General features: G+C 39.7%; 2 protein-coding genes across 4 annotated transcripts in view; both read right to left on the minus strand.

Annotated features, from left to right (window-relative positions):
* Window positions 1–22,254: 22,254 nt before the first annotated feature.
* Window positions 22,255–48,264, minus strand: FAM161A (FAM161 centrosomal protein A). 3 transcript variants are annotated; one of them, XM_047852474.1, is made up of 7 exons: window positions 48,134–48,264; window positions 37,617–37,855; window positions 34,486–35,640; window positions 33,963–34,130; window positions 31,825–31,924; window positions 23,815–23,969; window positions 22,255–23,375 (listed from the first exon to the last, which is right to left on the minus strand). In XM_047852474.1, the coding sequence occupies exons 1-7, from the start codon at window positions 48,185–48,187 to the stop codon at window positions 23,237–23,239; spliced, it is 2,010 nt and encodes a 669-aa protein (XP_047708430.1). In that variant the 5' UTR covers window positions 48,188–48,264; the 3' UTR covers window positions 22,255–23,236. The 3 variants fall into 3 exon arrangements, with proteins under 3 accessions (XP_047708430.1, XP_047708429.1, XP_047708432.1); XM_047852473.1 differs by having other exon boundaries at window positions 48,002–48,264; XM_047852476.1 differs by lacking the exon at window positions 33,963–34,130 and having other exon boundaries at window positions 48,002–48,264.
* An 11,103-nt stretch (window positions 48,265–59,367) lies between these two features.
* The window catches only part of CCT4 (chaperonin containing TCP1 subunit 4), a 14,880-nt gene continuing 2,158 nt past the window's right edge, over window positions 59,368–72,089 (minus strand). Inside the window, exons 2-14 of the mRNA XM_047852477.1 lie at window positions 70,992–71,044; window positions 70,128–70,217; window positions 69,122–69,230; window positions 67,872–68,014; window positions 66,337–66,458; window positions 65,520–65,652; window positions 64,145–64,284; window positions 62,125–62,221; window positions 61,934–62,044; window positions 61,712–61,842; window positions 61,344–61,578; window positions 59,801–59,914; window positions 59,368–59,565 (exon numbers count right to left, since the gene is read on the minus strand). Coding sequence (XP_047708433.1) covers window positions 59,551–59,565; window positions 59,801–59,914; window positions 61,344–61,578; window positions 61,712–61,842; window positions 61,934–62,044; window positions 62,125–62,221; window positions 64,145–64,284; window positions 65,520–65,652; window positions 66,337–66,458; window positions 67,872–68,014; window positions 69,122–69,230; window positions 70,128–70,217; window positions 70,992–71,044 — 1,493 coding nt within the window. The 3' untranslated portion in view covers window positions 59,368–59,550. The remainder of the gene's footprint in view (window positions 59,566–59,800; window positions 59,915–61,343; window positions 61,579–61,711; window positions 61,843–61,933; window positions 62,045–62,124; window positions 62,222–64,144; window positions 64,285–65,519; window positions 65,653–66,336; window positions 66,459–67,871; window positions 68,015–69,121; window positions 69,231–70,127; window positions 70,218–70,991; window positions 71,045–72,089) is intronic.

Consider the following 72,089-nt stretch of genomic DNA (forward strand, 5'->3'; position numbering starts at 1 on the left):
TGCTTAACGGACTGAGCCACCCAGGTGCTCCACTTCGGTCAGTTTTTTTTTTTTTTTTTTTAATTAACCCGTTCTCAAAAAAGAAATACGTAGCACTACTGAGATACTCAAAAGAATACACCCTGGGCTCAGAAATCAATTTCAATCCAGAAAGATGTTTCTGTTTTGATCCACAGGGGCTGAAAACACATTGAGGACCATTCTTATGAAGGAGCCACCACTACTTAAATTTAAGTGCATGCTGAGGTTCTATTTAAAATTTTACATAATTTTTCAGTTCCAGTTTACGAATCCGGCGTTACTTTACAATGAGTCGGCTTCAGGGGCGCCTGGGTGTCTCAGGCGGTTGAGCTTCCGACTTCGGCTCAGGTCATGATCTCACGGTCCCTGAGTTCGAGCCCCGCATCCGGGCTCTGTGCTGACAGCTCAGAGCCTGGAGCCTGTTTCGGATTCTGTGTCTCCCTCTCTCTCTGCCCCTCCCCCACTCATGCTCTGTCTCTCTCTGTCAGAAATAAATAAACATAAAAAAAAATTAAAAAAAAACAATGAGTAGGCTTCAGATGTGGCTCTGACAGTAGTTGGCTCATCTTATTCTATCCCTGTCATTGTGAAATGTTCAATTTAAACACCTGGGAAATGGGAAAATTAACCATGCCTTAAAATCAGGTAAAAGACCAGCAGCCTTGAATATTTAATACTGATTCTCAGATTTTATTTAGAAGTAAATCTAGGGAAAGAAGATTTTGTGGGTAATTGATATTAAACAGTTTAAATCATGGGTATGTATTTTTCACCTGAAAGCAATTTTACCTTTCACGTCTTCTTGTTTGAAAGAATTGAATCTCACGTTTGTCAGATGAAATTGCTACCTAAATTATCTAAGATGATTTTCACATTCTTTTGTGGAAATCAAATTTTTTAAGGTTGTAGAATTAATTTAGAAATGACAGTGGTTTGTGTTTTCTTCCAGGAGAGCTTGCTAATTGAACTTGAAGCATTAAATGTCCTCCTGAAAGCACTAAACCCAATGAAGTAACAAAAGCCCGAGGACAAAAATTAAGCAAAGAAAGTTAGTTCTTGAAATGAAACTCTTGAAACCCCACGTTGAGAAAATAAAAGAGCAGGAAAAGAAAAAGAAATTAGAAAAAAAATGACAGAATATGAGGCACTCATGAAAGGGAATGTTTTCTTGTTTAATTATCTATTTGGCTTTTCGATTACATGCACTGCAAAGATTGTACAAATGGGTTTTGAAGTTGTAAAATGTGTGTCTTTTCATTGTGTCTCTTCTCTCACTGCTTTAAAATGTCAAAATGAGGGGCACCTGGCTGGCTCAGCCGGTAGAACATGCTACTCTTGATCTCAGGGTTGGAAGTTCTAGCCCCACATTGGGTGTAGAGATCAGTTAAAAATAAAATCTTTTTTTTTTTTTTAAGTTTATTTATTTTGGGAGAGAGAAAGCGCAAGCAGGGGAAGGGCAGAGAGAGAGGGGAGGGAGAGATTCCCAAGCAGGCTCTGCACTGCCAGCGCTGAGCCCGATGCGAGGCTCGAACTCATGAATCATGAGATCATGACCTGAGCCGAAGTCAGACGCTTAACCGACTGAGCCACCCAGGCACCCAGAAGTAAAATCTTTTTTAAAAAACGTAAAAAGGAAAGGAGAACTCGCCTTAGTTTTGTCTTACATGTGCAGGATTGCAAGCCCAGATGTCTATTTGGCCTATCCCAGAGACGGCTGTTCAGATTCCGGGCACATGTGGCCACGGAAGGGTCAGCTGCCTCTGGAAACCACTGTTTGTTGTCAGGTGAAGTGTGGGCTCAGCACTGGTAGACGTTTCAGGTATTCAGAAGGATACCGTTTGGGCTCCCCCAAAAGCAAGGCCTGAGACAGGGATTTGGGAGCAAGGATTTATTTGGGAGGGGATTCTAAGAACTTGTGAAGAAGTGGGGAAGCCATGTGGCTGCTGCCATCTGGAAGGAGGGAGAGGGGAAATTGCCTGGTCTTTTCAAAAGAAGTATTTTGAAGTTTCATTTATTAACGGTAAATGTACTTAAAGCTTCTTAGTAATTGTTTACAGACAATGGAAAAAGTTTTCTTTTTAAAAAAAAATTTTTTTTTAACGTTTATTTATTTTTGAGACAGAGAGAAACAGAGCATGAACGGGGGAGGGGCAAAAAGAGAGGGAGACACAGAATCAGAAGCAGGCTCCAGGCTCTGAGCCATCAGCCCAGAGCCCGATGCAGGGCTCGAACTCACAGACCGAGAGATGGTGACCTGAGCTGAAGTCGGACGCTTAACCGACTGAGCCACCCAGGCGCCCCAATAATGGAGAAAGCTTTCTAAAAATGCTCTGAGCCCAGGATTTAAGGTAGGCTCTTTCTTTCTTTTAGGCATGGTATGTCCTATTCAGCAAATTATAGTATTATTATATATCTGAAATGCATGACAAGAATAAGTTTGGGAAGACATGGAAGGGGAAAGGTAAATTGTTACTCCAGGCAAAGGAAGAGGACAAAACCACTTGAAAACGAGGTACAGGGGTCCCTGGGTGGCTCGGTTGGTTAAGCCTCCCACTTCGGCTCAGGTTATGATCTCATGGTCTGTGGGTTTGAGTCCTGTGTGGGTCTCTGTGCTGGACAGCTCAGATCTGAAGCTCCGTGCTTCAGATTCTGTGTCCCCCTGTCTTTCTGCCCCTCCCCCACTCACACTCTGTCTCTCTCTCAAAAATAAGTAAACATTGAAAAAATTTAAAAAGTAAAAGAAAATGAGGTACATAGTTGGCTGGTTAGCTCACTTGGGTAGAATGTGATGCTGACAACACCAACATTGCAGGTTCGATCCTATCCCCAAACAGGCCAAGAAAGGCATGAGTTCAGATCTTTGACAAAAATTAATTTAAAATAAGATGAATTGCAAACAGGATTTGGCAGAATAAATTTGATGGGTGGTGGTAATACCTGATCACCAACTAATTGTAAACAAGAAATATAATGCTGGTTTTCTCTTAAGTGTGAAATTTAAAATGGTTTGATCCTCCACTTCCTTTGTTTCTTAAAGGTTTTTCCTGATTTATTTAAGTAATCTCTACACCAACACGGGGCTTGAACTCACAGCCCCAAGATCGAGACTGACTTGCTCTTCTGACTGAGCCAGCCAGGAGCCCATGGTAGCTCCTGGATTTAGGACCCAGTACTGTGCTGAATCTGCGGACCTTTGCCCCTCCTTGGCTTCCTTCTCAACTCCATCTTTACATACCTGCCCCCAAGTGTAAATGTTCTGCTCATCTCTGTCTTTGAGTTGTAAAATAACTCACTTATAAGTGAGTTAATAAAAATAATGAAGATGGATACTGCTAAGTAACAAAATTCAACCGAGTAAATTTGAAGATCTAATTGGCTTTATTAAACCATTCATGGATTGGGCAGCATCCCATCTAGTGAGTAGAGACATGCTCCAAGGAGTTACACAGAATTGAAGGTTTTTATAGAAAGAGGGTGGGGGTAAGAAAGATGTTTGGAAAAGAAAAGAACTGTTCCTGGAGAGGCTGCTTTTTAGAGGGAAAAGCATGGTGTCTTATCATGCAGATGACTTCATCTTCTTTGGGAGATGGAGGGGCCCTGGTGGCAGACTCACTGGCAGGGGCTGAAACATTCCTGGCCACTGCCAACAGGTTAAGACTGTGTTTCTGGGGGAGGTTGAAATTGCAATTAGATTATGTATTCAGGGGTGCTTGGGTGGCTCAGTTGGGTAAGCATCTTGATTTCGGCCCAGGTGATGATCTTAACAGTTTGTTTCATGGGATGGAGCCCTGCCTCGGGCTCTGTGCCGACAGGGTGGAGCTTGCTTGGGATTCCCTCTCCCCCTCTCTCTCTGCACCCCCCCCCCACTTGCCCACACACCTGTTCTCTGTCTCTCAAAATAAATAGACATTAAAAAAAAAAAAAAAGATTATGTATTAAGTACCAGTGTGGGAACTCAGACTAAGTAATGCCACTTTGGGCCTGTGGGTTTTTTTTTTTTAACAATAGAAAATGCTGACACATATGAAACAATGACCCCAGGACACATTATACAGAGTATATGGAAGCTCCTCCCTGTCACTGTTTCTCTCTCGTCTTGGAAACACTCTTTCCTTGGCCTCTAAGGCACCACTGGCTGCTCCTTCTCAGCGTCCTTTGCTGACCCCTCACCCTCTCTTCAACCTCTCATCACTGGAGTAGCCCAGGACTCAGTCTTCTGACCTCTTCTCTCTACACATGTTCCCTATATGCTCTTGTCCAGTCCCATGACTTTAAATATTTATGTGTATTTCAGTGACTCCCAAACTGAGTATCTCTAGGCCAGACCTCTGTTCTGAATTCCAGACTCATATATCCAACTGCAAATTCAAAATGTCTCTTTGGATTTCTCCAATAAGCATCTCAAACTTTGCATGTCCAAACCTTTGATTCCTACCCACCCCATCTTAGTTTTAATTCCCCAAAGGGTGGACTCTGAAGACAAGAACTTAGAGCAGTAGCTGACTTGGGGAGTGGGGAAGATGGGTAGATTGGTTGCAAAGATCATGATCGTGATCCCTTCCTGTATGTCTGCTCCTCTGCAATGTGACTCTGACGTCCCTTCCATTAAGAAGTGGGATTTATCACTTCACCCTTTGAATCTGGCCCTGCATTGTGACTTGCTTTGACCAAAAGAATTCAGTAGAAGTGACACCATGAGACTTCTGACCCCAGGCCTCATGATGCTTTGTGGCATCCACTTTTGACCCCTTAGGACGCTGCCCTGAGACTGCCATGTGAAGAATCCCAGTCTATCTTTTAAAAAAATTTTTTTCCCAATGTTTATTTATTTTGAGAGACAGAGCACACACACACACACGGAGGAGGGGCAGAGAGAGATCGGCGCTTACAGAGCCCAATGTGGGGCTTGATCCCACGAATTGTGAGATCATGACTTGAGCCAAAATCAAGAGTCCAAAGCTTAACCAACTGAGCCACCCAGGCGCCCCGAGTCCCAGTCTATCCTAGTGGAGGATGAGAAGGCATGGGGAATAGATGAGCCACTCAATCTGAAGCCTCTTAAATCAACCAGCTGACAACTAGCATCTACCATCTACCAGCAGAAATCATCTTAAACTATTCAAGCTGCCAGATGATTGTAGGCATGAAGTGACCTCAGCAAGGCCAGCAGAAGAGTCACCCAGCTGAGTCCAGACCAAACTGCTGATCCACAGAATTGTGAGCAAAAATAATAGTTTTAAGCCATTAAATTGAGGCAGTTTGTTATGCAGCAAAAGCTAACTTATACAGGAGGTTATCTCAGGATGTATAAGCAAACAAATAGAGGAAATAAAAAAGAGGAGTGAGAAAAGTTAATAAAGGGTGTTTTAAGGAGCAGGTTACTACTGTGGGCAATTGAAGCTCAGCCTAGCTGGACACCCTCTGAGGAATCTTGTAGAAGGCATCTCAGAACTGTCCCATCCAGGAAGAGAGAAGCTAGTTTATTTATCCAATAACCCCTTTCCCATTCCTCACTGGTAGAGGCATGCCTGGGAGGTTGAGTTCCCCAGGACTTTAGCTAGGCTGAATAAGTTCCCCGGCAACGGAGGAGTCCCTGAGGCAGGGAAGTAGAGGGGTGAGGGCGAACTGTGTGCCAAGCTGCAAGTGAACTCAGAAGTTGGCCAAGGAGAGGTGGAATAGGGCATCAATAGGGTCTAATTCCCCAAACCCATTTCTTCCCAAATCTTCTCTAATCCAGTAAGTGACAACTCCATCCTCCTGTTGCTCAAGGTAGAAACTCCATCCTTGGACTCATCAATTTATTTCACACTCCACACTAGAATCCTTTTAATGTTACCTTTAATGGATCCAGGATCCAAATATTTCTCATTATCTCCCCAACTACAACTCTAGTCAAGCCACTATCATGTCTCACTTGGATTGTGGCAGCTACCATCTCAGTGGTCTCCTATGGAACAGCCAGAATGACCATTTAAAGATGACCCTGGGGCAGGGAGGGAGAGTCCTAGGTTGATTCTACATAGGCCTGAAATCTCTTCACTTTCCAGACAATCAACATTTTTCCTCCCTCTAGGGATACATGGGGGATTAGCACACTATAGCTATAAATTATTGTTCTCTGGTAAGTCACACCAGGTTCTGGGGGGAACTTTCTCAGATTCCATAGAATTACAAAGTTATGTGGAAAAAATTTTGTCCACAAACCACACCAGCGTGCTGCTTTACCATGTGCCGGGAGAGCAGAAGGGAACCTGCCTGTTAAACAAGGGGATCAGTTAGGACTAACATCTTGGAGACCAATTGTCCTACCCCAGGAGAGCACTCACAATGGGTCCAGAAGCCTCTCCTCTCTGAAGCCATGTGCCCACCCTCTGAAAGGTGTGTGTGTGCGTGTTTCTACATCTATTCAGACATTTGATGATAAACAGATCTTTCTGCAGAGAGTGGAAACCAGGTGGTAAAATCCAAACACTATGTACTATATTTTGTGTAGGCAAGGCAGAACAACTGAGTAATCCTTTGACTGGTCTCTAGGTCTCATGCTGTCCTGAAAATTCTACCATATTATTTTTCTTAAGGGAGATGGTGGGGGCAGGGGGGAGAAAGAACTAAATTAGGCTTAACTGAGGAATTTTGGCAAGTGTTTATAGATTACCTCCGTGGTGGAAAAACACACACAGAGAGCCCCTGACAAGGTTTAGAAGGTTCTTTTCCAAGTAAAGTAGAGCAGGGAATGGAAAATCAGGCCCTAAGCCATGCTGTCTTGGATCTGTAAATGTTGGTTCTTCAGCTTTTCTTTCCCTTATTTCCCAAAGTCCCTCCTTTAACCTCTCCCTATTTTCTGTCCCTTCTTCTCTCCTACACCCTCTGTTACCCAAGGCAAAGCAGTACTCCCAAGAAAAAATAATGGAACTCCTATCACCTTCTTTCTTCTGTCTTGCAAATTTTGCATCCTTGGGCTTCTCCTGAAAATCAGTGTCTTCTCCTGAGCCCTTAATCCCATTTCTTCCAGATCTACAAAGAGGAAAGGGGAACTCGGGCTTTGCTTCTTCTCCCACGCCCACCTCTTGAGGAGGGATAAGCTCTGGATCCATTCCACGTTGGCTTTTTCCAGAGCACAGACTCAGACACCTCTCCACACCTAAAGACACATGTTCTTCTAAAGACCCACAAAGAAGTCTTATTCCTATCGGCATATTTCCTCATCACATTACTTTCTATTTGCCCTCCCCCTTGCCTGGGTCACATTAAAGCACTCTGACCTTGAATGGCAACAAAGGCATCTTTTCATTCTTTGCCCAAATCCCTATCACCAGGATCAGGGGTGGACTGGGGAGCTCTGGTTGACCCTACCTCTACGCTGCCCCATTGTCAACTGGGTTTATCAGCAACTTTGATGATATGCGCACCCTCCTTGACTTAGAACAAGTGGCTCTTCATGGTCTGCCCCATTTGCTTGGCAACCACATTCTTACAATCACTCTTTATGCCAGCCACACTGACAGCCAGAGCAAGAGAGAAAGCAGGGGCCCAGACTAGTCACTTCCAAAATGGGATGCACACACTGGAATGGGGGGAGAACAAGACGCCCCACAGGTGCAGAGAGAAACTACTGCTAGAAAATTTCTACTAATTTTGTCTTAAAAAGAAATAAAGCTTTACCAAAACTTAATATGTGGATTGTCATCGGCTCCTCACATGGTCTGGTCCTTGGACACCTAGAGCTGCAATGGGACAGCACCTTTAAATTTTGTTCATGTGGGGCACCTGGGTGGCTCACTCTGTTGAGCATCTGACTTTGGCTCTGGTTGTGATCTCGTAGTTCCTGAGTTCAAGCCTCACATCGGCTTGCCGCTGTCAGCCTGTCTGTCAGTGCAGAGCCCGCCTCGGATCCTCTGACCCTCTCTCTCTGCCCTTCCCCCGCTTGTGCTCTCCCAAAAAATATAGAAATATTTTTAAAAATTTTGTTCACGTGGAACTTATGGCTATGTGTCTTAGTTTGTGTGTGCACTGTTAGGTAGCTTCATAGATTATATTAGCTGCTTTCCAAAACCAAGCCTCACAAAACAGACAAGCAGCTTTAAAAGAAAATCCTGCAAAGAAACCTCCAATTAAGGATAATACTCTTAACACAAGTACAAAGGAACAAGAAAATACCAGAGTGTTTCCCTTGTACCTAATATGATCTCTTAATCAGCCACATAAGGGGGCAAAAACAATGGTGATCTCATCAGTCTTTCTTAGAGTAAGCCAAAAAATTCAAAATTATCAAGAAGACTAGTGAAATAAGGAGTCATATCCACTGTAATACAATAACAAAATTTATCATATGTGAATATTGGATACTGAGTATTGAGCCTTACAGGGTATCTTTCTTAGCAAGACAGAAATTTAAGCCCAGCACTGAGATGCACTCAACTTGGAACCAATCTTTTAAATTGTTTTGTCACCAAGTATTCAACCAACATTTCCAGAAATAAGGAACCATATTCAATCACCTTCCTCTCACAGAGCAAAAGTTTTTACATGATTATTACATTAAAAAATTACTTTTAGAATGTTATATTCTAATCTTAATGTTTTAAATATCTATTTGTACACGTTTCATAATTATATGTTAGCATAGTAGCACACATGATAAACATTATATAAAAATATAAATATATAAAATAGGGGCACCTGGCTGGCTCAGTCTGTAGAGCATGCAACTCTTGACCTTGAGGTTTTACACTCAAGCCCCATGTTGGGTACAGAGATTACTTAAAAATAAAATCTGAAAAAAAATATAAAAAAATATTTATAAGCTGTAAGTATGAAATGAAATGTAATATTTAAATGTAAAGTTATATAAAAATGAAAATACATTGGAGATGCATGGGGATGGAGATTCCTTTTCCTCATAGGGCCCACAATCATAAAAGGCTGCATTCCACTGCTGTAGGAGAGAGGTGACAATGATCTGGACTAGAGCCAGAGCAGTGGAAATAGAAAGAAGCAACGTGATCTCAGATATATTGTGGAGGGAGTTCCAGTAGGACTTGCTGAAGGCCCAGATATAGGAGGTAAGAGAGAAAAAAGCAGGAACCAAGGATGAAAATTCCCAGGTCTCTAACTTGAGCAACTGGGAGGATGGCAATGCCACCTAATGGAAAAGCAAGAAAATCTGAATTAGTTTTGGACATGTTGCATTTGACATGTATTTGAGTCATGAAAAGGTAAGGCTCTGGAGAGGGGTCTGAGATTGAGGTACAGATTTGAGAGTTTTCAACTGTAGATACTATGGGAAAGGACAGTATCACCTATGGATACAAAAGAGGGCAAAGAAAGCAGAAAACCAGGACAATACCCAAGAGAAGAGAAAAATATTACGGAAGGAGAAATTCTCTGGCCATCTCCTGAAACTCCACCAAAATGGCATTAAAGGAATAAAACAAGTATAAAACCACAAGAACAAAGAAAGCAAGAAAAGAAGCAAGTGGGGATGAATGTAGATAGACCTTGACAACATTTGGAAAGATGTAAACAGAAAAGAGATGTAGCAACTAAGGTAGAGGTCAGTAGCAGTTGTGGTCTTCATAGTGTGGGGTGCAAATGAATGATTTTGGTATTTCTAAGTGAGGTGGAAGAGTGGAGTCTCGGGATGAGGCAGTGCAGGTCTGAAGTCTAAGAGGTCTGGGAAAGGACAGGTGGTCTGCAAAGAGGTGACATTTCTGAGAATGATGCAGATGTTGGCAGGTATATACAAAATCTGACATCATCCATGGGATATAATATAGAATTTATACATTATAGAATATATTACAGAATATTTATATAAATATATGTAACATTTCTGGAAGAGTACACACAAAGCTGTTTTAAAAACTTAGACCCTTCTATATTATTGAGAGTATTTACCATGAACATGAAGTATACTTTTTAAAAAAAGACTCCTAAATACTGAGAACAAACTGAGGGTTGATGGGGGGTGGGAGGGAGGAGAGGGTGGGTGATGGGTATTGAGGAGGGCACCTTTTGGGATGAGCACTGGGTGTTGTATGGAAACCAATAGGACTATAAATTTCATATTAAAAAAAGTATAGCACAATAAAAAAATAATAATAAATAAATAAAGTTTATAAGTGATCTCTATGCCCAACACGGGGCTTGAACTCACGACCCCAAGATCAAGAGTCGCATGCTCCACCAACTGAGCCAGCCAGGCGCCACCTAGGATACTTTTTAAAGTAATAAGTTTTTCAATAATTCCTCCTGATAGTTTTCATATCATGACTGTAACAACTTTCTTACTTTTACCTAACATTACATTTGGGGTAATGTGTAATTTTCTAGATTCTGAAGCTTTTGAACACACAAGTTCCTGTATACCTTAAGCGGGATCTATTCTATAGACCAAAAAAAACCTGTACCTTCCTTGAACAAAACTATTGTTCTGTTTCTAAGTCAACTTGGAACATGAATTGATTGTGTCTTCTGTTTTGAGGGTAACATTCCTTAAAGCTTAGGGTAGGGCAGTTGACCCAGCAGAGGACTCTGGTCCAGGTTTTGTCATTAACTAGTTGCATAATATTGCCTGGGTTATTTAATTTCTTCCTCTGCAAAATGGAAAGGATACTCTACCTGCCCCACAAGTTGGATATGAAAATCCATTGATATAATGTGAAATACTTTAAAAACTACAGTTATACAAACAAAAAGATTCTTGTTTCTTATTTGCTGCTTTTAAACTCTCCTTTCCTCCTTTCTTAAAATGTCTACTTTCCAAGTGGTTCCAGAAGTGATGGTAGGGCCTGGAGAGCCTTCTCAACTACTGAACTCACCCAGGTGGTCTGGGATCAGAAACTAGGGAGGTTGGAAAGAGGTGGAACTAACAGCAGAACAGCATGAAATATTGGTTCACAGTCTCCTTGTGAGAGAAAGAAATGCTGAGGCAAAATACAATTTCTCTCCACTCCCCCGAGAATAAAGCAAATTGACAAGATCTCATCAAAAATATAGGACAAAGAGAAGTTCTGAAAATGTCTTGACGTGCAAGGAATAACAAAGAAAATGAATTGTATGGCACTCATTATTAGTTCCACGAATATGTTCATAATGTCATTGATGTTACCTTTATTTAGTGGGCTGTTTTATATTGGTGAACATTTTTAGAAATGTACTTCATTTGGCTTCCTCCTGGCCTATTTTGGTTCCTCTGTCTCCATGTTTCTCATGAAGTATTTCAGTCCCTCATCCACACTTTCTCTTGGCATGGTTTTTAGGAACATAACGTTTAAGGTTGGCAAAAGGACACTGTGGCTTACTCAATCCATCTGAGCATTATTACAGCGCCGCAGGATAGCTTATTTCCATAATAAAATACACCATGCTTCTCTTTATTAATAACTCAGGATGATCAGGGGCACCTTGGCTGGCTCAGTCGGCACAGCAGGCGACTCTTGATCTCAGGTCGTGAGTTTAAGCCCCACACTTGGCATAGAGATTACTTAAAAAATAATAATTCAGGAGGAAGGGAAATATTTGTTTGAGAAGGGCTCCCTTATTGTTTTTCTTCGTAATGTTGATTTCCTGTTTTGCATTTCTTCTCTCAAAGATAAACATGGGGAATACTTTTCTTCCTGGAAAAAAGCAAGCATTCTTCAAGCAGAAGTAAAATATTGACCTCAGTGTACATGTTTAACATCACAGGCATTTGTAGCTTGTGGCAATTCAGAAATGTTACTTCTTTTCATAGTATATTTAATGGTGGGTTGGGTATATCTCTTGAATTAGGAACTGTGTTCTGCTACAGTTAAGACAAAACCCAAATGACTGAGGCTTAAACAGGAAACAACAAGGCTTAAACAAGAGTAACACGGCATCTTGAGGTTAGCAGTTGCTTAGTTGATGCTGTGGCTTAAAGGTGTGAGGACCCGAGTTTCTCAGATTATCCTTGGCTTTTTCCTCATGATACGATGATGACTATGCTGGCTCTAACCATCACATTCAAGTTCCAGGAAGGGAGAAGAAGAAAAAGAGAAAAGGCAAAGAGCAAATGGCCAAGCCAACCAAATCTTTCTCTCCTGAAGGCCTTTCCTAAAAACCCACTCACTTCTCTCTGCATAGGATGGTATCACATGACCACCTAGCTGCAAGGAAGGCTGGGAAATATGATTCTGTTTTGTCTCATTTTCACCTGGGCATATTGCCACCTCCAGCAAAAGTAGGGGACTAATAATTAGGAAGAAAGGGAAAATACTTGGCCAAACAATTGGCAGTTTCTACCCTACCCTCTTTTTGGAAAAATATCATTATTTCATGACCATGTCTACAACCTAATAGTTATCTTCTAATTGTAGCAACTACAAAAAATAACCTTCACAAAATGGTCCGCCTGCTGCTTTCAGTCCCTAGTGGACAGAGGTGTAGGGGCTGGTTTGAATTTCTCAGTGCTATCACTAAAGCAAGTCAGTTATCCTTCTTTTTGAGAAATGGTTTCTGATGGAAAAATTATATACTCAAAACTCATCAGTGGGTCTTAACAGGATTTTTGTTTTTCTTTTAAAAGGATATTTTCATGGCTTATTTGTAATAGAATAAGCCATTCTGGGGGGAAAATAAGCCATTTTGGGGGGAAAAAATAACAGCCCATACGTTAGAAGTAAGAATCTCCCTTATGAGCGCTTTGGTACATAATGGAAGAAGACCTGGCTTTGAAATTAGACACACTTGGATTTGCACTGTGGGCTATTTACAAAGTCTCATAAGTGACCTTCCTGCTTTTACCCTTGCCACTTACAGACCACTCTCATCCAGCTGCAGAATGACCCTAAATGCTGTCATGTCATTTACCCAGTGGCTCCCCATCTCACTCAATGCTTCCAAGATCCCCTCCTTCTCTGTGCCCCACCCCCTGCCCCATGTCTTTCTGATCTCATCTCCAGCCTTTTCGTCCTCTTCCTCTGCTCCAGCCACCCTGGCCTCTTGGCTGTTCTTCAAACATCCAAGCACACTCCACTCAAGAGCTCTGCACTGGCTCTTCCCTACCTGCAGTACTTTCCCGGCTGAAAACCCGAGCCACCCCTTACCCTTTCAGGCTTTTGTTTGAAGGTCACACAGTCTAACCACCTCATTTAAATTTGTAGCTTGAGGGGCACCTGGGTTGCTCAGTCCATTAAGTGTCCAACTTCGGCTCAGGTCATGATCTCACAGTTTGTGGTTCCGAGCCCCATGTCAGGCCCTGTGCTGACAGCTCAGAGCCTGGAGCCTGCTTTGGATTTTGTGTCTCCCTCTCTCTCTGACCCTTCCCAGCTCATGCTCTGTCAATCTCTCAAAAAAAAAAAAAAAAAAAAATTAATTTAAAAAATAAATAAATAAATTTGAGCTCCCCCTCATCTCCCTTCTCTGCTTGTTACCTATAGCACTGGAATTTATCACCATCTTTCATTTCATTTCAGTGGTAAAAGGTGACCAACACTTTTACTCCAGTCCAGTATCTACTTTTAATTATTTTTTTCTAAGTAATACAGTAAAAAAAAAAAAATCAAACAGTTCAAAAAGTACACAGAGAAAATGGGACTGGAGAAGAGGTAGTGGCAGTAGTCTAGTGTTTAAATCTTTCCATATCCACTCACAAAATTTTTTTTTAATGTTTATTTATTTTTGAAAGAGAGAGACAGAGTGTGAGTGGGGGAGGGGCAGAGAGAGAGGGACACACAGAATCCAAAGCAGGCTCCAGGCTCTGAGCTGTCAGCACAGAGCCCGACGCAGGGCTAGAACTCACAAACCATGAGATCATGACCTGAGCCAAAGTCGGACGCTCAATCGACTGAGCCACCCAGGCGCCCCCCCCCCACCGTATCCACCCATATAAACAGACAATGACAAAACCAAAAACCTTCAGCTAACATCTACAATAAAATCAGGTGATAAGATACAGTCACAGATTCCAAAATGGAAAAAGAACCTCGTGTTGTTAGGAAGACTGTAAAAGGAAGTAGAGAAGTCAAAGGCACTTTTGAAAGCACTGAGGATCTGAGAGTCCTAAAATTGCCATCAGGTACTTACCTGACAATTGAGCAGGCTGTTCTGAGAACAGCACAAGAAATGAGGACAGAATTTGCAGGCTCCCATATGAAGGTAAGTACGAAGATGACAGGAAGGTCTGAGAATGCTGGAGTGATTTGCGGGCCCGATATGACCAAAGGATCCTCCCAGGAAAAAGTCCCACGTTGAGGAGAAAAAAATTTAAGTAAACGCTACCCTTGATGTGGGGCTTGAACTCACCACCCCGAGTCCTATGCTCTACCGACTCAGCCAGCCAGGAGCCCGAGGGGAAATTTTTATGAGCAGGGACAACGGGAGCAAAGGAAATAGAAGATCCAGATAGAAGCTCATGGGTAAGCAGAGTAGAAAATCTCAGAGAATTCAAGCCCTTATTTTATTTTAATAATATCATACAAACAGAGTTTAAATCTGTTGGAGGAGGCGATCTGCCCCGGGCCCTGAGTCCAAACACATTCTTGCTAGACATGCCAGAATGCAGCGTCCTGACCACTCTTTACCCGGGTCATTTTCTCAGGGTTTTGTTTGCAGTAAGCAACCTTGAGGGGTGAAGTAATGTCTCTCCCACCTCTACCTCCAGACAAATTACAGTCTTGTTTCCACCTACTAAAAAAGTTGCAACTCCCCCAATGTCAGTGTTTTTCTCTTATAACACGGGCTACCACAATGTGAAGGTACACAGAATGGTCCCTCTGCGTCTTCCCCATGGAACTTGGGGACAAAGGGAGCCAGCTCAAATGAACATCATGCTGACACTTCAGCTATTGCTTGCACCATGAGTAACAGTCCATTGTCTTTGACCCAGGATTCTCATGTCTTCTGTCAACATCCGTGAAATTGTGACATGCTGACTCATTAACATATAAGAAGGGTAAAATCCTAGACCCTGCACAGTTCTTAACAGAAGCTAGAAAAGCTGTCCTGAGTTGCTTCTCTCTTCTAAGAGTATGGTATAACTCATGTCACTTAAAATATTAGCAAAGGAAAAGGATCACAATTGAATCCTATTCAAAGTTTTTTTTGTTTGTTTGTTTTGTTTCATTTTAAATAAAAGAACAAGAGAAGAATAATGTCTCTTTGGACGATAAAGGCACATGAGAAAAAAATACACATTTCATTTCCACAAAGGAAATGAAAACTATAGCCATCATATTTCAGAATGAGCTAAAAGAAAATGCTAAAAGCTATAAGAGAAAATATTAATTACAATGAGAAAAATTCTGAAATAAAGTGATATGAAAAAAGATTTTAAAAGAAAGGTTAAACACCCAGGAAAGATCAGAAGTAAATGAAAACAATCATTTCAAAAATGAAGACTAGAGAGAATAAATACAAAAAAATAATGTGTTAAGGGGCACCTGGCTAGCTCAGTCAGGAGAGCATGTGACTCTTGATCTTGAGGTTGTATGTTTGAGCCCTGTGTTGGGTGTAGAGGTTACTTAAAAATAAAATCTTGAAAAATGTATTAAAATAAATAGGAAATAAAAATGAGAAAAATGTTAAAAATAAACTGGAGAAAAAAATAAAAAATTCATGAAGAAATGAAATCTTTAGAAGGTGTGTGCGCGCGCACACACACACACACACACACCCACACACCAACATATATAAAGAGGTTTTTTCCCTTTCTTTTTGAGAGAGTGGGCAAGAGGGACACAGGGAGAGCGCATGAGAGAGAATCTTAAGCAAGTTCCATGCTCAGCATGGAGCCCAAAAGGGGGCTTGATCCCAAGGCCCTGGGATCACAAAATCAAGAGCAGGACACTCTACTGACTGAGCCATCCAGGCACCTGTATAAAGAGGTTCTTAAAGCAATGGAATAGAAAAAATATTAAAAACCATAATCCAAGAAAATTTCTCTGAGACAGAAGAAGACTTGAAACTAAATACTAAAAAGGTACACCACAGGGGCACCTGGCTGGGTCAGTCAGAAGAACATGTGACTCTTGAGTTGTTGTGAGTTTGAGCCCCAGGTTGGGTACAGAGGTTACTAAAAAAAATAAACTTAAAAAAAGAAAAAGGCACACCATATACCTGGGGAAACTGGGTCAGGAAGCCAACACTGAGACGCAGTATAGTAAAAGTACTGGACTTCAACGAAAACAAAAACTTTGGCTATCAGGCAAAAAGACAAAGTTATATGCAAGGGCAAGAAAATAAGATTTCTATCAGACCATATGATATTTTATTCCAGAAGACAACAGAGACATATTTAAGACACTTTATGAGATAAAGCTTTTATATCCAGCCAAATTGATTTTCAAATATAAACACCATAGACAAGCAGTTGCGAAAATGTTAAGGAATCAGAGAATATTCCCTCCATAAGCCCTCCCCTAAGGAATCTACCAGAGATGAGATCTTCAGATAACCAAAGCAAGTGAAGAGACAATGGCATGAGGAATTGTAGCAACAATCAGCAATGGTGGATCACATTGCCAAAGGAAAGATCATTAGCTATCACTACCACCTATGAAGTATTCTTGTCAAAAACATCAAATATGGGGCTTAGTCAGTAGAGCATCTAACTTTTGATTTTGGCTCAGGTCATGATCTCACAGTTCATGGGATGGAGCCCAGCATTGGGCTCTGCGCTGACAGCATGAAGCCTGCTTGGGATTCTCTCTCTCTCCCTCTTTCTCTGCCCATCCTTGCTCACGCACACATACTCTCTCTCAAATTAAATAAACATCAAATATGAATCTGATCAAGCCTAGATGTAACTACTAATTTACAGGAAAGACAAAGAACAAAGGAGCAAGGGTGCCTGTGTCGCTCAGTCAGTTCAGTGTCCAACTTCATCTCAGGTCAGCATCTCACAGTCCACGAGTTCAAGCCCCGCACTGGGCTCTGTGCTGACAGCTTGGACCCTGGAGCCTGCTTGAGATTCTGTGTCTCCTTCTCTGTGTCCCTACCATGCCCATGCTCTCTCTTTTAAAAATAAATAAAAACATTAAAAAAATTTACAAAGAACAGAGGAACACATTAAATGACAAAATTCATAGTGGGATACTCTACAGGACAAAAAAGGACCTGGTCTTTTCACCAACAAAATTGTAAGTAAAAAAGAGATGTATTTAAAAGAGACTTCAGAGACTTATTAACCAACTGCAGTGTTTGGATCCTGATTCAAATAGACTATAAAATGTGTAAGACAATAGGTTAAATGTGAACACTAGTAGATAACTGGTATTAAGGAATTATGCATTTTGTATGTGTGTTAAGGCATGAGAATTATTTTACAGGGAGAGTTTTTACCTTTTCTTTTTAATTTTGAAAAAATGTTTATTTATTTTCGAGAGGGAGAGGGACACAGTGCAAGTAGGGGAGGGGCATAGAGAGAGGGAGACAAAGGATCTGAAGCAGGTTCCAGGCTCTGAGCTGTCAGCACACAGCCCGATGCGGGGCTCAAACCCACAAAGCTCAGATCATGATCTGAGCTGAAGTCAGATGCTTAACCGAATGAGCCACCCAGGTGCCCCGAGTTTTTACCTTTTCAAGATACATACTGGAATATGTACACATGAAATATGACTATGATTTGCTGCAGAACAATTAGGGAGTAGTGGATGGGAGTATAGAAGAAATAATTGTGAGTGGATAATTATTGACAATTGGCTGATGGGGATGTGGGGTTTGTGACCATTCACTCCACTTTTGTATATGCCCAAAATATTTTATAATAAAGTTTTTTTTTTTTTAGTACCAAGAAAAGATAGGTGTTTTACTCTTTTCTTGATACCAGGATACTCTAAATCTATGACTAGAAAATCCCTTCGAACAAGGATAAAGACTCATTTATATTTTTCTTCAACATATTTTGAAAAGGAAAACAAAACAAAACAAAAAAATAAGGCTTTCACTGCCCACACCCAGACTGTTTCCAGAGGCAAATTCTGCTACCACTTTTTGGTAATACCATCTTTTCAGAGTTAAATATAAACACGTATATTATTTCTTGACTCTTGACAGTTATATGTCAGATTTTATTATTTTTATTCTCAAACTTTTATCTCCTTCTCTTATTGAGATTTAGAACTTGGTAAACACCACAAAGTCTTGGTTTTTACAGAAAGGACAAAAGTAGATGGTAGGGGAACTGGAGAAAGCTGGTCAAAAGGTACAAAATTTCCAGGGGCACCTGGGTGGCTCGGTTGAGTGTCCAACTTCAGCTCAGGTCATGATCTCATGGCTCGTGGGTTCGAGCCTTGTGTTGGGCTCTCTGCTAACAGCTCAGAGCCTGCAGCCTGCTTCAGATCCTATGTCTCCCTCACTCTCTGCCTCTTCCCCACTCATGCTCTGTCTCTCTCTCTCTCAAAAATAAATAAATATTAAAAAAAAATTTTAATGTACAAACTTCCAGCTATAAGTACTGGGGATATAATGCATATGGTGACTATAGTTAACAGTACTATATGGTATATTTGAATGTTGCTAAGAGGGTAAATCCTAAAAGTTCTCAACACAAAGAAAAAAAAACTTTTTTTTTTTTTTTGTATTCATATGAGATGAGTGTTAACTAAACTTATTGTGGTAGTTATTTCACAATATATGGAGGTCATTATGCTGTATACCTTAAACTTATACAGAGCTCAACATAGACCTTATTACAATAAAATAAGAAAGACTAAAAAAATAACAAAATAACCAGAGAAGTAGATATTCTAAATATTAACATATCTGCTTTCAGTGTTAGGAAATCTTACAAACCATGGTTTTGTTCTTTCATTTATTCAATCTATATTAGTTGCTAAGCAGATTCTGGATATTGGGATTTTTGTTTAAAGTAGAATTAAAAGAACATACTGTATACTGGGACCCTGGATTATTTTCCTCTGTAGAAAGAAACAAAAAAATGTCTATGAAAATTACCCTTTTAACTTTTCTAAAAGATGATACAGGTAAATTGGCCAACCACAGACCACATCAGGACAACTCATAAGCTGTAAAAATTGAGAATACCTAGAGCATTTAGGACAAGGTAATCACTTTCTTTAGACCTTAATATACTGATAAAATTTTGCTGACTAAAAGTTCATTTCATAAGACGTTGTTTCCTTCTGAAACAACCACTGAGAACACACATCTACAAATAGGCATATGATGGTGGAGAAGGGTAAAAAAAAAAAATTTTTTTTTTTAAGCAGTAAGGCAATATTTTAACACTTATGATTATAAAAAAATTTTTTTGTAATGTTTATTTATTTTTGAGACAGAAAGAGAGCATGAGCAGGGGAAGGGCAGAGAGAGAGGGAAACACAGAATCTGAAGCAGGCTCCAGACTCCGAGCTGTCAGCACAGAGCCCGACACAGGGCTCAAACTCACAAGCTGTGAGATCATGACCTGAGCTGAAGTTGGATGCTCAACCGACTGAGCCACCCAAGTACCCCAACACTTATGATTTTTATTGCCTAGGTCTAAATATTGAAATCTTTGCTACTCTCAAATTATTAGAGGTAACTTTAAAAATATTGTCCATGGATAGAATGCCTGGTATCCTTAAAGGTATGTGAATTTGTTTTATTGTATAGTCTAATAAAGGGAGTACAAGTAATTAAAAAAAATATATTTTTGAGAGAGGAGAGCAAGCGCAAGTGGGAGAGGGGCAGAGAGAGAGGGGGACAGAGGATCCAAAGCAGGTTCCACACTGACAGCAGCCAGCCTGATGCAGGCCTTGAACTCATGAACTATGAGGTCAGGACTTGAGCTGAAGTGTGACATTCAACTGACTGAGCCACCAGGGGTGGCTAAAATTTCTTAATTTTTCTACATACATATACATCTACGTATGTGTGTGCCATGCAGTATACACAGTATAAATTTAAATATACTATATATTATATGAATATAAAAATTTAGTATGTATATTTAAGTATATTAATTATATTAAGTGTATATATATATATATATATATATATATATATATACAGAGAGAGAGAATCACTTAATCCTCCGTTACCCAGATGATTTCTTCTGAAGAAATATGTGTTTGAGGTCAGTAGGTAACCCAGTAATATTCTTCTTATTTAAGGGGAAAAGATCACCTTGATGCTAGGCTAATCATGAATAACAGACAATACTATAAGTGAATAGAATTGTGGAGCAAATTCTGATGATCCAAATGCACAACATTTCCAGTTACCTACCACGTGAAAACTATATTTGACTTAATCATTAAGACTGACTCGTGGGGCACCTGGGTGGCTCAGTTGGTTAAGCGTCTGACTCTTGTTTTCAGCTCAGGTCATGATCTCACAGTTTCTGAGTTCAAGTCTCACGTCAGACTCTGTGTTGGCAGCACAGAGTCTGCCAGAGATTGATTCTGTCTCCCTCTCTCTCTGCCCCTCCCCTGCTCTCTCTCAAAAATAAACAAACAAAATTTATATATATATACTTTTAAAGACTGATTTGTGCCCATCACTGTGTAATGCCACACACTAAAGAAATCTTCCAGCAGCTATCAATTTGATGTCTTCTAAAAGAAAAATTGTGATTTTACATACAGATTTGAAACTGTCAGTGTCTTTTAAGTTTGGCTCCATGTTTACCAGACTACTGTCTTTAAAAAAATGGCTCAAACATTTTTTTTTCAAGTTTATTTGTTTTTAGTCATCTCCACACCCAACATGGGACTCAAACTCGTACCCTGAGATCAACAGTTGCACGTTCCACTGACTGAGCCAGACAGGCACCCCCAAACATCATTTCTAATACAATACTTAAATCATTTTGTAGCTAGTTGAAATAAAAGTATGGTTAGTTAAAGTTAAAAGTTTATTCAGGAATATTCTGTCTTCTGACATTATCATTTGAGTAGCCTGGTTTCCAAAGAGCTTTTTCCATACATGATTTCATCCAGTCCCTCCTACAGCTACCCAAATAGACATTATTCCCATTTTTAAAGAAAAGAAAGCTGAACATTGGTACTAAAACCAAGTCCCACAGTGTCCCCATGAAACTGAGAAGGGACAGAATGAGGAGAAAATCCTTGGAAGCAAGTCATGTTTTAAATATTACAACATGTGGATTGTGTTTCACAGGCTTTCAATAAATTAGAAGGGAGATGCTTTAAATCCCTTGTGTACTCATGCCAAAATAATTATAATTAAAAACCATATTCATCTACTTATTCAAGCCTTTATTAAGTGCTTACCATATGCACAATCCTGTACAAAATATTAAAGGAATACAAAATGAATTTTAAAATGGTGCCAACTCTCAAAGAGTTTACAATCTAATTATAGTGACAAATAGTTTTGGAACAAATGATAGGAAAGGGATTATAAGTAAACATGTGCCCTTGAGAAAAATCACTTTATTTCTTAATTAAAAGCATAAATTTCCAGTTGGGAATCACTGCTATTCTATACACCTTAATTAGTTCATCTTTAAAAAAAATTTTTTTTTTAATGTTTAATTTTGAAAGAGAGACAGACAGAGAGAGAGAGAGAGACAGAGAGACAGAGCATGAGTCAGGGAGGGGCAGAGAGAGAAGGAGACAGAATTTGAAGCAGGCTCCAGGCTCTGAGCTGCCAGCGCAAAGCCTGACACAGGGCTTGAACTCACAGAGTGCAAGATCATGACCTGAGCCAAAGTCGGAAGCTTTACTCACTGAGCCATGCAGGCGCCCCTAGTTCATCCTCTTTAAAGGAGGTTGTTTTTAGAAAAGAAAATGTCTTATCCTATCACATCTTTATGTCTGGTTTGAAGTTTTAAAACAAAAATTTGCTTAGAGAGGAAAAATGATAGATTCATAAACTCAAGTTACCATAATTACAGAAAGACAAAATATGTCTGCAATTGTGTATATAAATTTGAGAACAACTGGGTCAAGTATTAGAGTTAAATCTGGGGGTACCTTGGGGCGCCTGGATGGCTCAGTTGGTTGAGCGTTCGGCTTCGGCTCAGAACATGATCTTGCGATCTGTGAGTTCAAGCCCCACGTTGGGATCTGTGCTGACAGCTCAGAGCCTGGAGCCTGTTTCGGATTCTGTGTCTCCCTCTCTCTCTCTGCCCCTCCCCCACTCATGCTCTGTCTCTCTCTGTCTCAGAAATAAATAAACATTAAAAATTTTTTTTTTTTTTAAATCTGGGGTTACCTGGGTGGCTTAGTCAGTTGGGCGTCCTACTTCGGCTCAGGTCATGATCTCAAGGTTCGTGAGTTCAAGCCCCACATCTGGTTCGCTGCTGTCAGCACAGAGCCCACTTCAGATCCTCTGTCCCCTTGTCTCTGCCCCTCCCTGACTGTGCTCTCTCAAAAATAAATAAGACATTTAAAAAATTATTTTTTTAATAATAAAATAAAAAAGAGTTAAACATGAATTTCTTTGGAGATTTTCCTTGAACAAGTTATTATGCACAATTTCATCATATACACAACAGGGTTGATATTTACCTTCAATTAAGATTATAACTCAGATGCTTACAATTATTTCCATCATAATACACAGAATTAAAAAAATACCTGATATAAAAACTTTTCCAATAATTTACACATCAAAAATAATTTGGAATAAGACTAGGGATAAAAATAAAAAGTAATGATATAGTGTGGATAATTTAACAGCAAACTCTCAGTGCAGAAATGTATGCAAATTTGCAAGTATGTATTTTTTCTGTATTTTATTATTTTTAAAAAAATGGCTCAGATAAGACTTAAAATACCCAGTAAAACAAGTGTGAGGATTCATTTTGTGAGATGTATTGCAGAGGAAAAGAATGGGCAAATAGTGTAATTTTAAGATATTTATTGATTCAGGCTTCCGAGAAAAATGTTTTCAAATCACCAAAAGCCAATACTTCTCTCTGCTCTCAATGCTAAGCCATTTTTTTCCACCCCAAATAAGGAAGTAACATATATTTTTATAACTAATCAGTTTGTGACAGCTGTGATTCTCAAATGCTTTTTAAAAATACAAGTGAGATCAAAGTTACACACAGACTATATGTAGCGATTAAAAAACCTGAATAGCCAAAGCTTTACTCTAACTGACCCAAAAACCATTCATTTGGCTGGATTTGGCCTTTTCAGGCTATACATGACTTTGCTCAAGAGCCCTGTACATATCACAAGGTTCCCACTGATGTTCTGAACACCACGAGCATGGATGCTAATGCCCAAGACTGTAATTGACTGCAGGGGCTCAGACAGGAGACCCTACTGATTCCATGTTACTCCTTGACAGATTTCTCCTCTCCACTCTCTTCATCAGCTTCCTCTTTTTCCTTGTAAGAATCCTGGCTGTTGGTATCAATAAAATAATTTTCTTTCCCATTCTCTCCTTCTTCTATTTTTTCTTCTTCATTAAGGCTGGAGGAAGAAATGTATCAATCTTTCACAGGAAAAATGATTTGGTTTAAAGGTCAACAAACTCTTTGCAATGTATGCCATCAAGTAGTCAGTCTTCCTCAAGTGTATGAACTCCGATTTATCAAGAAAACTCTATAAAAGTGTCAACTGGGAACTAACTTATTTCAAACCTTGATTGACTCTCAAAACTCCATTTGAAAGCATCTTAACTATTTTCATTATTTATGTCAGTCAGAATTTAAATTATTCTGCTTTAAAAACAAGATACCTCATCACCATGTAATGTTCTGAATGTGTCAAATGTTAAAATATCAATGTTTTACAACAATTCACATATGTTAGGTTAAGAGATCTTTTAAAAATACAGAACAGTTTTATGCTTTCCAGTAGGTAAGAATTATTTCAAAGGTAAACCATTTAGACATCTTATATATGTTACCTTTCTTTATCTTCAGTGAAACTTTTCATCTCTTGATTGCTGAAGTACTCAAATATTTTTCTACTTTGGCCTTTCTTTGAAACAAACTCATCAGATAGTCCTACTGCTTTTAGGGTGTTAGAATAATGCTTTTCTGCTGCCATTCTTGCATTTTTCTATAGGAAAGACAAACCTTTTTAGATGAGAACAAAAGACTTTAAATTTCCATTAAAGATGTATGGGTTAAAAGCTCCAATGAAAATTAAATTCAATAATCACAGTTGGCTGGAAACAGGCAGACCCTCTGACGAGCAAACCCACTTGCAGGCATATTCCCAGAGAAAGTCCTACAGATGTGCCCCAAAAGACATGTACAAAAAACGTTCCAGATAATATAGTTTGTAACAACCCCAAACCAGAAACAACCCAAATACCTATCAATAACGGGATGGCTAAATAGTGGTCTATTCACACAACAGAGTAAAATAAAGCAATGACGATGAGTGAACTCTAGTTGTCCATGACAACATGGATTGATCTCACAAACATAATACTAAGCAAAAGAAGTAAACCACTAGACAATACATACAGAACGTATGATTAATTTACATAAAGTTCCCAAACAGGCAAAACTAAACTATACTTGTAGGGATAGATACATAGGAAGGTAAAACTGCAAAAACAAACACAAAAACACAACAACAGTAATGACAAAAACAAGGAAATGCTTATCTCAGAAGTTACAATGGGTGGTTACCTCCAGGGGAGTGGGGGAGGGTTTCGATCTGGGAAGGGCACACAAGGTTTCTGGGGTGCTGGCAACGTTCTATTTGTTAACCTGGGTGGTAGCCACATGAATTTTGACCTATAGTTATTCTTTACACTATACCTGTTTTATATATTTTTAAAAATAGGCTTTTATGTTCAAGGATATCTGGAAAAATCAGGAAGAAAAGAAGTTCATGATAGTTGTCAGAGGTTTCTTTCATTTTATGTACCTCCTGTAATTTCTACTCTTTACATGCCACATCTCTAATCCCTCAAAGATGATAAAATCATCACAGTTCTTGTCTTTACTCTGGAGGAAGCAATGGACACAGCAAGAAGGATAAGAATTTTGATCTGTGTTCAAATCTCCAGAATGTTGTTTCCTGGCTTTGGGACCCGTGGAGCTGAGCTAAGATGACCCTCTCATACCTGAAGCAAGTTAGGAAGCATCACAGTTCCTGAGACCACAGGCTTTCCAGGGTCACAAGATGATTGGGGTTCACACTAGTGCCTCAGTTTTAGTCAACTTTTACCTCCTATGAGCGGATATGAACTAGTATAGGGCCAAGAATTGCCATCTGGGGGGTGCCTGGGTGGTTCAGTCAGTTAAGCAACTGACTCTTGGTTTCAGCTCAGGTCATGATCTCACGGTTTGTGGGTTGGAGCCTTGTGTCAGGCTCTGGACTGAGAGCGTGGAGCCTGCTTGAGATTCTCTCTCTGTTTCTCTCTCTCTCCCCCCTTACCCATGCTTTCTCTCAAGAAAAGAAAAGAAAAGAAAAGAAAAGAAAAGAAAAGAAAAGAAAAGAAAAGGAAAAAATTGCCATCTGGACCTCCAACTAAAGCAAGGTGACTAGGAATACACTAGTTCCAGTGGCCCAGTGGCATCCCATATTGGAAAGAGTGTGGGGGAGTACCCAGTCTTACCCCCAAATATAACAAACAAAGAAATTAAGACACTCCCTCCACCCCCACTAAGGTTAAGCAGTTTGCTTAAGGTCACAAGGATACTGAGTGATAGAACCAAGTCTCTTGACCAGTTCCTAGGTCTGTTTCACTCCACCATGCTGCTTTCTCTAAGTAATAGTGGTCATCCTGGAGTTTGAAGGTGGCTTAAACCTGACTTCAGCAATGCAGGTGTCAGTATTGATTTGCCTAATCTACGGACTCCAGCATAATGAGGGAACATGGCGTCTAGTGTTCCGTGGGAGAAACCAAAATAGCAAAGACCGATTACAATGGATAAACTACCACCAGTGATTTCCTGATGCTCTGAAAAACTGAAAAAGCACTACTAAATCCACCCACTATGATTAGCAACAATTTTTGGAAAAGTAAATAAAAATGCATTCAGAGGCTATGAATATCAACAGACAAGCCTCAAGGAACTGAAAGTCATGGCAAAGTGAGAAGATAAGAACTATGCCCCCAAGAATGTAAAGCAGAATAAGGAAACCCCAGACCTAACTTTAAATGCATTAAGAACAGTGTATGCTGATCTAAACAAATTAAATATAAGAGATATTAAAATGATACCAAAGTTAGTACTCATAAGTCTTCATTTGAATTTGGCTTAGAATTTAACATCTACTCAGTTAATAAACCCTGTGATTTCCAAGAAACAGGACAACACGGTTTGTTCTGTATTGGATCATAGGCTTACTCTGCTAGAGAATAACTCAACAGCAGCAAGACCACAATTAGCCCTAATAAGGGGATAATGCATAAAGTTGTGAGTGAATTTGTGAAATAACAGCTGTTAATTAGCAGCAAAAGTCACAGCAAAACAGGCTGCGAGAAAAAAATTGTACTAATTTATGTTAACAAAACCAAAGCAATGGTGAGTCACTGCCAGTCACTCTATATATAGAATTAATTACCTTTTAATATTTTATATCATGGTGAATAGTGTATAATTATTCTTTAAAAATTTTTTTAAGTTTATTTACTTATTTTGAGAGACAGGGAGAGAGAGAGAACAGGGGAAAAGCAGAGAGAGGGAAAGAGAAAGAATCCCAAGCAGGGTCCACACCGCCAGCGTAGAGCCCAACGTGGGGCTCCAACTCATGAACCACGAGATCATGACCTGAGCTGAAACCAAGAGTCAATTAACCAACTGAGCCACCCAGGCACCCCTAGTGTATAATTATTCTTAATTGAAACAAACATTTCTGGGGCGCCTGGGTGGCTCAGTACATTGAGCGTCTGACTTCAGCTCGGTCATGATCTCGCAGTCTATGAGTTCGAGCCGCGTGTCGGGCTCTGCACCGACAGCTCAGAGCCTGGAGTCTGCTTCAGATTCTGTGTCTCCCTCTCTCTCTGCCCCTCCCCCTGCTCATGCTCTGTCTCTGTCTCAAAAATAAATAAAAACATTAAAAAAAATAAATTTTGAAATAAACATTTCTTCCTTGCATTTCACCATGCAAAAGAATTATAGACAATGAAATAAAAGGAGCAATTAAAATAACTATGATTATTTTATTTTACTACCAAATACTGCAAAAGAAAACTAGTGTTTCTTCTACAGGAAACCAAAATAACATGCAATGATGAGTTTGTCTACAAATCAGTGCCCTCATTTGAAGGGGGGAAAGTACTTATTTTTCATAACCATAAGTTTCATGTATATCAATTATGTCATTTTTTTAATTACTGAATACTTATTTTGTAACAAGTCCTCATGGAAGGTAGTGGGTATAGACACAGGAAAGTGTTTTGGACAAAGGGAACAGCATATGTTAGGGCCAGAAGCGGCGGAAGTAGCATCAGCTATGAAACTGACCTATGTTTTCAACATTTAAAACTTCTTCATGGGTTTAATTTCACATGACTACTTACTTTGCCTCATTTTCTCTGTGCTTAGAAACTGGGAATTCAAAGCATGGCAAAACGGCTTACTCACGCTGAGACTCATTACTAATAGGTCAGGGCAGTGCTCGCAGCCTGGGCTAATAATACCCCCGCCCCCCCCAAAATGAGTATCTGGCTAATTTGATCATGACAGTTCAGTTTTGGTTCAACAAATGCTTAACATCTCTGTGCCACATGTTCTCCTAGGTGCTGGGTGCTGGAAATACAAAGATTTGACCACAACCTTCAAAAGTAACTAGCTAGAAGGGAAGAGAGATCCTGAAACAGATAATTTCCCACACAATGTAGCAGGAGCAAAGACAGAGGTATGCTGAGGGTAATAAAAAAAAAAAAAAAACAGAGGAAAGGGTACTCAATCCAACCTGGGAAACAATTCAAGAAGTGATTTTATAGGAAGACTTGAAAGATCAGGAGGAAAAATAGGAAGAAGCTCTAAGAGTGTTCAGAAACAGCATCAACAAAGATTTCAAGTTTGAAACTAGTAGTCTGGTATGATCTGAAAGAAAAGTTTCTGAAAGAAACTAGTTAACCTCTTTAGAGGTTAACAGGGATCAGAAAGTAGAGGATCCATACATGCTAAGATTCATGGGGTTATCTTCTGGGAGAAAGCAGGACAGCTTAGTGTTAAGTGCTTGGAAGGATTGACTCGGGTCCAACCCTAGTTCCATTACTAACTATGAATCTTACTACTTACATTCTTTGAACTTCAGCTTTTTCCTCTGTAATATAGGAATAGCCACTTTGGGAGGCCAAAGCCTCTGACTGGCTCAGGCCATGATCTCACAGTTTGTGAGTTCGAGCCCCACATCAGGTTCTGTGCTGACAGCGTGGAGCCTGCTTTGGATCTTGGGTCTCCCTCTCTCTCTCTCTGCCCCTCCCCTGCTTGCATCTCTCTCTCTCAAAAATAAATAAACTTTCCAAAAAGGAATACCCACTTTGTAATATTGTTTGAAGAAGTCAGTGACAAGATTTCTTTCTTTCTTTTTTTTTTTTTAGTTTTTTAAAGTTTATTTTGAGAGGGGGAGAGGGCACAAGCAGGGGAAGGTCAGAGAGAGAGGGAAGAGAGAATCCCAAGCAGCCTCCACACTTAAGTGCAGAGCCTGATGCAGGGCTCAAACTCACAAACCAGGAGAACATGACCTGAGCCAAAACCAAGAGAGAGTTAGCCACTTAACCCACTGAACCACCAGGTGCCCCAAGATCTCTTGATACCATTCACTGAAAATGAGAACGAGTGGAATCAGTGAAAATGGATGATCATCATCGTTATCAGAGGTTATTTACTACATATTCAGGGTTAAGATTTGGCAAGGGAACGGGGATAGTAAAGTGAAGATATAATGGATGGCTTTGCAAAGAGCAAGGCAGGAAAATGAATCAAACCATTACAATAACTCACACAGGAGACAACAGAGATTTCACCTAGCATTTCACCATCGGGAATGGAGAAAGGCAGGTCCAAATATTATTTAGGAAGAAAACTTTCCAGGTCTCTCAGTAGCAACTGAAAGAGGGAGGCAAAGTGGTTCCCAATCACCAAAACTATGGTCCAATAAAAATAGGAAATCAAAGAGGAAGATCTACTTTCAGGCAAGATGAATGTAAGATACCTGTGGGAAATCTCTGTAGACAGAGCCACCAGACAAACAGACATAAAAACCTGCAGCTGGGAGCTGGAAATAACTATTTTAGGAGCTAAAAGTCAATCACTTTATGCTAAATAGAACAGCTTATGATGATTTTTCCAAGTTGAAACTAAGATTTAAAAAAAAAAAAACCCACACCTTAAAATGAAAAGCATTACATAAAATTATATACAAATCTGTAAGTAAAGGGTTCCCATAACTTTGAGAGGCTGTAATGTGTAAATTCAGTTACAATACATGTCTCTGTCCTCAGTGAGTCACTGAGAAGAAGAGTCCTATAATGCTAACAGGAAGCTCCAAATGTAACAGGTTGAAATTCACAACACCTGTAACTTCCAGTGATTCTGTCTATTGTTAAGCTATGTCACCCATTAGAACACCTCCCTTTTGAGAGGGATGTGAAATTGACAAATATTTTTTAGGGAGAGATTATAAAACCGAGTACAAATTTAGTAAAATCAGGGTTCATTGTCCATACGATCTAATTATTTTTCCAGTGAAAAGGAAGTGCTTTCAGTAATTGTAGGTAAGAATGAAAATTACAGACTCACTTAAAAAAAAAATCAACAAAATGAAAAGGCAATGTACTGAATGGAGAAAATATCTGCATATCATTTATCTGATAAGGGGTTAACATTCAAAATATATAAAGAACTCATACAAGTCAACAGCAAAAAAACAAATAATCCAATTTAAAATGGGCAAATGATCCGAATATTGTTCCAAAGAAGATATTCAAATGGCCAACAGATATATGAAAAGATGCTCAACATCACTAGTCATCAGAGAAATACTAATCAAAACCACAATGAGATACTACCTCACACCTGTCACAATGGCTATATCAAAAAGACAAGAGATAACAAATGCTAGTGAGGAGGTAGAGAAAAGGGAACCCTTGTGTACTGTTGGTAGGACTGTAAATGGAAAACAGTACAGAGGTTCCTGAAAAAATTAAAAATAGAAATATGAGGGGCACCTGGGTGGCTCAGTTCGCTGAATGTCCGATTCTTGACTTCAGCTCAGATCATGACCTTGTAGTTTGTGGGTTCAAGCCCCATGTCAGACTCTGCACTGACCATGCAGAGCTTGCTTGGGATTCTCTGTCTCCCTCTCTCTCTGCCCCTCCCCTGCTCTCTCTCACTCTCTCAAAAATACATAAATAAACATTAATAGATTATTTTTTTTTCAACATTTATTTATTTTTTTTTGGGACAGAGAGAGACAGAGCATGAACGGGGGAGGGGCAGAGAGAGAGGGAGACACAGAATGGGAAACAGGCTCCAGGCTCTGAGCCATCAGCCCAGAGCCTGACGCGGGGCTCGAACTCACAGACCATGAGATCGTGACCTGGCTGAAGTTGGACGCTTAACCGACTGCCCACCCAGGCGCCCCATAAACATTAAAATAAATAAGATAGAAATAGAAATATGATAGAATCCAGCAATGTCCAACTTCTGGGTATTTATTTGAAGGAAACAAAATCACCATGTTAAAGAGATTACCTGTGCCCTCACATTCAATGCATTACTATTTACAATAGCCAAGATATGGAAACAAAATAAGTGTCCATCAAAAGATTAATGGATAAAGAAAATGTGGTATATATGCAGTGGAATACTATTCAGCCACAAAAAGGGAAATCCTGCCATATGCAACGATATAGATGGACTTTGAGGACTTTATGCTAAATGAAATAAATCAGAGGAAGACAAATTCTGTATGATCTCACTATATGTGGAATCTAAAAGCAAAAACAGAAGAAACTCATAGAAAAACAGATCAGATCTGTGGTTACCAAGGGAGTTGGATAAAAGTGGTCAAAGGTATAAACCTCTAGTTTCAAGATAAATAAGTACTGGGAATGTAATGTACAACATGATGACTCTGTTAATACCACTGTATGGTATATATGCTAAGGTATAAGATGCTAAGAGGGGCACCTGGGTGGTTCAATCTGTTAGGCTTCCAACTTCGCCTCAGGTCAGGATTTCGCAGTTTGTGAGTTCGAGCCCTGCATCAGGCTCTCTGCTGTCATCACAGTGCCCACTTCGGATCCTCTGTCCCCGCCTCTCTCTCACCCTCTCCCCTGTTCACACACACTCTCTCACTCTCTCTCAAAAATAAATAAACTTTAAAAATATATATTTTTTTAAAAAAGCTGCCAAGAGAGTAACCCCTAAAAGTTTAGATCTTAGTAAATCCTAAAAGTTTGGTGACTACATGAAGTGATGGTTATTAACTGAACTTGTGGTAGTAATCATTTTGCAATATATGTATACCAACTCACTACGTTGTACACCTTAAATTTATACAGTGCTCTAAGTCAATTATATCTCAATGAAACTGGAAAAGAAACTGGCAGAAATAAATCTGATTCCATTAGCATTTTGTTTCATTTTTTAATTCTTCAAAGACTTACAAATCGTATCATGAAGGCTCACCTTAATATCCGGCTAAGTTGGTATTAAAAAGAAAAGACCAGCCATGAAAAACAGGCTGTGAAACATTTTGAATACGACTGGATTAGCAGCATGTTATCAAGCTGACATGTCTTATCAACAAGATTCAATGCTCAGATTTGAGCAAAAACTTACTTGACTGATTTGATGAAGCTGTCACAGAAACAATATGTCTCAATAAATTGTATACAACATATAAAAAAAATGGACTGTAAATTAGGAGCTAGAGATGCTAAATTAAAAAAAAAAAAGGCTGACAGTAGCTCTTAAATTCCAACAAACACAACCTGAGCAACTCTTTCAAATAGTAGCGGCCTGTTTTTTAATTTTTCTTCTCTCTCTTCTAGTTCTCGTTGGTATTCTCTCATCCTTTCCTTTTCACTCTTTCTAAAATCAAATAAAAGGAACAGCATTTTAAAAAGAAATAATAACTTGCACATATAACATTTAGCTTAGACGACAGATCAGAAGTTAAATTATGAGCACAGCTTACAGTTTACCACAATTCCTTTCCTAGACTGGTAAATTTTTATGGACTGCAGAATAAAAATCCTAGGTTGTGAGAACACACCTTTACATACTGGGAACAATCTGGATACTCTGATGTTTCTGAAATCTTCAAGATTTTTTAAAAATTAAAATGCTTCAAACTGGCCTGAAGAGATGAATGAACACCCTCTTATCTCATTTGTAAGTGAAAAAGAACAAGAAAATTTAGTTCAAATTAGATATCTTTTCTTTAAGGAATTTCCTCTGAAAAACAAGACCTTGCTCCTTCTTTTTCCTCATAAGTGAGATCTCCTATAAATCGGTGGCAGAGTGAATTAAATGGGAGCAGGTCAGGGGAGAAATGGGGACTAGGGGAATAGAACATATAGAAAAAAGGAAGCAAAATACATAAATCCACAATAAATGTACTTACTACTTGGATAAGATCCTATAATGAACTAAATTATGCTATTTCCTCTATGTAAAATATACTAACTTTACCAAGATAATAAGATTTCATGGATTAGAGAAAATAATTGTACTATAAAATGCTAATTATGCTTAATTATACACAAGATTGGTATTATGAAAAATCCAGTTTACTTTCTTAGGGTGAACAGTATATTTCTAAAAATTATTGCTCAAGTTTATCAAATTAAGCTCCCTCTATCACTGAATTACACTGATATATATTATAAGGGATATAAACATAATATACATTATAAAAGAATATAATTATTATTATAAATAAAAATTTACAATTAAAAAGGAATACTCATAATTAAAAGCAAATACAGGGGTGCCTGTATGGCTTAGTCGGTTGAGTGTCTGACTCTTGATTTAAGCTCAAGTCATGATCCCAGGGTTGTGGGATCGAGTCCTGCATTGGGCTCTGCACTGAATCTGAAGCCTGCTTAGAATTCTTTCTCTCTGCCTCTCTTCCCCACTCCTGCACTCTCTCTCTAAAATAAAAATCATAAAATAAATAAAATATAAAAAATAAACGCAAATATAATTTGGGGGGTACTTATAAATCAGATTAAAAATTAATTAATCATATTACTTACCCAGCTTAGGGGGAGATATTTTCCTACTTAAACATGAACATTTTTACATAAAAATGTTCCTCTGGAACACTGGTTTTCAAACTTTGTGCTGCAGAATTCCAGTGTTCGTGAAGGGGTTCTGCAAATATTTTTATTTATTTATATTCAAACTGCAACGGAATGCAATACACACCACTAAACATTTATACACACGTGTTAACTGACACACATAACTGATGTTACTTAACATCAGTGTGTTAATTTGTGATATTAGATTTCACGCAGACCTCAGAACAAAGCTCTGTGACATATTTATTTATTGAAGAATATTCTTAGATTACATGGCAAGCTATTAAAAAAGAGCTTTGTGTGAATCAAAATTTTTCTATGTTTACTGAAATTAAAATTAAAAACTTAAAAGATTTTTCTCAATATTGTACTGTGCAATCAAAAATAGTATAAAGAAGGAGCACCTGGCTACCTCAATCAGTAGAGCATACGACCCTTGATCTCAGGGTTGTATCATGTTCAAGCCCAACAATGGACATGGAACCTACTTAAAAAAAAAAAAAAAAAAGTATAAAAAAAAGTATAAAAAAAGATTAGATACTAACATAAAATTATGTTAGTATCTATGAACTATGGCCACAATCAATATGAAATGTTTCAATTCATCAATATGGCTTTATGGTCCTTACCATGAGGTGAGTACATATGGTGGTTCTCACCATGAGGTGAGTGTGAATGAGAATGTGTGTACGTTGAATTTAAGTAACCGATGGCAACTTAATCCGGAAACTAAAATACTAATCAATCTGTTCATATATCGTATCCACTGAAAGAAAGTTTGAAAACCAGTGATCTGGAGGTTCAGGATTCTTTTATGATACCTGAGAGACATGACTCTGGATTTAGACATTTGAGCTAAACTTTGATGTGAGTCATAAGCCTTAGCCCGGGTCATCAGGAGTTTCTGCAATTCTTTCATCCTTTGCTTCTGCTTAGTTAGGATCCGACTTCTCTCTTCTTCCAACATTTTCTTTTCCTCAAGTGATCTCCTGAGGGCAACAAACTAAGGCTTAATTCACTTTAAGCCAGTGAGAATGCTGTTTAGCAAAAATTTAACACAGGAAAATTCAAAGGTTGAAAAAAGGCAACCTTTTGTGAAGGCTCTGACTTGCAAAACTAGAAATCAACAGGCTAACCTTTTCTATCCCCAAAGATTCATAAAATACAAAATACATTCATTTCTTAGCAGAACACCCTCTGGCAAAATACTCTATATTATACGGTAAAATATATCACCTAATATAATTTTTTCACATTTTCAAATTCACCAACATAAAATCAACAGAGCTGCAAACACGATTTTAGCAATCGCGAGTCAGCTGGTACGATATCCTAGTTATTTACCTTGTGGCTTGTTCTCTTCCTCTGGAAGACACTGTGGGCATTGGAGGGTTGCGGTTACAAGGCACAGGCTTTGCACTTGCACTTCTTGCTGGTGACTTGTGCCTTGGAGACAGATAAGCCCGTGTTTCTTTTAAATGTTCTTCATCTGCTGCAACGTCTGCCAAAATTTTCTCTCTCTGTGTGGATGCATTGGAGGCTGCGTGAAGATCAGATGGTTTACGGACAGTTAGGAATTTTGAAAACTTCTGTTTCGAGAGGTGTTTCTGATATCTCTCGGGAAGGTCTTCAAAATCAGCAGTTTGCCACCTAAAGTTGTGTTTACACTTCAACTTTTCAGCCTGTTCAGGACCCTTGAGCTTCCTTGCAGCACAACTGTGACCTGATCTGCGAGGCAGAGGGGATGAATTCTGTAAAAGCTCTTGGGCTCTCAGTTGCATCCTAATGTTTCTATACGGCTCTTCTTCTAACTTTCCATTGGTAACCGAACCATAAGTAGACCGAGGTATAGGTCTGGCCTTAAATCGATTTGTTTTCTTTTTAGACTTAAACAAGTCTCTCATCTGCTTATCTCGGATTGCTTGCTTCTGTTCCTCCCTTGCGATAAACTTAAATGGCTTTTGTGAGGCCAAAAGAGCTTCTTTGTTTTTCTCCTTCATATATCTCCTGCGTTCTTCATTTTGCTTGACTATGTCATGATAAAGGGGGAAAAAGACAAATGCAGGAACTGGATTGGCTCGGAATTTTTTCTTACACTCTGATTCCTCCTCTTGTTTTTTGAGCAGTTGGTGTACCATTTCAATATCTGGCTTAGATTTCATGTTTGCTTCTTTTTTCCTCTGTTCCCTAATCATCATCTGAAAAGGTTCAGGTACTGTAACCTTTGGTACCCATTCTCTTGGTTTCTTCTTTGTTTTTTCAACTGGGAAGTCAGCATGTCCACACTGAATATAATCTTCAACAGAGAAGTTTGTCCACATGTTGTTGATCAGTTCTTTAGCATAGCTCATCACTCTCTTTTTCTCAGGACACTCTTTTTCTAAGTTGGGCAACTCATCTTCAGAGGAAGACATAATCAAGGAGGAACATTGCCCTAAATCAGGCTCTGAAAAGGATGTCATTAATGAGATATGGTGATAGTTCTTTTCTGATTCAGACCTAAATGAGAAGAATAATTAGATTATGCTCTCAGTTGCATGTGACCAAATATACAAATTAAGAACTAGATATTTTCTGTTTTTTAATTTAAAACAAAATTTTTTAAATGTTTAATTTTGAGAGAGAGAATATGAGTGGGAGAGAGGCAGAGAGAGAGGGAGACACGGAATCCGAAGCAGGCTCCAGGCTCTGAGCTGTCAGTACAGAGCCAGACGCAGGGCTCGAACTTGTGAACTGCAAGATCATGACCTGAGCTGAAGTCGGACGCTTAACCAACTGAGCCAGTCAGGCATCCTGTGCACTATATATTTTCTAAGATCAAGGTATAATCAGTTAGAAGATAAGAGCCTATAGATAAGGCTTCTAATTATCACTTTTATTTAGAATAGAGTTAAGAGATGCCTATAAATTATCTAAAATTCAACTCCCTCACATTACAGGGGAACCTGAGACAGCAGAGGCTCCTTGGGTGTAAACTTTATTCCATTCTCTACACGTTTTCCAGAGTCACCATCTTAAAACATACATATAATCATGTCACTCCGCTTCTTGAAACTTTTCTATGATTTGTCATTGTAACAAAGTCAAGTCTAGATTATAAAGCCCTTCAAGGCTAGCCGCTGTCTGCCTTTCCGTTTCACCTCTTGCTTCTCTCTACTTCCAGTTTCCAAACATTTTTTCTTAATGTTTATTTTATTTTCCAGAGCGAGAGACAGAGTACAAGCAGGGGAGGGGCAGAGAGAGAGGGACACACAAAATCTGAAGGAGGCTCCAGGCTCTGAGCTGTCAGTACAGAGCCCGATGCAGGACTCCAACTCAGAAAGCGCGAGATCATGACCTGACCTGAAGCTGGACACAACCAACTGAGCCACCCAGGTGCCCCTCCAGTTTCTAATCTTAAGTTATATCCAATCACATGAAGTTCTTCACACACACCGTGATTTCTCATGCTGCCACGCCTCTGCACACATGGTTTCTGTTGCCTAGAAGCCCACTCCTGGCTTCCCGCATCTGCTACAGCTATGCCTCCTTTAAGACTGAACTTAGATATGACAGTTCTGTAGAAAATTCCTGCCTGCATCCCTCTACCAACACCATAACATAATCAATTGTTTCTTCTTCTGTCTCTATAACACTGTTACATCATGTTGTATTGTAATTTTTGGTTCTCAGCTAGTTCTTTGAGCGATTTTGGCTCCTCAGGGGCCAGGCAACGCCTGGCACACGGGAGATGCACAATTAGCACTGACCAACTGGATGAGTTAAGAGACTTGCCTCAAGTTTCAAAACAAGAGAGTTTACAGTAGAAATGGGTCCAGGAATTACAGACTATTTTGAAAACCTGAGTAAGATTTATATCTTAGATCTGAACACTTTGTACTTTATATTTATACACACACACACAGATATACACATACATATTATAAATATATATACATATATATGTGTGTGTATATATATATACATATGTGTGTGTATATATATGTGTATATATATATATATATATATATATATATATATACACATATATAACTTTTTTTAAGTACCAGAAGCTGGAAAGTTTATTAAAGTGAAAAGTATACTCTTGAGATATTAAGGGGAGGGGGATAAAGAGAGAGAGAGCAGAGTCGTACTTTGTATTTTTAATGATCTCATGTTAATCCACATACTGTAAACGGCTTTTAAAATTAAATTTTAATTTTTATCATTTAAAAATGGCCAGACTAAATATTTTGATACATAGCTACAGTTTTGTGAGTGGCAGGTCAGAGAGAAAAGACTAAATGACCACCAAATGACTCTCAAAACAAGAAGCCATTGGTGGATAAGCCATTACACATTTTGAATAAAATCCAACCTTTGTATATCATTAAAAGTACAAAGGGACAGTAGAGAGAAGATATTCTGAGATAGTTTTGTTCTGCACTTTTAAGTATACATTTTACAGCCCACAAATAATACATGTACAAACTTACCTGGAAGAGACACTAGAAGCTTCTTCCCTGATGATCACTGGCTGAACTTCCTTTAAATTTAATTTATTCTGGTACATTTTCTCTAATTTTGCCATAGTTTCCAAGTGGGCAGCTTTCAGCTCTTCTAGTTTCCTAAAATAGTCTTCATTAGAGTGGTAAACATCAGAGAAGTCCACAAAGTCCTCACCACTTATATGTGTTTGTCCATCCACCTCAGAAATGTTAGTGTTAATATTAGTCTGGTAGGAAGGAAAAAAAAAAAAAACCTGTTACATGGTATTTCGAATTGAAAGACAAATTAAAATGACACCAATTCCCAATGCTGCTTCTTAAAGTGTACACTTAATTAGGTTATATGTTACTTGTGGGCTACATACATATAATGGATTCTAAGTTACTTGTGGGCTATGTACATTTTCCCCTAATGACATTTTATTAAGAATGAGAAAGAGGGGCACCTGGGTGGCTAAGTCAATTAAGCATCTGACCCTTGATCTCAGCTCAGGTCATAATCTCAGAGTCGTGGGATCTGGTCCTGAGTCAGGCTCTATGCTGACAGCGTGGAGCCTACTTGGGATTCTCTCTCTCCCTCTCTCTCTCTGCCCCTCCCCTGCTCATTCACACGCACTCTCTCTCTCAAAATAAATAATCATTAAAAAAAAAAAAAGAATGAGATAGATAGATATCAAATTGCCAGAAAATAAATGCTATTTAATTCATTTTATAAATGATGGTTAGATTCCCAGGTCATGTACTAACTCATATACGATAATAGAATAGAACCAAACCATCCTTTATAAACAACCTCCTTCTGAATTATACTTTTTTTTTTCTCAAGGAAAGTCCTTTATTTATTTTTGTTTTTTAGAAAGAGAGAGAGCATGTGAGCAGGGGAGAGGAGCAGAGGGAGAAAGAGAGAGCATCCTAAGCAGGCTCCACGCTCAACACGGAACTGATGTGGGACTCGATCTCACAGGATCAGAAGCCTGGAAAGAGAGGTTAGGGTAAGCAGGAAATGGTTCATTCCCACTTCTCATGACCTGAGCCCAAATCAAGAGTCTGATGCTTAACCAACTAAATGAGATGAAGAAAAACAGTTCTTCCTGCTGCAAACCAGCCAAAACAGCCCCAAACCCTTCCCTAGCTGGGCTCCTACAGTGTTGGCCCTGAGGGTGTGCCTTTGGAGAAAAGACAGGGAAAGGGAAAAGTCAGGGAAATGAGAGAATGAGGACAGGGGAATGGAGGGAACTTCTCATTGGTTCACTAAGGAGCCAGAGAGAAGGACACCTATATGCCTCAGGACAAAACAGGAAGTGGGGGGCGGGTAGGAGAGACCATCAGAACAGCAACTTCTGTGGGCAACAAAAGCAATAGCTCCCATGGGTGACAGGGACTGTCAGAGTGACAAGAGAACAAGAGCAGTATAGTATCATAACTACACATAGCACAGCTATGCTATATACAGGTCATGCCTAGAAGGGTCTGACTGGTCTTCCTCCCTCACTCTTTTCACACACCTTCCAAAGTTCTTTAACTTCAACAACTAAAAAGGTAAAACCCCATTTTCTCTGTAAAGAAAATAATTTTAATATTTCTCAGTTGAGATACAGGTGAAATTATTTATGATGCTATGCATAAAAGACTGCTGATCATGGTTTTAAATTTAACCCAGAGCATGAAATAGACTGAAAGTGAAAAAAGCAGGTTTGCCATAGAAAACTATAGATCAAATCTGATAAGATTCTAGAAAAGCGAGTAGCTTCTCCCAACAGAAAAATTCATAAAATCAGCTGTCTACAAATAGTTATAGGTATGGGCTTTTTTTTTAATGGACTAAAAACAGTATACAAGAGGCCAGTGCTGTACCACTTGGGGTAACCTAAAACAAATGAAGGAAAACAAGTTTTCGTTGAAAGAATTGGTAAGCAGAAATTCATTACCAACGAATTTATGACTCAGAGAATTGCTTTATATATGCCCTACAACTCAAGTAAGAGAGTTTTCTGATATCTTCTGCTGTTTCTGTATGTGCTCCTCACCATTACTTAGCTGTGGGGATGAGAACTTTGTTAATTTCCTCATTCATTAACTTTTTGGAGACAACCAGCATTCAGCTGGCTGCTAAAGATACAAATCAGATAAAAACTCTACCTTAGAGAAGCTTCTGGCTAGTTTACCAGAGGACATGTACACAAATCAATAGCAGACTGAATGAGACAGACAGAACTCTTGACTCCTGTTCAGTTGAACAGGGAGACAGAAGAGTCACCATGTATGTCACTCTATAAGACACCATGAAAGCTCACAGAAAGAATGCCTAATTCTGACTAGGGGGAAAGAAGAGGCAGAATTTGCAGAGGTGAGCCAGACTGGAGACATAAAGTTGGATGAGGACAAAGTGTGCCAGAGACCAAGGAAGCAGTGAAAGACAAAGAAATCTGAGGCACAGTGCTAGAACATTCATTGTATATTATTATACCCTGTGGCAATGCAACTAGCAGGTAGTATGATCTCAAGGAAACCAAGGCTCAGAGGAGTTAGGTGACCTGCCTGCAGTCACACAGCTAGGAAGTAGCAGAGCTGGTATTCAATCCCAAATCTGTGGACAGTGAAGGGGGAAAAAGGAAAGGGGAATTCCAGATGAAGTTAAATGACATTAGCCAAAGCAGCAGGGGTAGGTGACATGGTGGGGAGCAAAGTGCAGGATAAGAGGGGAGTAAAATGCATAAAGCAGTTTTGGGGACAAAGCCTGAAAACGGAGGTTAGGGTAAGCAGGAAATGGTTCCCACTTCTCATCTAACTACTGGCTCCTAAACCACTCACTGGTCACCTGGTTTCAGCCCCCCTATAATCCTTCAATAAGAAACAGTTGTATGGAAGTTAAATAACTTCAGTTTTATCATGCCTTGGGAGAAAGATTATAGGCACGGTGTCAGAATTCTCATCCAAGCCTAGGTTCTGCACTTCTGTGACATGGGCACTATCAGTTTTATGATACATAAAATAGATGTGCCAGGTGTTAAAACTATTGTTTCTTGGCTCCAATGCCACCCAGAATTCTATACCCTGTTATGTGATGCTGGGGATGGGACTCCACAAAGAATGTTTCTGCTTTGCCAGCTGTTCCCCAGTAGACTCTAAAAAAATAAATAAGTAAATAAGACTAGAGGGAAACTGCAAAGCTGGAGGAGGAAGAAGGGACTGTATCCCTTTCTGTTAGTTCTCTGTCTGCTGAGTCTCCCTAGCAGCAGTTCATTCTAGCAGCGGTAACTGACTCCAGTTTGCAGTTTTTCCAATGTTCACAGAATCAGCAAAATCACCTCAGGACCTTTGCACTTGGTGTTCCTTCTCCCTGGGATGCTCTTCCTTCAGGTATTTGCACAGCCCACTTGCTCACACCTTCAGGTGTTAATGAAATGTCATCTTCTTAACAAGATTTCACTGACTACCCTCTCCCCCCCCACCCCGCCCCCACTCATTGTCGGCCTCCCTTTTCTGCTTTATTTTTGTCATAAATATTCACCTCCAACTGACATCTACATGAAGTTGCTTATTTGAGTACCATATACCTTGCCTCCCTACCAAAAAATAAGTATCACAAAGGCAATGATTTATCTGTTTTGTTTGTGGCTGTGTTCCCAATGTCTAGAAAAGTATTTGGCCAATGGCAGATACTCAAGAAACATTTGTTGGATGAATGAATATAAGCTAAAAAAAAAGTTAAGTTTACACAGAGGGAAGACAGGTATTCCCTCACATAGGACTGAATCATTTGAAGAAATACTGGCTGCCCTAAAGAGCTATATTCTAATCCACATTAAGGAAAGGGCTTATTTTCCAAAGACTACAATCAATATTCCAAAGAACTATTTTTAGGCAAAAACATCTGTGTGCTCTTCATTCATTCTTTTAGAACGTGCCTTAAAAGGAGGCCTTATAAGAATCATTTTCACAAAAAGGATAAAATGTATTTGGACCTGGAAAAACTGTTTGAAAAATTATAGAAGGATTAACTAGCTTCTAACAAGATGGAACCGTAATCTCTACAAAGTAATCTCTACAAAGTATACTTAGGCATTGACTTTGGCATACTATCCACTCCATTTCAGCTTAATACTTCAAACTTTTCAGATAAACTGATCTCAAAACATTTTATCTAAAACAGACAAATGGTGGGGCGACTGGGTGGTTCAGTAGGTTAAGCATCAGACTTTGGCTCAGACCACCATCTCACAGTCCATGAGTTTGAGCCCCGCATCGGGCTCTGTGCTGACAGCTCAGAGCCTGGAGCCTGCTTTGGATCTATGTCTCCTCTCTCCACCCCTTTCCCAGCTCACACTGTCTCTCTCTCTCTCTCAAAAATAAATAAACATTAAAAAAATTTTAAGACAAAAACAGATGAATGGTTAATAAGCAACTTCTAATCATCTCCATACAATATTTGGTATAGAGAAAATATTTAGTACGTCAAATAACCTAGGCCAAGGACATTATTTTCCAAGAACCTAAAATAGTACCCTTTCCCTTTAATTGTTCAGCTTTCTATGGAATGTTGTACATGCAGCAGCCACCAGATTAGAGGATAATCTTCCCTAGATTGGCTTGACCTATTTAGATGATGACTCCTTGTAGCACATGTTGCTTCATTAGTAACTAGCACTGTCAATTATTTTTGTGCTATAATTCTATCTAGTATCATCTGCAGTTCCGGAATTTTTACTTAAAAACTTTTTTGCACTGAAAAGATTTCTAAGGGATAAGGTAGATCTATATATGCTAACATGGATAAACCCCCCAGTAAATGTAAGAGAAAAAGCAAGCTGCAGAACAATATGTATAAATAAAACGTGACCATATAGGGGCGCCTGGGTGGCTCAGTTGGTTGAGCCTCCGACTTCAGCTCAGGTCAGGATCTCACCGTCTGTGAGTTTGAGCCCCGAGTCGGGCTCTGTGCTAACAGCTCACAGCCTGGAACCTGTTTTGGATGCTGTGTCTCCCTCTCTCTTTGACCCTCCCCCATTCATGCTCTGTCTCTCTCTGTCTCAAAAATAAATAAACATTAAAAAATTTTTTTAAAAAATGTGACCATATGGGGCGCCTGGGTGGCGCAGTCGGTTAAGCGTCCGACTTCAGCCAGGTCACGATCTCGCGGTCCGTGAGTTCGAGCCCCGCGTCGGGCTCTGGGCTGATGGCTCGGAGCCTGGAGCCTGTTTCCGATTCTGTGTCTCCCTCTCTCTATGCCCCTCCCCCGTTCATGCTCTGTCTCTCTCTGTCCCAAAAATAAATAAACGTTGAATAAAAAATGTGACCATATATTAAAATATTATGTACATAGGAGATAGGAGGAAGCCCAAAAGACTATACATCCAGTTTTATTTTTTAATTTTTTTAATGTTTATTTTGACAGAGGGAGACAGAGCGTGAGCAAGGGAGGGCCAGAGAGAGGGAGACACAGAATCCAAAGCAGGCTCCAGGTTCTGAGCTGTCAGCACAGAGCCCGACCCAGGGCTCAAACCATGAACCGTGAGAACATGACCTAAGCTGAAGTCAGACGCCTGACTGAGCCACCCCAGGTGCCCCAACTATACATCAGTTTTAAAACAGTAGCTACTAATGGGCGTTGGGGTGGTCAGATTTTCTTTTTGGGGGGAGAGGTGTTAAAAGGGCCTACACCTTATTTGTAGCATTTGATAGACATATTTTTTAAGATATTATTTTTGGGGTACCTGGGTGGTTCAGTCAGTTAAGCATCCAACTTTTGGTTTCAGCTCAGGTCCAGATCTTGTGGTTCGTGGGTTCAAGCCCCACATTGGGCTCCCTGCTGCCACTGCCGATGTGAAGCCTGCTTGGGATTCTCTCACTCTTCACTCTCTCTCTGCCCCTCCCCTGCTTGCATGTGCTCTCTCTCTCAAAATAAATAAATAAATAAACCTGAAAAAAATTTTATTTTTAAGTAATCTCTACACCAAACATGGGGCTCGAACTCACAACCCTAAGATCAAGAGTTGGATGCTCCACCGAATGAGCCAACCTGGTGCCCCTGTAGCTGAAATTTTAAAAGGAGAACGTGTTCATGTATTACTTCCATAATTAAAATGTAACTTAAAAAAATAAAATGAAGGTTTTGTGAATACTAATACTAGAGTAAAAGTGGACAATTTCTAATGGATACTTGATGTGCCTGGCACCTCCACACATACTCCTGGAGCAATACTCCAGCAATTGTCCTCCCCCAGCAATACTGCTTACCTTTCTTTCCCTTGCTCTTCTACTACTCTCACACCCCGCCCCCAACTACCCATGATAAGTCTTCTATTTCTTTAAGAGGACAGAAACCATCAGAGGGAAGTTCACTCATCTTCCCACCTACAAAACTGCCCACTTTTGCGCCCTTTTTCTCCTTCGCTCCTGTTTCAGGGATGACATTTCCCTTCCCTTAGCAGCATTTAACCCTTTCCCTCATCACCAAAGCCAATGAACAGGAAATTTGCACACCTTGTTGACCACTGTAGCTGGTCCTTAATCTCTTTTGCCCCCCTTTTCTCTACCTATCAAATGCTAAGTTCTTTTTTTTTTTTTTTTTAAGTTTATTTATTTATTTTGAGAGAGGCAGAGACAGCATGAGTCGGGGGAGGGGGAGAGAGAGGGGGAGAGAGAATCCCAAGCAGGCTCTATGCTGTCAGCGCAGAGCCCAGTGAGGGGCTCGAACTCACCAAACTGTGAGATTATGACCTGAACCCAAATCAAGAGAGTCGGAGGCTTAATCAACTGAGCCACCCAGGCACCCTTGTTTAAAAAAAATATATATATATATATATATATTTTGTTGTTGTTGTTGTTGTTGTTGTTGTTGTTTTATACAAAGTCTGATTTATTTGAGAGAGAGAGAGCATGAGCAGGGAAGGGGCAGAGTGAGACAGTGAGAGAGAGAGAATCCCAAACAGGCTCTGCGCTGTCAGTGCGAATCGTTGAGATCATGACCTGAGCTGAAATGAAGAGTCAGATGCTTGACAGACTGAGCCACCCAGGTGCTCCTTTATATATATATATATATATATATATATATATTTTTTTTTTTTTTTTAAGTAGGCTTGTGAGAAGGGAGATGATTCATTTTCAGAAATACCAAATAAAAGCTGAGCTGTCTAGTTAACAGTAGGTTTACAACCTATCGAAAATATGTACGAACCCTCCCCCACAATGGAGTCCCAAACCTTCACTTCACTTCATGGTTCTTTTTCCCTTCTCCATTTCATGGGCTTATTTTCACAGGCTTTACAGTGAGTATGTGCCAAAGAACAAAGGGAGGAGGGACTGAAAGTCTCTGTGTCACCTTAGGGAACGTGCATTTGCCCCTCCCCTGGTGGCACTCTGTCCCTCTCTCTCTCTCTGAGGGGCAGAGAGAGAGGGAGACTTAGAATCCAAAACAGGCTCCAGACTCTAGGCTGTCAGCACAGAGCCTGATGCAGGGCTCGAAGTCACAAACCGTAATATCATGACCTGAGCCACTTGGATGCTGAACTGACTGAGCCACCCAGACACCACTTAAATGCTAGGTTCTTAAGAGTTCTATACTAGGCCCCTTCTCGTCTTTCTCTGTACTCTCTCCTTTAGTGACTTCATCCATTCCCATTGTCTTTAAAATGCTGAAAACTCCCAGACAGAAATCTATAGTGCAGACCCCAGGACTATGGTTTCATAGGCCCAATTGCTTCCTACACATTTCCACTTGGTAGTTTCATAGGCATCTCAGAATCAAGGAAATCCCAGTTCCCACCCAGCCTGTACACCTATTCCTCTCCAGTTATCCCCAATTAAATAATGGCATTCCTTTTTATACACCTGGTCAAACCAGAAACCTGGGAATGAGCATTCTTGATTTCTTCCTCTTCCTTAGCTTTCACATCCGATCTAACAGTAAATCCTATCCATTCTAGAGAAATCTGTCCACTTCTTGCCATGTCCCCTGGCCTAGGTCCAAGCTACCACCTTTGGCCCCTAAATCACTACAACAGCCTCCTAACCAATCCCTTACTTCTGTTTTGTCAAAGTCTCCAATCATTCTCCACAAAGCCACCAAGTCATCTTTTAAAAATGTAAAAAGAAACATGCCAGATCTCTTAAGTCTCATAGGACATCCTGCTGTACCAACAATAAACACTAAACTTATCTTGGTCTAAAAGGCCCTGAATGATCAGGCCCAGCTAACCTCTCCAACCTCATCTCTCCTTGCCTCTCCTCTCCTCTCAGCTCCCCTCCCGTCTCCCACTCTCTCTTTTCAGATCCTTAATCACACAAAGCTCTTTCTCTTTCAGTCTCAGGGCATCTGCACACGCTGTTCCCTCTGCCTGGAATGAGTGCTTTTTCTGCCCCTACTCTTCAAATCGTTGCTCTTTCTCATCTACCAGGCATCAACTTAAATGTTAACTCATTTAAGCAGAAGCAGGTGCCCGGCTACTTCTTTTTTTAATCATAGAAGCCTGTTCATTTCTTAGCTGGTATTTCTCATCTTATAATCATTTGACTATTCATTTTGTATTTGTGACAATGTGATCTATGTCTGTTTCATTCACAACCAAATAGTCAGTGACTAGCACTTAATAACTGCTTGATATTTTTTGAAAAAGGTTAAATGTGAATTGAAGAATATTGTTTTACCCATGTCATCATCAATCACATAACAGGGCCTATGAAGTGCTATCTCCAACTGAAGCTAGATTCAGAGAACTGGCCTCAGAGCCCAATATGGGCACAGGAAGTATACCTGCAACTACAGAAATGACTGATTCCTATACCACAGCAAGCCAAAGGAGAATTTAATCTTTGGGCAAGTTGTTCAAATGACAGTCTCACCGGCAGTTGTTATTATTAATACAAATTTACATAAATCATTCTTTAGATATGACACACATTTTCTCATTTGGTTCTAATATCCTGGTGAGACAAAAGAGATATTATAGTTTTTTTACATACAAGAAAGTAAGTTACATCGTAATATCACTTAGCAAATGGCAGAGAATGGATCCTAATCCGACTCCCAATCCTTTTCCTCTATTCAAATCTTTTCCCTCCATCACTTTGCTCCCTTTGCTGGCTACTGAGATTTGTGTTGTGGGGAAACTTTATCATGAGTGAAACTGTTCCCAGGACTCTGACGCTGGTTCTTGTTCAGGGTCTTAATCTGCTTTACTTTACACCTCAAGTAGTTTATCTGTCGGTGAAATACTGACCATAAAAGATGTTGCTACAGATTTTCTTTTTTTTTTTTTTTAACATTTTATTTTTTATTTTTTTTTTAACGTTTATTTATTTTTGAGACAGAGAGAGACAGAGCATGAACCGGGGAGGGTCAGAGAGAGGGAGACACAGAATCCAAAACAGGCTTCAGGCTCTGAGCTGTCAGCACAGAGCCCGACGCGGGGCTCAAACCCACGGACCACGAGATCATGACCTGAGCCGAAGTCAGCCGCCCAACTGACTGAGCCACCCAGGCGCCCCCAGATTTTCTTATTAACAGTTTTAGTGTAAAAAGGTTAGAATTCCAAAATATCCAGTGATTTTCATTAGTCATAGGCCATAATGTTTTGTATCTGAGAATCTTTAGACAAATAGTGCTAAGAATCATTAATTGGGGGTAAGGAAGTTAATATCTGCACATGAGAATTAAAATTCAATGTTCCAGTCTTTTAAGCGAAGAGAATAAATGGCAGACTCGGCCCTCTACCTGATGGGCAGGTTCAGGACACATGTGACGCTGAAAATTGGTCAGTGAAAAGCCTGTCTCACCCTGAGGAGTTGTTTAGGAAACTAGAACCTCGGTGTTCTCGGTGTGTTTGCTTCTCTGGATGCTTAACTTTAATCTGTATATGATCTGCCCACTGAACTCTTCAGTGGTTTTAAACACCGCCTCTCATGGGCAGTGTTACAATGCACTAATAACCAAGGCTTTAAGGCGACAATTAAACACACCTGACAGCACAGCGGATTCACCTGAGTTATATGGGTTAACTGCTATCGCGGACATCAGTTTTCCCCAAGTTGAAAAGAAAAAGAAATAACTATGCCCAACAGATGCTGGAGCAAAAGGAATCAACTTCTGTACTTTGTACTCTCTAGAAATAAAGTAAATGCTCTCCAAGAAATTTTTACAACAACCTCTTCGGTGAAAATTAAAAGATTTCCCAACGCCTCAGTTTAGAGTATTTTCCGTGGGGGGGGGGGGGGGGGGGGCAGAAAGAAGGTGGCGGGCCAGATTTACTGTGTAGGGAGGAGCTGGACAGGGCGCCGCGTTTCCCAGCCTGTCCTTCACCTTGCCCGAACGCCAACCAACCCCCACCTGCACCAGGCGGACGCCCAGCCCCCGCCACCTCCCGCCCCCGCATTACCCGCGCCCGCGCCGGCCGCACTGCCTTCTCCTCCTCTTCGTCTTTCTCCTCCTCCACGGCCTCCACCCCCAGAGCCTCTAAAGGTTCTTCGCGTTCGTACTGGGCGACCTGCGCTCCGGTGCTGGGATTTACCGGGGTTTGGAGACTGGAGGCCGCCAGCTTCGCCGCTGGGTGTGAGGCGGCCATTCCCTCCCCGCTGAGGCCTGTGCGCCCGCGCGGGCCTGCAGTGGGGAAGCTGGCGCGGCCTCCGGCAACCGGGCGGCTCCTTGGGGCGGGCGGTTACGAAGGGCTCGGTAACTAGGGACGCTACAGGGACCGCCAGGGGCCAAAAGTCCTTCAAACTCCCCTCTGGCTGCGGGAAACCCGAGACGAGCGTCTCTGAATAGTGGGAGTGAGTACTAAATCTTTGAAGGTTTAGAGGGTTGGCGGGCAGAACAGGGCACCTCTTCGCCAGCTTCGCGCTTCACCGCCTAAATGCACACTTCTCACATTACACCAATGAACCAGCTCGTTTTGTAGGGAAAAAAAAAAGCGCATTTTCATTCATTGAAATAACACTTTAGGAGGAGACGGCGTCTGAAGAGGAAAGCAGAAGATGTTATTGTGTGGCAATCTCAGAACAGAGGCAAGGTTTGCATCTGTTAATCTAACATGGCTCCCCTGGGAGCCAGAGACTGGGAAGGACTGAGGTATGTTCTACTTTGATTGACTTGAGCGCTAGCAGCAATCAACCAATCCGAAGGAGGCTTCTAGTTATCACATGGGTTTTTTTCTTGGTTTGACCAATAAAAGTCCAGAGTTGGGTGGGGCCTGGCCCACCCAACAGTGAGTGGTAGTGTAGGTGTAGGAACCAGGTGTTCGCTGGTTGGTTCCATCCCCTTCATCGTGGTGTGGTTGAAGGGTGCAAACGCCGAACACTAACCACAAACACACCCCATCAACAGCTCCCACTTGGTATTTGGGCATTTCGAATGGTGACTTCCCTCTACGTCAGGTGGCTGTAAGAGAGGCCTAGCCTTAACATAGCAGGTGTGTTGAAGTCTAAGTCCCTACTACCTCAGTCTGAGGCTGCTCCTACCCTCACCTCCTATCCTTCAGCCTCCCTCAGCCCCAGCCCTACAACCAGCTATAGCCACCATGAAGTTAAGGTATAGTGATATCTAGAACCTACGTATCTCTAAGGTCTGAGCCCTGTTTTTTAATCTTTCTTTCCTTCATTCCTTCCTTTTTCTTTCTTTCCTCCTTCCTTCCTTTCTTTCTTTTTTCTTTCTTTCTTTCTACCAAGCTTTACACCCATCGTGGGGCTTGAACTCATGACCCCAAGATCAAGAGTGGCAGGCTCTCCTTACTGAGCCAGTGCCCCTGAACCCTTTTTTACCAAGCCTTTCTTGTTGATGGGGCTGGAGTGTAAGCACCTGCAAAATCCCCCACTTTCCCACCTCCTTCAGGCTGTTCTTTGTTTTGGCTAAGACTTGCTTTGCACACTGGAACAGATGCTGGCTGGATTCTGAGTGGAAGCCTGAGCTAGAAGCTCATAAGGTATGGACGCCCCAAGTGACCAGAATAGGGACTTCTAGTCATTCGCATGCAGATGGTTCTATGGCCACAGGTGCCCCTTTCGGGATTTGGTGTAAGCCTGACCCTAAACAGCAAGACAAGACTTCATACCGAAGCACGGCAAGTGGAAGATTAGAATATAATAGAAGGAATGAGTGTGGAGGACACTGTCATGTATCTAAGTAGAAGAGCGGAAAAGTTTCCACTCACCAACAATATTCTAAATTTGAAGATATCTAATGATATAGCTGCAAAGTATATAGAGCAGAAATGGACAGACAGATCTACAAGAATAACAAATCTTACATCATCACAGGAAGAACTTTCATACTTTTGTATTGAGAGGTAACATACCTAGTGAAGAGAATAGATCTTAATGCATAGTTGGATGAATTTTGACAAATGCATACACTCATGAAATCATACCCCTATTAAGATATAGAACATTTCCATCATCCCAGAAAGCTCTCTTGTGCCCCTTCCCAGCCTATTGTCCATTCCATCCCCTTGACTGTTCTAGAACTTCATATAAATGGAATCATGAAGTATGTACTCTTTTGGGCTTTCAGAGTTTTTGCTCAGCATACTAATTTCTTTTTAAATTCATTCATGTTGTGTATATGAGCAGTCTGTTCCTTTTAAAGTGCTGAATAGTATTTTTTACTGAAAGAGACAATAGTTTTCCAATACTGGAAGTATTTTCATTTTTAAATTTTTTTGTGCTGTCCATAATGTAATAGTTACAGATAAGGAATATTCTTAAATTTAATCTGCACTATTAGCATTGTCTTTTTTCACTTTTTAGGGGTTGTTTTTTGTTTTTTTAAAATAATTTGTATGCTTTTCTTTTTTTCCTAAATGTTTATTTTGAGAGAGAGAGCATGAGCAGGAGAGGGACAGAGGGAGAGAGAGAGGGAGAGAGAGAATCCCAAGCAGGCTCCTCGCTGTAAGCGCAGAGCCTGACTTGGGGCTTGATCCCCCAAACCATGAGATCATGACCTGAGCTGAAATCATTCAACAGTCAGACACCCAACCATCTTAATCATCCAGGAACCCCTCTTTTTCACTTTTTAAAGTTTATCCATTTACCTGTTGATGGTTACTTGGGTTGTTTCTTTTTTTTCTCTCCTAGTTTGGTTCTTACAAGAAGCAGACACCAAAAAGGAGTTAGAAATGCAAGAGATTTATTTACTGGGAAAATTCCTATGAAAGATAAAAGAAGGAGTAGGAAAAGTCTTCAGGCCAAGATACAATCTGATAGGCCAAGATGCAATCTGATACTTTAGGAAAGAGCAGGAAAGGAGAATAATTATGTAGGAGGAGTTTAAAACTGCAGTGTAATGCTGAGAAAGTCTTAGCCAGATAAAAAGAGAGCTCCAGCATAAAGATTGTTCATGGAAGAGTTCTACAATGGTCAGAAATGACCAGACCCCACTAGTCCTGCCATCTCAATCATTGGCTAGAGCTCCCTGGAAAGTGCATGTTTTGGGATTGAACACTTTGGAGAATCGTTAAGTGCCATGGCTGGCTGCAAGCTGTCAGGAGTGGAATGCTGATAAATGGTTAATGACTACCTGTCTGGGGGAAGGTAAGTGAATGAGTGTGTGTGTGTGTGTGTGTGTGTGTGTGTGTGTGTGTGTTTTACAACTTTTATAAATTACAGTCCTGCATTGAGCAAGTCTGTCAGCCATCTTCCAACAGCATTTGCTCACTTCCTATCTCTATGTGTCACATTTTGGTAGTTCTCACAATATGTCAAACTTTTAAAACTATTATATTTGTTATGGTGATCTGTGATCAGTGATTATAACTCCATGAAACCTCAGATGACGGTTAGCATTTTTTAGCAATAAAGTATTTTTTAATAAGGTATATACTTTTTAAAAGACATAATGCTATTGCATACTTAATAGACTACAGTATGGTGTAAATATAACTTTTATTTATTTAAATAAAACTTTTATATGTACTAGGTAGGAAACCAAAAAATTCATATGACTTGCTTTATTTTATTTTATTAAAATTTTTTTTAACGTTTTTATTTATTTTTGAGACAGAGAGAGACAGAGCATGAACGGGGGAGGGACAGAGAGAGAGGGAGACACAGAATCAGAAGCAGGCTCCAGGCTCTGAGCCATCAGCCCAGAGCCCGACGCGGGGCTCGAACTCACGGACCGTGAGATCGTGACCTGAGTTGAAGTCGGACGCTCAACCGACTGAGCCACCCAGGCGCCCCGCTTTATTTTATTTTAATATTTGCTTTTTGCAGTGGTCTGGAACCAAACCCCCAATATCTCCAAGGTATGCCTGTATAAAGGGTTGTAGCCCATAACTTCTAAATAAAATACACTATACTCTTTAATATTACTTTCATTTTTTTTTCATATTGAATTCTTTTTATTTATTATTATTAGCATTTTAAAATTTACATTCAAGTTAGTTATCATATAGTGCAACAATGATTTCAGGAGTAGATTCCATAATGCCCCTTACCCATTTAGCCCATGCCCCCTCCCACAACCCCTCCAGTAACCCTGTTTGTTCTCCATATTCAAGAGTCTCTTATGTTTTGTTCCCCTCCCTGTTTTTATATTCTTTTTGCTTCCCTTCCCTTGTGTTCATCTGTTTTGTATCCTAAAGTCCTCATATGAGTGAATTCATGTGATATTTATCTTTCTCTGACTAATTTCACTTAGCATAATACCCTCCAGTTCTATCCACATAGTTGCAAATGGCAAGATTTCATTCTTTTTGATTGTTGCGTAATACTCCATTGTGTGTGTGTGTGTGTGTGTGTGTGTGTGTGTGTGTGTGTATACACCACATCTTCTTTATCCATTCATCCATTGATGGACATTTGGGCTCTTTCCATACTTTGGCTATTGTCTACAGTGCTGCTATAAACATTGGGGTGCATGTACCCCTTCGAAACAGCACACCTGTATCCCTTGGATAAATACCTAGTAGTGCAATTGCTGGGTTATAGGGTAGTTCTATTTTTAATTGAGGAACCTCTGTACTGTTTTCCAGAGTGGCTGCACCAGTTTGCATTCCCACCAGCAGTGCAAAAGGTATCCCCTGTCTCCCCGCATCCTTGTCAACATCTGTTCTTGCCTAAGTTGTTAATGTTAGCGATTCTGACAGGTGTGAGGTGGTATCTCATTGCGGTCTTGATTTGTATTTCCCTGATGAGTGATGTTGAGCATTTTTTCATGTGTCTGTTGGCCATCTGGATGTCTTCTTTGGAGATGTGTCTATTCATGTCTTTTGCCCATTTCTTCCCTGGATTATTTGGTTTTTGGGTGTTTGATAAGTTTTTAACAGATTTTGGATACTAACCCTTTATCTGATAGGTCGTTTGCAAATATCTGCTCCCATTCCGTCCGTTGCCTTTTAGTTTTGCTGATTGTTTCCTTAGCTGTGCAGAAGATTTTTTATTTAATGAGGTCCCAATAGATCATTTTTGCTTTTGTTTCCCTTGCCTCTGGAGACGTGTTGAGTAAGAAGTTGCTGAGGCAAAGGTCAAAGAGGTTTCACGTGCTTTCTCGTCAAGGATTTTGATGGCTTCCTGTCTTACGTTCAGGTCTTTCATCCGTTTTGAGTTTATTTTCGTGTATAGTGTAAGAAAGTGGTCCAGGTTCATTTTTCTGCATGTCGCTGTCCAGTTTTCCCAGCACCACCTGCTGAAGAGACTGTCTTTATTGCATTGGATATTCTTTCCTGCTTTGTCAAAGATTAGTTGGCCATACATTGTGTGTCCATTCCTGGGTTCTTTATTCTGTTCCATTGATCTGAGTGTCTGTTTTTGTGCCATATATTTAACTCTTCTATATATCTAACTCTTCTATCTGTAGCCTACCTACAGTTGCAATTGATCAACAGTATAGTTCCAAAATGAATGTTGGTTGATCCTTACGTTTAATGAGATGAAAGTGAACCATTCAAGATGTAACAATTTCACTTGTTTGTCAAAGTTGTGAGAACTTCTAATACTGGAAGAATTTTCCTTAATTTTGTTTGGGCTAATCACAATGTAATAGCTGCAGTCACCACAGACTTTTAAGTTTTTCTGCATTATTAGCATTTTCTCCATCACTTTAAGTTTAAAAGACCAATTCATAGGGGCACTTGGCTGGCTTAGTCAGTAGAGCATGCAACTCTTGATCTCTGGGTTGTAAGTTTGAACTCCACATTGGGTATAGAGATAGATGGGTGTAGATTACTTAAAAATACAATCTTAAAAAAATTAGGGGCACCTGGGTGCCTCAGTCGGTTAAACATCCAAATCTTGATTTTGGCTCAGATCATGATCTCATGGTTTTTGGGTTTGAGCCCCAACATTGGGCTCTGCACTGACAGTATGCAGCCTGCTTGAAATTCTCAATCTCTCTCTCTGCCCCTCCCCTGCTGATGCTGTTTCTCAAAATAAATAAACTTTAAACAAATTGTTTTTTAAAAAAAATTAAAATTGTTACCATAAAAATATGTTACTGTAAGTTAATATATAATTATATTAATATATTAAGTGGCTTTAAACCAATTAAAATATACACTAAATAAATATAAATTATATATTAAGTATATAAAATAACTTCAAAAAGATCTAGCCTGGTGCACTTTGGAATAGGGGAGTGGTGTCAGAACAACATGACCCTGCAATTCTGCAGAACAAGTGCAAAGTAAGATCTTTGCTTCAGCAACAAACAGAAGCTACTAAAGTAGCTGAAATGTGCAATATGCCTAGAAAAATTGGCAGATATGAGCAAAATAAATTTGGAAGTTACAAAGGCTTGGAGAACAAAATGAGTAAAAGAAATCCTTGGGTTTGATGAGAATGTTGTAATTGAGTTGAGCCAATCGATTGGAAGTGAAGTACTGAACCAAAATGGAAGATATTCCTTGCACCTGAAGTACATAGTACCGTCACTTTATTAGGTTATAGCAGAGTGAGCATCCCATTGTGGCTCTGGCCCAACTCCCTTGGGTATATTTGGAGAATCCAGAACCCAGAATTATGAAAATCAACCTGATGGAGCTTTTGAATGGAAAATAAAGTGCTAGAGAGTTAAGTTTATGGGAGAACTGTGGCCCATCATCCTACAAGACCATCTGCTTTCCCAGACCTAAAGAAGAAATAAAAGAGACAGAATGAAAAACAGGCATCTATGAAAAAGCAAGATGAAAACAAAGATAAGAGAGCAAGATGAAAACAAAGATAAGAGAGATAAGGAAGAAAAAGCAGCTGAGGGACGCCTGGGTGGCTCAGTCGGTTAGGCACTCTACTTCAGCTCAGGTCACGATCTCACAGTTCACAAGTTCCAGCCCCACATTGGGCTCTGTGCTGACAGCTCAGAGCCTGGAGCCTGCTTTGGATTCTGTGTTTCCCTCTCTCTCTGCCCTTCCCTAACTCATGCGCGTGCATGCGCGCGCACACACACTCTCTCTCTCTCTCTCTCTCTCCAAAATAAACATAAAAAATTAAAAAAAAAGAAAAAGCAGCAGAGAGAAAAGGGAGAGAATGCTTCTTGAAACCCAGAAAGACTCTAATCCATGTCTCCTTTCCCTAGAAGACAATCCTGCCCAGTCATGAGATAACGTGTAGTCATGTTCAATCTCCCCATCAGAACCAAGAGCCAAGGACCAAGAGTCCTTCCTTGCTCCAGGAAAATAGAAAACTCCAGCACTCTCAGAACCTTTAGGAACAATAAAAAGAACCTTCAGTACAAGTCACCACTTCTACTGGTGACATCCTAAAGTTCCCCTGCCGAAACCTGTACCAGAGCCTATGAAACTTTTCAGAGGGGTGGGGGAGGAAAGGAAAAGGAAAAAAAGACGACTTGACCAAGATCTCACTCTCCTCATACTCCACCTAGAGGGTGCACAGATCCCATCACGATTATATTCATCTAGAAGACCGCCATGCCTGAGGAGGTGGCAATCTATTTCCTTGAAGAACTCCACCAAGGCTTAGAAAGGAAAGCTCTCCAGTGAGACACAAAAAAGGATTCATCAGCATCCTTGTCTAGGAGTAGCTCATTGTCCACTTTGTCTTGTCCAATCAGAAAGAAGCCTCCCAAGAGAGCATCCAGGTCCCTCAAAAACTTGTAGGTTATATCCTTCAGCAAGCCCTCCAACGTGAAGACACCGGCCAACACCTCCAGCAACTCCACCACCAAAAATTCATCATTCTCCAACACCCCAGCAGCCAGGCTATATCAGAAAAACTCGTGTTTCTGTATCTCCAAGGAGAACTTTAGGTAAAGTGACAAAATATAAAGGTAATAAGCAAAGAGGCCCTCTCGCCAGCTCCGAAGTGGAGAAAAGTAAAATTTTCTGAATCTAAACACCGTAACCGTGGCGAAACGGCTGCTGCAGATTCTGTGCAGTAGAGACACCAAACCAGATGACAAAACCAGCAGTCTTCATCTGACTCTGTTCCTCCTCTTCAGAAAATAATGATGAGTTACTTACTGAAGAGGTCCCATTTGAGAAATGGTGAGGGAGGTGACTTTGAGGAAGGCCTTTCTCACCACGAAAGCAAAAGGGGAAGAGGGTTTCCTTGAAGTAGAGGAAGTCCCTCCTCATCACCCAGTAAAGGAATCCATTTTCCTTCTCTCTCTCCTCCTCCTCAGAGGTGCTGGTCTTCATAACACTACAAAGGGAAGCACCCCCTTCTCCTACCCCACATCAGTATTCAACATTCCCAAGAATGGTCTCCTCTAAAGCACAGGAGATACCCTTCTTCTCCACATCTTAAAAAAGGGCATCACTATGTCCGCCCAAAGCACAGGGGCTCCCATTCTTCACCTCTCAAAGAAGTCACCACGAGACTTTGCATTGGTAACAAAGCATAGGAAAAGGTCTTCCCTGAGCCAATCTACCTGGGAACAGCATTCCATCTCCTGGTGGTCTCCAGCTCTGCAGACCTCAAGTCCTTACCCCCATTTGGCTCAGTCTCCTGAGCCAGTAGCTAAAAACCCCAAGCACCTGCATTCCCTGTCCAGTCTTAGTCACCCTAAGCACGTCACCTTTGTTACGGATCAAAAAGACTAAAAGCCTACCATCAAACCCATCACTGGCAAGGAATTCCAAAGAAGGGTATAGAAAGAAAAAAAAGAAAGCAAAAGAAAGAAAAAAAGGACAAGAACCACAAAAGGATAAAAGGAGCAAAACAAGTAGGAAAAAAACAGAAGGAAGAGGCTATGGCTGCAGCTGCTACAGCTATTTTAATTCCTGCAGCCATTGCTGTTCCCACAGCCACATCAGCACAGGAAGAACGAGGAGCAGAGCCAGAGACTAAGGAGACTTAAAGCTGAGGATAATCTTGATAACTTTAAAATCACCTGTGTAGGCCCTGAGATCAATGTGGAAGGCTCAAGTGTCTTCAGTCATAGATGGAAATGTCTGTCATTATGTAAAGTTTATTTGGTCTGTATGCAACTCAATACTGAAATAGCAAAAATGTGTTTGAACTTTATAACATTTGTTGTAATAAATGCTAAGTTGAAGTCTGCGATGTTAATACAGGGGGGGAGAGGGCTCCTGGGTGGCTCAGTCCGTTAAGCCACCACTGATCATGACCTGAGCTGAAACCAAGAATTAGATGCTTAACCAGCTGAGCCACCCAGGTGCCCCAACATCTATATATGTTTAAAATAAAACTCTAAGGAAATTAGGAATAAAAGGAAATTTCCTTAACTAAAGGAATCTAACAAACAAAAAATAAAACAAAAATAAAATAGCAATTATATTTGATGGTGAAAAGATGGATAAAACAAAGATGCCCACTGTATTAGTTATTTATGTCATGCTGTGTAATAATGTACTACCCTAAAACAATAAACATTTTTACATCACCTAGTTTCTAAGAGTCAGAAATTTGAGAAATTTGGCTGAATGGTTCGCGCTCAGGGTTTCTTGCAAGGGTGTCAAGTTGTTGATCAAGGATACAATTATCTCAAGGCTCTATTGAGACTGGAGAATCTGCTTCCAAGCTCACTCATGTAATGGTTGACAGGCCCTAGTTCCTTGCTAGCTATTGGCTGAAAGCCTGTGTCCATAAAGCTTCTCCATAACATAGCAACCTGTTCCTCTCAGATCAAGTAATTTAGGAGAGCAAAAACCAGAGTGTCCAAGGCAGAAGCCACGGTATTTTATAATCTAATCCTGGAAGTGACCTGTCACTTCTGTTCCATGCTTATTGATCATATGCTATCATTAAACCCTGGTACAATGTGGGAGATGGTGGGGGTTACACAAGATTGTGAATACTAGAAGGCAGGAATTACTGGGTGCTACCTCAGAGGCTGGCTCTCACACCCACTGTGATCATTTCCTTTCTGCATTTGTACTCTAGGTCCTAGCCAGCAAGAAAGGAAAGAAAAAAAGAAACGAAAGGAAGGACTAGAAAGGGTAGGGGGGACTCTCAATACTTACAAATTTATTTATATATCAATACATAATGGTGTGTATAAATAAATAAATAAAAGTTGGGGTGCCTGGATGGCTCAGTCGGTTAAGTGTCTGACTTTGGCCTAGGTCATGATCTCCTGATTTGTGAGTGTGAGCCCTGCGTTGGACTCTGCTGATGGCTCAGAGCCTGGAGCCTGCTTTGGATTCTGTGTCTCCCTCTCTCTGCCCCTCCCCTGCTCATGCTCTGTCTCTCAAAAATAAATGTTTAAAAAATTGAAAAAAAAAACAAGTTCAAATATAAGTCATTTGGATTAAAGAAAAAGTGTTTTTAAAATTTTTTAAATGTTTATTTTTGAGAGAGGGACAGAAGACAGAGTGAGGGGGTAAGGGGCAGAAAGAAAGGGAAGACAGAATCCGAGGTGGGCTCCAAGTTTGGAACTGTCAGCACAGAGCCCGATGCAGGGCTCAAACCCACGAACTGCGAGATCATGACCTGAGCTGAAGTGGAACACTTAACTGACTAAGCCACTCAGGCAACCCTGGATTAGAGAAATTTTTTGACTTAAATAAGACTTACCATTTATCAAATTATTTACTAAATGAGTTACCAGATGTAAAACATACTTCAGACTGGTTGGCTGCAATTACTTTTCCACAAATATGGAGGGCCCCAGCTGTTTTCATAATAATCCTTATGAAATACAACACAGGAGATGGTGGGCCAAGTGGTACCAGATTGTGTAGGCGCAATTTATGGTCCACATCAAAGGTCTGGCCTTTATCCAAAGGTAGACGAGGTGACGAAAACTTATGAATGTTTTAAAAATCACTAGAGTGAACACACTAGAGTGAACACACTAACTGGAAGAAAGCCAAAGCAAGGACAGAAACTAATTTAATTCGGAGATTTTACATGGCTCATGGCAAGAGATGATGCTTGGATCAGGACAGAGGCAATAAAGATACTGTAAACCACTGAAGAAATGACATTATGAACCCCTATGTATAAATAAGATTTGATACATATATGCATATAGTTTTATTTGTAAAAGAAATCCCAATTTTCACAATAATGGTTATATTCTTGGAGGAAGGGATTAGGATAGGCTAAAGGGACTTTTCATTTTTCACTTTGTATCTTCTTACACTGTTATCTTTTAAAACAGCATATACAGGGCTTTGATATTTTTGTGTAAATGGGGATTTATCAGGGTGATGAGCATACTGGGCCATTTAAAATTCTCAATACTTGTTTAAAACAAACAAACTTCAAGTACCCAGGATTGAGACCTAAACGAATCCATAAGTGAATGTGAATTCATTTTCTCTTCTTATACAGGTCAAGAATATCCGAAGTAAGACTATTGGGGGTAAAAGGGACGATAAATTAATCTGCCTTTTGAAACCAAACATTTAATACTTTAATTCAATTATGTCAATACAATTTCAAGCAAGTGCCAACTGGAAGACCAGGCCTGGGAATTTGTAGAGGAAAACAATCTTCCAAACAGCAAGGAGATCTTCCACTCCAGACACACTGTTAGTGGCTGTGATGGTGCCAGTTGGCCAGTGTTACTTGATTACCGAGTGTTTACCTGACAAGAAAAAAACCGGAGTTCCACAACTTGTAATGATAAAATTTTAACACTGGTTTAGGGCAATTACCAAATCACTCCTATTTTTACAAGTGAGAAAAGACTGTAAAAGTATGAACTGTTACCACCTGAGGACCAACAAAGTATCATTTACCACCCTGCTCCCCTCCCAAAACTCTTTTAAAAATATGCCTTTTTGACCTTATAGGGAAATCCACAATCTATTTATACTTACCACATCATCAATTTTCAGAATGCTCCGGACAGTTTCAGTTGCTAGAGTCAGTGCACTGACTGAAACCAACAGAGGCTGGACAACCAACTCCTCCAAAATGTTGGAAATACCACCCTGCCAAATAGCACAGATTGCTTTTAGTGTACTTATTACTTACATCACCAACTACACTGTTACAAGTTTGACTTAATAAGGCCTTTTAAACCTCATTTTCCCTTGCCCTAGTCAAAAGTAAAATATTCCCTACTAAGCTCTTCTCCGTATTGTAGGTTGTATTTAACTAAAACTTGGAAAAACTAAATTAATGCTAGATCCCCCCAATCCTAATCCCAAAATAACTCCTATTATCTGGGCAAAAATTAATCATACTAATTAAAAACTGTAAGATCTTTAATGTTTAAACCATCCCTGAATCCTAATCCTAATCTGGCCAAATCTGGTCTGCTCTTCCTTTACATCTCTCTTAAACCCTACTTTTAAATTGTTATTGCCACTATCTCGGTCCCCTTTCTCTCAGGATTACTGCATTAATTTACAATGGCCATAGCAGGCCACCGTGCCTCCAGTCTTTCCCCCTTAAAATACTTTTACATCATCTTAGCTTCTTGACTTAAAAAAAAAAAAAAAAAAAAATCAGTAGCTCCCAACTATTGGAAAACAACCCCCCTCCCACATACCTGCCCCAATACTCAAAGGCATATTCTAGCTCTTATCTAAGCTTCCCAAAGTTAAATTCCAGTGTATCACCAACATATAACCCACAAGACAAAATGAGTCACTTCCTGGTCCCTTTCACCTGTAAACCATTTGCTTTTCCACCTAAAATCTCATTCCCTACCAATCAAAGTTGTGTCTTCATGAAGTTTCCCCTAACCAGGCAGTGCCCTTCCTTTGGAGTTTTGTATCATTCCGAAAATATTACCTTGGATCTTCACAGTTGTTTTTCCATTATATATTAATTTGTCTCTTCAATAAAAGGAGACATTAATATAAAAAGGGAAATTATTACTGTTGTATTTACCCTATACAACCATACTTGGCTGCTGGCCACAACGGCAGCAATGGTTAACATTTACATAGTGTTTATGCTAGGCAACTTAGTAAAAGCTTTCTAGTTGGTAATACGTTCAATCTTCACAACAGGCTTTTGAAGAAACTATTAACTGTCTTTGTTTTTACAACTGAGGAAAGTGAAACACAGGCCAATTAATTCACTAACAGTCACACAATCCATAAGTACCAAATAATTGATACTTTTCAGTTAAGGCATCATCTTCATTCTTACTCAATGGCCTAAACTAATTAACATGCAGATCTCATACTTAAATCCAAGATTATTTTTTTAAAAAGTAATCTCTACACCCAATGTGGGGCTCAAACTTACGATTCAGAGATCAAGAGTCACGTTCTCTTCTAAGCCAGCCAGGTGCCCCAAAATCCAAGATTACTTTTCATTAGAATGCTTTTCATTCAATAGATGATTATGAAGCTTTTAACATTTTAATCAACATTTTCTGCAATAATTAAGAGACTAAATTATTACCTTTCGGACATTAATGCCAGTAGTTTTTTCTCCTTGGGCATGGCGGTTTCTTAGTTCTGTTACTGTAGAAATGGGATTCAAGCCAGCATTTTCAGCTAGTGTAGATGGAATGACTTCCATAGCATCTGCAAAAGCACGAACGCAGTAGGATTCCATGCCACTCAATGTTCGTGAATATTCAGTTAACCGTAGGGCCAATTCTATCTCTGGAGCACCACCTCCTGCAATAAGAGCTCTGAAATTCACAAATACATTTTTAGCTTATTTTATCCAACAGAAAGTTATTCTTAATAACTTACTATTTATACTTTAAAAAGTCAAAGTAAAGAAATTTAATGCTCAAAATATTACTCAGTAACTTCTATTACCTCTTCTTCACTAAACAGCGAATAACACATAGAGCATCATGAATGGAACGCTCAGCTTCTTCAATCACCAATTTGTTAGAGCCACGAACAACAATTGTAACTGTTTTTCCAGGGCTTGCACAGCCTGTAATCTTTAGTAAACAAACTCCAAATTAGGTATTTGAAATAAGGGTGAAAACAAAAAATCCAGATAGATAAAAAGCTTTATTATAATACTGTTACCTTGAGCAGTTTGCCAGAACCATTTAAATTGACCTCCTCAGCTAACTCAGCTGATCCCAGCATGTCGGCAGTGAACTGGTCAATATGAGCAACTGGCTTGGTTCCAATTGTCTGGGAAAAAAAAATCAAATCCACAAATTAAGACATTTGATTAAGACAGTATTTTCACACAGATGCTAGGAATATTTTACCTTACAAATGAATTCAATGTCTTCTCTTTCAATATCCTTAACCACCATAATCTTCATTTTGTTCAGGAAATGTAATGCAAGATCACTAAGAGCATCTCTGAAATACAAATCAGGGATTATATCAATGCTAGATTAAAATAAAAACCACTTTGCCATTCAACTGCTTTTTGTCATTTTTTTAAAAGATTTTTTAAAGCTTATTTATTTATTGGGGTGGGGGGGGGACTGTGTAGGGGCAGGGAGAATACCAAGCAGACTCTGCACTGTCAGCACGGAGCATGATGCAGGGCTCAAACTAATGAACTATGAGATCATGACCTGAGTTGATAGCAAGAGTTGGACACTTAATCGACTACGCTTCCCAGACACCCCCCGAAATTTGCATACAACTTTTGACTCCTCCTGCCCTTTTTTAGAGAGAGCACACAGGAGAAGGGGAGGGGGGGCAGGTAGAGGGAGGGAGGGACAACCTCAAGCAGGCTCCACACTCAGCGCAGAGCCTGATGCAGGGCTTGATCTCAACCCTGGAATCATGACCTGAGCCAAAATCAAGAGTCAGACACTCAACTGAATGAGCCACCCAGATGCCCTGACTTCCCCCAAACTTAACTACTTATAACCCAAAGATCAGAGCCTTATGAATAACATAAACACTTAATCGATATTTTGCATGTTACACGTAGCATATGTTGTATTCTTTTTAAATATCTGAGAGAGAGAGAGCGCGTGCAAGCAAGGAGAGGGATAAAGAGAACAGAGAGAATCCTAAGCAGGCTCTGCCCTGTTAGCACAGAGCCCAATGTGGAGCTCAAACCCATGAACTGTAAGCTCACAACCCAGGCTGAAATCAAGAGTCCGATGCCAAATTGACTAAGCCATCCAGGCACCCCTATTCTTATGATAAAAATAGAGGAAAGAAAATGTTAAGAAAACAATGAGGAGAGGTGCCTGCCTGGCTCAGTCAGAAGAACATGCAACTCTTGATCTCAGGGTCATGAGTTTGAGCCCCACATCGGGTGTAGAGATTACTTAAATGAAACTTTAATTTAAAAAAAAATTTTTTTTAAATGTTTGTTTATTTTTGAGAAAGAGCACAAGCGAGGAAGGGGCAGAGAATGAGACACAGAATCCAAAGCTGGCTACAGGCTCTGAGCTGTCAGAGCCAGACACGGGGCTCAAACCCATGAACTGTGAGATCATGACCTGAGCTGAAGTCGGATGCCTAACCGACTGAGCCACCCAGGCGCCCAAGATTACTTAAACTTTAAAAAGCCATGAGGAAAATACACCTGACAGCACTGTAATAAAAAAAAAAAAAAAAAAATCCATATATAAGTGGACCCACACAATTCAAACCTAAGTTGTTCAAGGGTCAACTGTATATCCCACATATTTAAATCATCACAATGGGAAGAGAACCTACTTTAGAGAATGATCAGAATACAGTGCTGTCCCACCAATGCAGTTTCATCCTAGATTTCCAGTGGTTTACTCACTTTGAAATGTTTCTTTTTTAAAAAAAAATTTTTTTTTTTCAACGTTTATTTATTTTTGGGACAGAGAGAGACAGAGCATGAACAGGCGAGGGGCAGAGAGAGAGGGAGACACAGAATGGGAAACAGGCTCCAGGCTCTGAGCCATCAGCCCAGAGCCCGACGCGGGGCTCGAACTCACGGACCGCGAGATCGTGACCTGGCTGAAGTCGGACGCTTAACCGACTGTGCCACCCAGGCGCCCCTGAAATGTTTCTTAAACAATTGCTATAAGGGATCAAAAATAAATGTCATTAAAAAGTGAACAAAAGAGGGTCGCCTGGGTTGCTCAGTCGTTTTGAGTCCTGGACTTCAGCTCAGGTCATGATCTCATGGTTTGTGAGTCTGAGCCCCCACCTTGTGCTGCCATCAGCATGGAGCCTGCTTTGGATCCTCTGTCTCTCTCTGCACCTCTCCTTCTCACACACTTTCTCTCAAAAATAAACATTAAAAAAATAAAAAAGTGAACAAAAGAAATAGCCCCACACCTCAGAATAGACTTCTGTATGAGAAGGACATTACATCCTGTTTTTTTAATTTGCTTCACTAAATTTAGAATATAGGCTCTCTCCTCTCGCAGCACTCGGTCCATCTGGACATAGTCAGAAACTACTATTTGATTATCCATCTGTTGAGAAAAAGAATAACATATTAATAAATTGCCTTATAAGAGGTTTTTTTTTTTTTGCCTTTAATTTTTTTTTAGTGAGAAAGACAAACTTTTAATGCAAATATCATGTATCATGTATATTCAACCAAAATCATACCAAGTAAGATATCATACTGTCACCCCAGAAAAGACCTAGGAAGACCAACATTAACTCAGGTCATTAACCAACATTAACTCAGGTCTTTAACTTTTATCTATACACCTTGCTGTCTTATATTTTTTGCAAGTACATTTTTGGTAACTGTGAAATGATTATCCTATTTCCTGAATATGTCAATTTTCTTCATACAGATATATGCGTTCCTGAAATAATTTCAGTTGCGTCCTTTTAACTCTATGGCTTGTTAAAACAAACAAACACAAACAAAACTGGCATGCTGAAAGGAGGTACCAGGGACAAATCTTGTTAATCAGTGGTGTATAAAACAAAATTAATTTTTCTATGGGTTAAACTTTTGGGAAACACAGGACTAAAAATGTGTAATGCAATACACTGTAAAGAAAACAAACCTGAGCGAAGTGACAAGCTCAACCACCCACTTTTGGAAACAGCACTTATGACTAAAAGATATGAAAACACCTTTAAAAACATTTCTTTAGAGTATAAACAGTAACCTGGTTTAGTTTCATTTGTGCTAATGTAGGACAAAAGATCTGTCTGTTGCTATAGGGTGGGTGGAGGTTTCTCAGAAACCAGAAAGAATTTAGAAATTCTACTTACACTGTAACTTTTCCATAACCTATTTCATACATAGCCTCTATTGCTATTTGCCTTATCTATGAAGTCAACGCTTAGTTCAATGACAGTCAATTGAAGCTACAGATTTGTCATGTCTGTCATCAACAATTTCTACTTTTGTCTCAATTTCACTAATTCTTTTTTTTTTTTTAGTATTTTATTTTTGTGAGAGAAGGAGAGTGGGGGAGAAACAGAGGATCCAAAATGGGCTCTGCGCTGATAGCAAAGCCTGATTCAGGGCTCAAACTCAAGAACCGCAAGATCTTGACCTGAGCTGAAGTTGGATGCTTAATCGATTGAGCCACCCAGGCACCTCAATCTCACAAATTCTTTTGAAACCTATGGTTTTTATTACTAGTGTATTTTCTGTTTTTGTATTAACAAACAAAAATCTGAGCTATTAAAAAGTCGAAACACGTGAACAAGGAACCAATTGCATTTGGCTCTTACTTACATCAGTTTTGGGAGCAGATAAGCAAAACTGAATAAGCCCAATCTTAGCCTTTTCAACTCTGGTTATGCCAGAATTTGCCACCTTTTGAGTAAGTACCAGCCCTTCTACCAGCTCACAGTCATCAATTGTGCCACTAAGAGAAAAGAAAACAAGAAGACGACAGTTAACAGGTGGAAATCTGTTAAGTTTAACAGATTGCCGATCAGGGCACGCCTGGGTGGCTCAGTTGGTTGAGCGACGGACTCTTGATGTGGTATCAGGTCATGATTTCACAGTCATGAGATCGAGGACCCATGTCAGGCTCCATGCTGAACATGGAGCTTGCCTGGGATTTTCTCTCTGCCTCTCCCCCACTCCCTCTCTCAAAATAAACAAACATTAAAAAAAATACAGTGAGCCAAATAAAATCTGGGAGAAATAACTATTAAAAAAATAGATCACTAACAGATTAAAAATCATCAGTCGAATAAAACATGAATCATTTATTAGTGCCCTATTCCTGAACTCTGATCACACTACTGCCTTGCCATCGTAAAAGGATATAAACAAACTCTTGAGATTCCCATATTAATACAAGTTCTTAAAATTAATTTTTCTTTAAAAAGCTTATTTATTTTTGAAAGCAACTGAGGGAGGAGCAGAGAGAGAGGGAGACAGGGGAATCCCAACCAGGCTCTGTGCTGATGTCCTCAACATAGGCTTGAACTCATGAACCATGAGATCATGATCTGAGTCAAAATCAAGAGACAGAGGCTTAACCAAGTGAGCCACTGAGGTACCCCTTATTTTTACTAAAGTTAAAATTAGACATGCTTACCCAAGTTTCTTAACTATTTTAATGTCTCTCAGATCCACACTAGTAGCGGTGGCTGGGTCAATCACTTTCATCACTGCATTTACACTCATTGGAGAAAGCAGACTTGAATACTGAGAGACAACCTAGAATTAAAAAAATAATAATAAAATCAACTTCACAACAGAAAAAAATCCTAGTTCTTTAATGACAAAGATATTCAAGAAGTAATCTTAACCACTTTTCTTGGGTTGCAAAGGAAGAGTGGGAACATGAAGACAACATTCCATACAAACTGTCTTGTCCACTCACGTTGTCAGTCACCAAGGGCACAAAATGTCTGCTTGCTTTCCTGTTTTATTAATTTAGTAAACAGACTGTCTGAATTACTAATAATTCTATAGGAAATCCAAAAACCAAGTTAACTTTATGCAGACAATTCTTATCTAAAATGATCTTAGCCCTTATCATTTATATACTCATTCAATCTTCAGATGAGGAAATTTGAAGAGTCACACAGCTTAGTTTAGTGATGAACCCAGCACTAAATCCAAGTATTCTAGACTCTATGACCAATGCCTGTAACCACACTATTGTTACAACTGTGGACATTTAACAGTATCATGTATGTGACTAACACTAGCTCCCCATATAACACTGAAATAAAATGAATGTATTGATATAAAGCTGATGAAAAAAAGGGGAAAACACAGGAGGGATGAAGAGAATGTGACAGAAAACAATTAACATTAAATGCACAAGAAATTCTTAGAAAAAAAATAAATGCTTGGGGCGCCTGGGTGGCTCAGTTGGTTGAGCGTCTGACTTCAGCTCAGATCATGATCTCACGGTCTGTAAGTTCGAGCCCCGCATAGGGCTCTGTGCTGACAGCTCAGAGCCTGAAGCCTACTTTGGATTCTGTGTCTCCCTCTCTCTGCCCCTCCCCCACTCATGCTCTCTCTGTCAAAAATAAACAAACATTAATTAAAAAAAAAAAAAAAAAATCAATGCTTTAAATTTGAAAACTAAAAAAAGCAGCATTGATTATTAGTTAAGAGGGACTATGGATGGGCAAACCTGTCCTGGGTTCCAATCTCAACTCACCCCTTATTTTTTACTTATTTAGGAGAGAGAGCATGAGCGGGGGAGGTGCAGAAACAGAGGAGGACAGAGGATCCAAAACAGGCTCTGTGCTGACAGCAGAGAGCCTGATTTGGGGGCTCAAACTCAACAATCATGACCAAAGCTGAACTCGGACACTTACCTGACTGAGCCATTCAGGTGCCCCTCAACCTACCTCTTACTGATAGGTCTTGGGTTAGTTACTTAACTTCACTACATCTATTTCCCCATATGTAAAATGGGGATACAATTTATTTGAAAGCTTTGAAGGAGGAAATTTGACTTTAACTAATTTAGTTGTACAAATTACTTCAGTTATCTAGACACTCCAGACCTAACATTTATGAACTGTTTAACATCAAAAATCACAATGTAAGAGTTGCAATTCTTAAACTTTAAAATGTGATTTTGCAATGATCTCTTAGTACTGGACTCACCTTTGAGTTCAATGAAGTGGTAGCACTATTTAATAAAGTTTCTCTGTCACTCAGTTCCACAGGTCTAGACATGTCAGTCAAGATTTCAATACCCTTTTCCAAAGCCTTCTGGAATGACTCAGAAATGATGGTCGGATGAATCCCTGTTTGTTAAAATTTCGTTATTATAACACATGAACTACATATATGGCACATGTTAAAAACAGAAACTTTCCACTCATAATTTCAAAGCAGTCATAATTTAAAAAATTTTTTGAAAGTTTATTTTGAGAGAGAGTGAAGAGAGATAAAGAGAGCACAAGAGCACGTGTAAGCAGGGGAGGGGCAGAGAGAGCAAGAGAGAATCCCAAGCAGGCTCCATGCTATCAGCAGAGCCTGATGTGGGGCTTGATCTCACAAACCATGAGATCATGACATGAGTTGAAATCAAGAGTTGGATGCTTAACTGACAGAGCCACCGAGGCGCCCCAAAGCAGACATATTTTTTAAATTATCGAAACTGAGGCTTCATGGGGCGCCTGAGTGGCTCAGTCAGTTAAGCATCTGACTTCGGCTCAGGTCATGGCCTCACGGCTTAGGAGTTCGAGCCTCACGTCAGGCTCTGTGCTGACAGCTCAGAGCCTGGAGCCTGTTTCAGAGTCTGTCTCCCTCTCTCTCTGCTCCTCCCCTGCTTGTGCTCTGTCTCTCAAAAATAAATAAACAAAACAAAAAAAAAATTAAAAAAAAAATAAACTGAGGCTTCAGTTATAAACAAAATAGTCTGAACAACGTTAGCTGCTATTATGGCTAATAATTTATTTCCATTTAATTTGGAACAGATCAATGCTGCACTCATGATACTTTAAGACTGAAGCCAAATTATATACTTTTCAAAACATCACAATTCTAAGTAGAATAAGTGACTGGAGAGTCACTACTATGATTAAGCACTATTTATCAGCAGAAGAACCTATACAATCTCTCCCAAATCACCATTCTCATTTAGAGCCTAAGATTAATAACACCACCACAGCTTATTTTAGAAAAGCAAAATTCTATCAAGTTTCATTCAAAATAAAGCTTGGTTTAAAAAAAAAAATAAGAAAGAAAAAAGAAAAAAAAAATCTTATTCATATGATAAACCAAGCAAAATTTAACCTAAAAATTCCTAATAATAAGATTCGTTATTCCAAATCAACTATCATATCTCCTATTACTTAGTATTTTTTGGCCTTTATTTAGGAATAAAACATGTCCCAAGTCCTACCTACCTTTCTGAAGAAGCTTGGTACAGGAATCTAAGAGAGAGCCAGCAATGATGACCACCGATGTGGTGCCATCTCCTGCTTCTATATCTTGCGCCTTAGATAGCTCCACCAGCTAAGGAAACAGAACATGCTAAGTTGCTCAATGAGAAATGTGAGGACCCAATAACATCTAACTGAAATATAAAACGAATGGCCTTCTGATCAGTGTCACAAACAACTTGACTACTGTTATCAACACTCTAAGATTCAACAAAATTTTTGACTTCTTGGGTTTCATTTTAAAATGATTGATATATTTGTGACACAAAAAATTCTGCTTAGGTATACTCTCTATAAGAAGCTGTATTATGATTTCTGGTTCAGACTATGGGTTGTCAATTTTTTCTCCCCAGCTATTAAAAAAATTCCTGTCAGAAAGCATAAATAATGTTGTAGAGTTGGAAGCTAAAAAAAATGCAGCATTCTAGATGGCACAAGTGTCAGTTTGGAGTCCTCTGGAAGCTCATCTGAAATGACTCTGTGTAAGTAGAATCTGATTCACTTCAAAAGTCAACTTTACATAATTAAACGTAACTTTTTGATGAAATTTCTTTTCTTTTCTCACTTGACACTGGAATCATCATCACACTTAGCTGAATTGGTAATTATTTCTAATAAACACCAGTGTAAAGTTTAGACATGTGATTTATTTTGCACACAATCAAGATTACATTGCTCCCTTCCAACTAACACCCACTGAGCTAATAATTCACGGCATTTCATGTTTTTATCTCCTTTTTCCTCAACTACCTGGCACACTCCTGTGGACAAGGAGATTCATGTTTTATTACAACCTTGCACTGAAGAGCACAATGCTAGGCACACAATGCATCCTAAAAACATGCCTGCTTAACCTAAACAAAGTAAATTCACAATGCTTAAATACAATGTGATCAAAGAAACAAATTTAACTCTTTATAAATATCAAGCAATACACTTAAAAAACCCACTCATCCAAAATTATACTTACCATTCTGGCTGCTGGATGTAACACCTGCATTTGTTTCAGAATGGTGGCACCATCATTTGTAATGGTCACATCGCCTTTTCCATCTTGAATCTGGAAAGTTTTGTTTTTTGAAAACACTGTACTTCAAAAATTTTGTTTTCTTTACCCGGCACTATGACACCCTAAAGCTCTAACTTTAAAACTTCTTAGTAGAGAAGTTAATTTATGTTTGCAGAGCTTACAACTGTGCTTAATTTTAAATTCTCTTCCCTTATGTTAGTATACTGATTTAAGAATATACAGCAACAGCTTAACTTTACAAGTGCAATACTTGGCTTTACTCTAGCTATTTTTGTTTGTTCGAAGTGAAGGAATCTAGACACTGGATATAATTACTATTATTCCTGGGTTCATATCCATAGTAACAAATGACACTATGGATCTCCAAAAAAGATAGCATCAAGAACATAATGTACACACTTCTCACAGTTGAAATAGTAACTTATTTCTTGGTATTCTCAACTTAGCTGTATTCTCTTGCTGGAAGAACAAGTGAAATTCTACAGACCCATAGAGGGTCACAGTTATTTACCAATAAGAAAACACTGAACTCAAGCGCTCATAGCTATTGCCTTACTGTACTTTCCATGTAACAAAACAACAGAGAACTACTCTGGCGGACACACTTTCAATGTTAAAAGCGTCAAATAAAATATGAATTATAGTTAAGTCCTACTCATTCCAAAGCAATCTTTTATTCTTCTAAACTTTCAAAGTACCTTTCTAATACTTTTTATTTTTTAAGCAGCACATCCTAACCCTCTATTGAGATTTTGCAGTGTGGACAATAGCACTCAATATGTAACAAACAGTTCAAGTTTTTACCATTTTATCCATTCCTTTAGGTCCAAGGCTTGTTCTAATAGCATCAGCAACAGCTGTAAACAGAAGGAAGAAATCAAGGCTCTTAAGACAAAATGAAACAAAAAAACCCACGAAGTATTTCTCCTTTCAAATGATCATTCTGTCCTTATTAGGATATGGTATACAACTGTTTATACTGTGTCCACTAAAGAAAATTCATTGTCTAATAATAATCTACTGGAAACAGTAATTCCTTTAATTGTATGACATTTCACCTTTTGTTGGTACAAGTCCCTGTAAATAACTTTGTGCCCTACCTATGGCAGAACACATTTTAAGGATTTACCTAATCTTTCTCTAAATATCAAAATAAGTACAACGTAGTCTGAATGAAGACTGTATTTTCTCCATTCCTTAAGACTTCCTAATATGCTATATAATTCCATTTATTTGTCTATTCTGTCTCTCCTACCTATAGACAGTAATTTCTGAGGGCAAAGAGTTTTGTCCGCTAACGTGACGCCAGTATATATATATGGCCTACAGTAAAATACCTTTTGGACACCTTCCAACCCTGCCACCAAATAAACCAAGACAAACAAAGAGCCCAAATCTTAACCCAAACAAAAACCCAAACAAAAACCCCAGCTTTCAGTCATCATCAATACATTATGAAATATATCTGGGGCGCCTGGGTGGCTCAGTCGGTTAAGCGGCCGACTTCGGCTCAGGTCATGATCTCACGGTCCGTGAGTTCGAGCCCCGCATCGGACTCTGTGCTGACAGCTCAGAGCCTGGAGCCTGTTTCGGATTCTGTGTCTCCCTCTCTCTGACCCTCCCCCGTTCATGCTCTGTCTCTGTCTCAAAAATAAATAAACGTTTAAAAAAAAAAGTGGAGGGGCGCCTGGGTGGCGCAGTCGGTTAGGCGTCCGACTTCAGCCAGGTCACGATCTCACGGTCTGGGAGTTCGAGCCCCGCGTCAGGCTCTGGGCTGATGGCTCGGAGCCTGGAGCCTGTTTCCGATTCTGTGTCTCCCTCTCTCTCTGCCCCTCCCCCGTTCATGCTCTGTCTCTCTCTGTCCCAAAAATAAATAAAAATGTTGAAAAAAAAATTAAAAAA

This window comes from Prionailurus viverrinus, chromosome A3, assembly GCF_022837055.1.
Source record: "Prionailurus viverrinus isolate Anna chromosome A3, UM_Priviv_1.0, whole genome shotgun sequence".
NCBI classification, from domain to species: Eukaryota; Metazoa; Chordata; class Mammalia; order Carnivora; family Felidae; genus Prionailurus; species Prionailurus viverrinus.

Excerpts from the sequence above, each read along its gene's own strand:
- FAM161A (XM_047852473.1), bottom strand. The coding sequence starts at position 48,187 with ATGGCCGCCTCACACCCAGCGGCGAAGCTGGCGGCCTCCAGTCTCCAA. Across the intron at positions 35,641-37,616 it reads GCTTCTAGTGTCTCTTCCAG|GTCTGAATCAGAAAAGAACT; the intron begins GTAAGTTTGTAC and ends CTTCTCATTTAG. Across the intron at positions 23,970-31,824 it reads TATTTGAAAGAGTTGCTCAG|AAAAATGCAAGAATGGCAGC; the intron begins GTTGTGTTTGTT and ends TCTTTCCTATAG.